A 72,089-nucleotide genomic window follows, 5' to 3' on the forward strand; every position below is an offset into this window, starting at 1 on the left:
TCTTAGGGTTTGCGCATGTTGTAAAATGAAAGCGAAGATGCTATGGAGAAAGAGCTTAAGTAGTTAGAATATAAGGCGTTGCAAGAAGATTGTATGATTAAGGTGAATTAGGAGAGACAGTAAAATAATATGATGATCATGGTGTTCAGGATGTTAATCAGTGCGACGAAAAACTTTAAGATATAGCAAATCCACAAGAACACATTAAATTAATTGAATAATGAATGATCAGAACCTGATAGAACACAACTCCAAAATGGATATGATGATACATCGCAGAGTTCCGAAAGCAAAGAGAATACCAGGTGAATGATAAAACTAAATTTACCATTTTTGTTAAACCGTTATCAATTTCAGGAATTGCAATTGAAAGCATGTTGAATATATATCATAAGGAGATACTAATACAATCCATTTGAAATGCCATCACTGGTAACTCAATTAAAAGACTTGCAAGACAATGAACACAAGCAACGAGTGTAGAAATATTAGAAGCCATACAAAATAATTGTAAAGACACTAAGAGCGGAGAGAGTATAATGGAATATATAACGGTACGGAGTAAACGCCTTGAAGAACTCACCCAGAGGACAGATCTTACGCTGGGTATGGCGATACTTCGATAACGGATGGCACTTCGAGAAAACAGAGAAAAACAAAAATCACACGCGAAAGATAAGTTCCTCGTGTTTCTTTAACAAATATCCTTAATTTTAGTTTTTGAGACACGGTATATGGAGGAGTTGATAAATTGTATTTTCTGTTGAATTGAGAAGAAATATTTCAATGCCAAATTGAAGTTTTTTTTGTCAAACAAACAGAAAATTCCATCGAAAAACAGCATTAATTGATCAATCAGTACACATTTCAACAAAGTAACAATACTTAGACATATTGCAATAACGCGTTTACTATTCCAGCATGTAGAGTAATCACTGTGCTTGAAATACTGAAATTTGAAAGTATTCAATGGAATATAAACGAAGATGGAGCAAGTTGTAGTAGGTTATATTCATGATGTTGTAGATAATTTGATTCCTGATAAAGGGCACTTCGGATAACGAAGACTTTCAACAAATCGTGTATTCTGATATCCGAGTTTTATTTTCTACCGGAAATGCATTAATGTTTATGATTGCTTGTCTTGCTAAACATTTTGAAGTAAGATATCAATGTGCATAGTCAAACCCACATATTGGAAATATATGCATAACTTTATTACAAACACATGTGGAATATAACAAAGGCCGTTGTTCGTTTTCAAAAATCACATTATTATCAATTTATACTATTAATGTTATAATTTCATTTTTATATAAGATCGAAATATTTTATATCTTAAGAAATATATTTCAGATAGCGACACAAATACTAGTCTGCATAAGGATTTGTTAAAGTTGTAACTTGATATTTAGAACGATGAAAACACAACAGATCATGCGGATAAACTTGATCGTGTTTCTATATTTAAAGTAGGGCTCCAGATAACGGGAGAGAAGGGGGTCTTTAAGAGGCAAATACAGATTTGTTTTTCATAAAATCCTATGTAGTTGTTCATTAGAATCGAATCATCAAAACGATTATAATGCGAAGCCACAAAATTAAAAAGAGTCAGCAAATGAAAAACTCCCTTTAACTAAATCTTTGCTGATATTGATGACTTCTCTTTACGCAACGATACCGTTTGCTTGAAGTGCGATTCACCTGACCCTTAATCACTTTTAGTGTTGACTAAAAAGAAACACGGGTAAATTTTTTGAATGAAATGAGAACATATTCTGGGGAAAAAGAAATGCGTACATGCCTTAATATGGAAACATACTTGTTTTGTCTTTTTACAGGATCTGAACCCATAAAATAGATTACTCTGTCAAAGTACAGGTGCTTCTTTGGTACAGCACTTACATACAGAACAGATGAATATTCCGAAATCCTGTAGCACTGTGGCTAAGGCCTCAATTGCTTGACTTAATAATATAGAGAAGTAAATCTTCTGAGCGAAACTGAATTGCATGTGTATTGCCTGCTTACTTTCACAGTAATCCACAGCGATTTTTGCATTTCTGAGTCACTAAAAAGATAGTGTTATGTCTGGTAAAATGTATCAAGTAATCGGAAGTGCCATTGTTATTGAGATTATCTATACAAGAAAATGTCCATGCCAATCTGGCAACCGAATCTTAAACATTTAGATTTCCTCAATTACATTAGTAAACTAAAATGTAACATGGTGTAACATGAATGGACATATTGATCTTTTATTTTGTATAATAAACACTATCTGATGTATTTCGAAATATTTTTACGTTGTTAAAATGTTACTGATTATCCAAACATAGCTGTTTATCGATGGAATTGTATCGTTTTTTATATATAATCCATCGTTCTTCCGGGAATTTCTTATTGTGGCAATACGAAGTGCTATACCATTAATCGACAAAATAATATCCCGTATACGAAACCAAATGATCATAACACAAATGCAAACAAGCTTAAGAACTCTCCTTTCGAGCGTGGCATCGAAGTGCCATCTGTTAACAAAGTATCGCCATACCCAGTGTGGATATAGGTATACAGAAAAGAATATATACTGAGAACATGAATCTGGAAATATATAAGAAACACAGAACATAAAAACGACAACTGAAATAATTTGAAGAATTAAGAGGAGGGGTTTAAAGAAAAGAACAGGAAATAAGAAAGAAGTACGCGAACCAATATGATTAATACATATCACAATGCAGATAATGTTGCCCGTTTGAATGGTAAAAATGACTTCATTCAACACATGTATGTATATGTGTCCTATGATTCAATGACATATATACATAATTCAAAACCAAAAGTGACCGTCATTCTCTTTTTCTAAAGTCTTCTGGGGATATTTTAACGACACTTTATGGTAGCACACCACGGTAGGAAGCAGAATATTCGTATTGGCCACGTTCAAAAAATGAAATAATAGGAAAGGGTAGGTTTGAATGTCACATTTGAGGGTAATAGGTCTTATTCTGCCCCCAAATTGCATTAAATCCTAAGAATATGACCATTTTCAAATGCGAAACTGTGGGGTAATGACCTCTTCCTTTACTTGTGTTCTTTGTTACTCAGGAAGGACAACTGCGGTAGGCATTATTGATTTTGGGTTATTTTTAAGCTGGAATCGCTAGTAGGGTCACGCTGTGAATTATTGCGCGAAAACCACAAGGTAACAAGGTATTTATTCATGGTTTGATGGGTTGTGCTATGTTTTGCGTGTAAAAATAACATTCCAAAAACAGGCGTTTACGTTTATTCGTCCCCAGCCACTTTCGTACATGGTAAAAAGTTGATATTGAAGCCCCTGTTTGCGGCCTTGCCATTCGTTCATTTTTGTTAATAGTATTACTTGTACAGGTTCCATATGCTACTTTTCTTTATCTTTAATGTAGGTTTCAGACTACTTATGAGCAGTGAATGTGCTTTTATGATTGCAGGTTCGGTGTTTTCTGAATTGAGCTTTGTGGAAATCAAGCAGGCGTCCGCGGCTCCGAGATAGTGCGTCTCTTCCGTGTTGTGCTACCTATTTGCTTCAGAGACGTTTTAGTCGGGCAAATCTGAGATGCCACCTAACATTGCTACAGTTTTTAAATTAGTATGACATGTGTAGCCCAAACAAGTCCTCTACAAGTTGAAAAGCAAGAAATAAAAATGTTACATTTCCAGGAAGCTGCTCATGTGGTCACATCCTAGAAAGCCGATAAACAATGGTTGCACATTGGCTTAACGATGCGAGTAAACGTATCATAGGTATAACCTTAATTACAATTTATGATATCAGTAGTTACTAATCTAAATAATTGTAAACCATATTCTGAGGTCTGCTTTTGACCCTTTTTCCGAAATCCGTAACGACAGTTTATGTTCAATATATAATGTCAGCAGTACATTTTCGGCAACCAACGATTATATCACTCCATTCCAACGTGTGCGTGTGTGTAAGAGCACCGGGATTCTTATGTATAGCCTTTATTCAACGGACTCTAGGCTTTTATTATAAAAGCGTTTTGTCATACCCGTCTATGCAAAAGGGGTATGATGTTTCCTCGTCTATTTAAACCATTATTAGACAAACAGAGAAACACAAAGAAACAAAAACGTCGATATTGATTTAAACATTTAATTCAATTCGAACTTGAACAAACAAAACGTATTGAAACCATACTGAATGCTTAAATGCAAGGCAAAGGAGGTAAAATAATACTATATTCTTCAGAATGGTGTAAATGATAAGGTAAACATTTTGCCACACGCTTTGTAATTGCTCAATGTATACTCGTCATCAATATATCGTTTAAAATGAACATAAAGCCGCATGTTCATTACAAATGCAATTTAAAATCTGTTGCTATGGTTAAATATACTTATAATGAATCATTGATATTTTTATTTAAGTTTTGTCTATGGTAACACTACATTGTGCAACTTTAAAACATTTCGAAATGATATAGTGTTAATCAACACAAATACAATAACTAAAATCAACAACAACAAATACATGATACCTGTTTTGAACTTATAATTAGGATTTTGATCGTTTACATAAAGAACTTACCATTAAAAAGGAGAAAAAATTGTTATTTGCATTAAAATTAGAACAAATACATGCTATTTAAATCGGCAAATTAGACCCAAAAAGTAATTCACCAATGACATGGACCCAAAGTATATGCTAGTTCTGATGGAGTTAACCGAACCTAGAATACGTGTGCCAATATGGAATAAAGCAGTTGCAGAGAAAAACTAATTAGTTCGCATACTTAATTGTGATGTGACCTTGCAGGTTTGGTAGTAAGCGACTTATTGCAAAAAATCCTTATTCGGATTCGATTTACATCCATCTAGGCATAATGATCTACATATTGGAACCAACAATCTTTGACGAGTTAATTGTATTTAGCATTGGTCTTTCACCGACGCGCATCTCAGGGGAGGTACTCACCACAGTGGCTGGTCATGGGGTATTATTATATGAATTTTTGAACACCTTAACAGAAGGTAAAAAGTCACAGAGATAAAACACATTGGACTTGGTAAGAAAACTAACCTACCCACGTACAGAGTTCTATTTATTATATGACTTATTGTTTGGGTATTTTTAGAAAACAATATGAATATCTAAAACAAACATATGGAGTAAAATACACATATTACGTAACAAACTGCACTCAGACATTAAAACAGAAAACGTAAAGCTATATTGTTACAATAAAAACATTATTAGCATTACAAAGCATCACGTGAACGTTTGAATCGTCGCATGAAATTTATCACAATCACCATACGAATTAAAATATATTACATTTCCGAAGCAAGAACTGTTTACACAACCAGTTACCTATAAAATGAATATTAATCAAAATTCTACATAACAGGTATGAGCACTGAAATATCGTTAAACAGTCAATCGCTCACAACAATAACTTAGTCAAATTACAACAAGTTAATTTCATTTACAAATGTATTATGAGAAAATTGGCATTTGATAATATGTCCATACTTGCTATCGGCATTAATATAGATATAGGCTATACTTAAAGTCACCAACTTATTGGGACTATCGACCTAAACATACTTATTGGGACCTACTAGAAATAACAGTGTTACAGACGCCACTGTCACATATTACGTATAGATGTTCGGTCTGAATGCTATGTATACCTATATAGATCAGGAAATATCGATAGAAAGTTATTTTTAGGTGCACCCCGCTCTTGGGTCAGGGCCCAGTTATTAATTGGGCTTTAGACCTAACGTGTGCATATATAGTATATATATGCAGTAAGCTATTTGGTAAAATTTGTTTGTTGATACATGCTTATCATTGAGGATTTGCTTGTCATTTGAAAGTTTTTCAAAACACATTACAGCGGTACGGTTTTAAGACAAGTAGCAGACGTGTTTGCAAAGGCAGATTGGGAGTCTCTTAGCCGACCAAAGCTTTTTACTTAGGGGACGTTTGTTTGTTACATTTTAGACCATTTTAATTCTGTGTAGGTCACATCGAGGCGGTCAGTTCGCCTGTGATTTCCGGAATAAAGTGCTCTTACTCAATGCATTAACTGATAACTGTCTTACTTGAACAAGGCCGCTATTTTATCTACCGGTATCCACAATATCTCAATACAGGGACACTATCCATGTATCCGTAAAGAAGCTTTGAAATGTATGTTTTGCAACACATTCAAAAGCGCTTTTTTAGTTTTTAAAGAAAACAACATTAAAGATCTTAAGTGCTGGTAGCCAATATTTTCTCCAGCATTTTAACGTCTGTAGTGTTCCGACAAAATCGTTTGTACCCGAGTGTGAAACATTTTACCGGGCTTTATTGGCGCGTGACTTAGCCTGTTATTACCCGTTTCTTATCATTGAAGCCTTGTTATCGCCAGGTTTCTGCACCCCTTCGGCGAGCATTCCACAGAGTTTGTGCAATAATGTATATTCAATATTTTTAGGCGCTCGTAGCAGTCATCATCAATATGGAACTGATTAAAAAAGATACCATCGGAGAATATTTGAATAAACACCTCCCTAGCAAGGAGACATCATGGTTGAGACGATTCTTCTCAAGAAACAGGCTTCAGTTAAAGCGAGATTATACGAATTTGCCAAATATAAATGAATTTATATCAAATGTGTAAACAACTTATTAAATAAATATTTCAATATAAAATAAAATAAAAGTTCAGAAGAACATGTGTCGAAAAATGCTGTACAGTCGAATTCGCCAGCATGTATATCATGCATGTAAGATGTGAATCTAAACTTAGTTTAACGGTTCATTTTTAATTCCTGCAACGATATATATTCTTACGACACACGAACACTAACTCTGGTCCTAATAAAAAGACGAATGCTTTGGTTATTGTCGGAAAATATGTTCGTCACAATCGGCGCTAATTTTTCTTTGCTGCATTTTATTAAATTCGCATTTTATGTATACTTTGTCTTGCTTATTATGTGATATTGTAACATATTTTATCAATATATTACAATTTAACACATATACCAAATCGTATAATCTCGCTTTAATACCGATATTTATCCACATAACTGACAGCCAGAGTATAAAACCCCAAAACGGCCCCAAAAACAACGCACAGTCCTCAAGTCACTCCTCTGATGCCAAGGGTCCAGTTTGTCAAGCATGTGGTGGAGCAGCTAACGTCCAAACACATGGCTACACGTGGACACAGAGGACACGCACCACATAACTGGCTTCAGTTATCTATATTATACAGATTTATATCTTTTAATATGTTAATCATAAGGGATAACAATATGTTAATGAATAAAAGATGATAAGCGTTAATCTCTTGGTTTTTATTGTGTAAATGATCTATAATTAACAAGAGATTGTCAAGCAATATGGTCCCCTACCGGTGGAACTCCACCATTGTCCGATTTCTTTTATACATTTGTTGCTATAGCACCATAATTATTGACGTAGGAACAAAATGAAATGACGAACATAATGTCCATATTGCCATCTATCCATGTTTTTAATTTCATGAAACAATATGAAGAACTTTTAAAGTTATCGCAGGATCCAGAAAAGAGTGACGGACAGACTAACCGACAGACGGGAAAGAGCGCAAACCATAATCCCCTCCGGTTTCATCGGTAGGAGACAATTAAATCATATCAGGAGGGCAGCTCTGTATGTAGTGACCGACGCGAGGGCAGACGGAGATGGACGTGACAGACCTGTAGCACATGTGGTCGTGGCTTAAACCCACGATGCCGTCGCCAACACTCTTGCTACGAGGAATGAAATGTTAGTTTTTTTCTCTAATTTTACAAAAAAGGATGTAATGTGGCAGTTCTTTTATTTCACAATACGATTGGTAAAAAGTTAATATACACAAACTGATGTCCTTTTTGTTATATTTAAATGGTGTTTATGGGTTTAACTCGCTTACTAATTATTTACTACATTAGGTATCTTATTATTAATAAGAATTTAATTTGAACAGTAAAATCGTCACTTTAGACCAATAACGTATAACGAGGTACATAAAAATTTATTTCACGTTTAAGTAACATTAACAATCAAGTTCACATTTATATTCACATACAGTAGAGTTAAGTGATTGTGTTCCGCAATTATGATATAAATAGCGAGTGCCTTTAAATCGAAAAAAATAAACTCCAATAAGGAATCATCACAATTGATGAAATAAACTTCTTTTTATTATCGTTTGCGGACGATCAGGTTCTATTTTCAACGTCACCCGTATCAGTACAGCTAATCTTAAATGATATTGAAAAATTCTGTAGTAAATACAAAATAAAAAGCAATACTAAACAAGATGTGTTTGTGAAACACTATGTCCCTCCATATATTTGACCTTTGACCTTGAAGTTGAGAAGGATTGACCTTGAGTTTTCACCACTCAAAATGTGCAGCTCCATGAGATACATATGCATGCTAAATATCAAGTTGTTATTTTCAATATTGCAAAAGTTATGGCCAATGTTAAGTTGACGCAAACCAACAAACTAACAAACCAACAAATAGTGATGTTCTGCATTTCTCCAGTTTTAAACGATCAACCACCACATTTTATATAATTTAAGTAAAACCCGAAGATACCAAGAGACATACTTTTTGTTTCTAGCATTTCAACATAAAACGTCGGTTAGAGTTAAACGTTTTAAGAACAGATACGAGTCCCCATATACCTGGTGCAAGTGAAACCCACACACCAAGTTTCAAACAAATCCATCAATCCTACGTTAAGTTATTATCCGGAAATCAAATTTTTTTTTTATAGTAAAAGTGACTTAGATATTTTAACCCTTTACCCCATATGCAATCCCACACCAGATCTTCCTCTAAGCTACGTACAGACCAGCTTTTAAACAAATCTGTCATTCCTAAGTAAAGATATCACCCGGAAACCGAATTTCTATTTTTTGTAACAGTGACCTAGATATTTGACGCTTTAACCCCATATGCAATCCCACATCAGATCTTCCCCTAAGCTACCTACAGACCAACTTTAAAAACAATCCGTAATTCCTAAGTAAAATTATCATCCGGAAACCAAATTTCTATTTTTAGTAACAGTGACCTAGACATTTGACCCTTTGACCCCATATGCAATCCCACACCAGATCTTTCCCTAAGCTACTTAAAGATCAACTTTCAAACAAATCAGTCATTCCTTAGTCAAGTTATCATCCGGAAAACACCTAGGACAGACAGACGGACGGACGGACAGACACACATCGAAGGCCACTATAGACCCCTCCGGAAACCGGCAGGGGACTAAAAATGCACTAAGTGACCCTCTGACCAAGCTTTTTACCAAACACGATCCATATTTGACCTTAATCTAGATAGCATCCAAATGCAACTACTGACCAAGTTTAGAGAAGAGTAGTAAACAAATGTTTGAATAAGAGTCCGGACAACACATTGAATGCTCACCAATGTTTAACCCAACGTGACCCATTTTTGAGCTTGACCTATATATCATCAATATGCAACTATTGACCAAGATTAGTAAAGATGGGATGAATATCATTAAAATTAATGTCTGGAAAAAATGACCTTGAATGCTGTAAATGCACAAAGTGACCAGAGCTAGTGTTTGACCCGACAAGACCCATATTTAAACGTGGCCTAGAAATAATCCAGATGCAATTTTTGACCAAGTTTGATCGAATGATTACTATTTGAATTAGAGTCTGGACAAAGTGCTGGACACAGCCTGCTATTGTGGTCGCATAATACGTCCCGTTTTTCAAACAGGCTTATAAAAACAGTGTAACATTTTTACAGAACACAAAACAGTACAAGATCCATAAAAAATTGACCTGGCATGTAACATGACTAAACAGAAGATAAAGGCTGATGTGTTGATGGTGGTTAAACTAATGTCATTGTAATTTTTGTTTTGAAAAGTGGAGCTAAAGAGGTATTTTTAGACGGATACTATCAAGTTGGTTAAAGATGCTGATGCTGATGCCATCGAAATGGAAACTATCATTTTAAATTTTAATATTAAAAATTGGTAGATCATTTTGATTTTTCAAACTTAATGTTGTTTAATTTCGATCTTAATTGAGCCAATGTTCTTTCAGACAGTTCAAGACATGTGTCCTGAGCAAGGATTATGTCTGCGTTATGGACACTTGTCGCAGATCTGGTGAGGTAACTTTTGAAGGCTTTCCTCAAACATTTCTCTGTGCTCCTTGACCAAGGTACTTTTCTTCCCGGTTTTCCTGAAACTATTAATTTATTCCAAATTAGTCACTATTACCAATGCAATCTATAGATCTTTTTGATAATATCATATAGACAGGTTGAATATTTTATTGCTAAAAGGGCTCTGGTTTGTGGCCCATATGGCAGTCAGAATAGATCCGCAAACCATGGTCGGTAAATCACGAATTGAACCACAAACTATTATTGTATCTTTGGTCCATGACTAAGTGTGATATTGCTTCAAGGGAATAATGTTCAAACTTTTTCATCGATTTCACGAGTGAAAGACAAATAATTCAGGAAGTTCAATACAATTTCATGTGTGTTTCCCTTCATATTGTTTTAGTCAGTGCATTAAAATGTATAAAAGTAGTTTTTATCTTTAAAGATAAATATCTACTATTTTGTACAAAACAATACGATTCCAAAGTCCCAATTCTGCACAGGAGGCAGAAATCAAGGTGAATTCTAACATCATAAACAATAAACGTAAAAGGGCTGACCTATTTTCTTCCATATTATTTATATATATTATTTACATAATAACTTTAGAACTTTTGAGTTATACAAATCAACCTAAATACTTAATCAGTTTTATACAATGTATATTCAACAGAAAAATATTTATCCTTCCTAATTCAATAATTCAATAATTGTAACAGTGTAATATCAATTAACAATATAAATGACATCTTAACAAGGAGTGTATTGTTAAGATTTAAACCATCTCAATATCAATAGAACACACGGATACACTGAAAATTTATTAAAATTTCAATCAGTAAAACAAACACACATGGACCGATTATATTACACAACTCCTTAACCGGACTGGATTGTCTGTTTGATTCGCGGATATCAGAGTTCTTTTAATTGTAGGATTTTATTATCGCCGAATTCAAGTAAATAGCATTCGATCAGTTAAAAAATAATCGACCACCGTTTAACAGCTAGTTCAACCTTTTGTTAATTTCAAATGAAACATTAATGCTGCACACTAGCCTTTTTTTAACAAAATGCATATTTCGAATAATTTACCACTATATGTTGTAGGCCGAGTTTGGTTCCCAAGAAGAGTCTCCGTCTCAGAGTTACATGTAACTGCTTCACTAGTCTCTGACACAATTGCATAACGACCTTCATCTGACTCGGTTATCTTAGTCTCCATGGCATCCAAACCTTCATCTGACTCAATACTCTCAGACTCGATGGGATCAGGACCTGAATGAAAATAAATACAGTTCTGCGGGTTTTGCAAGAAATACATATTATATTGTTGATTGTTAGTCTCCATCTGGTCTTCATTACCAGTAAAAAAGAAACTCATAACCAAATAGGATGTACAAAACAACAAGCCTGGTCATTGGCATCCATCTTATCTCAATGTGATCAGAATTTATAAATCAAATGTATTGATGACCCAACGTATCTGCACATGTTATATATAACAAAATTATTGGGTCATTAGATTAGGCTTTTTAAGTACAATTATGGAGGCTTGTTTCCCGGTTTTTCACTGCTTTCACCAAACATTACACTTTCTCAGAAAAAGTCAAGTCAAAATAAGTGATGGCTTTTGAAATATTGTTAGTTGCTAAGAATATGTCAAAAATGGTCAAAAAGGTGATTTTTTATACAGCAAACCAGAACAGTATGCAAAATGTTTATCACCAGTGTTTCAGATTGCGATTTTTAAGACAGACTGTTAGCAACAAGCCTAATATTATGTTAGCCAATCTATCTTTTCGAATCATATCTGACTTAACCATAATAGTTCGATGTTTATTGTGAGCCTGTGCAATAGCTGGACCCCGGTGTGTTGCAAGTACACCAGGAGCAAGATTTACATAAGTTGTGCACATGACAAGGATGAGGGTGAATATCATTGCTCTGTAGTTTCATGGAATTCTGTTGAGAACAGATACTGTTGACAATATACAGAGACTTATCTTAAAAGCTCACATAGAAAACAGAATTCACAAATTAGTGAAAACTTTACCCCTCTCCTCTACTGCATCATCATCAGACTCATTTTGTTCTATATCAGGTAATTTTGGAAATAGCATTACACTGTTATATATAAAAACATGTATGGCAATCATTTGATCTTCATTTGCAACCTTGAATGGGCATCACTGGTGCATGATCATAAATGCCCTACTTTATTCAGAAGCAATGGGCATATACAAATCTTTCAAACCACTGTTCAAATATTTTCAATATACTAAATATTTCAATATACAAATATTTTCAGTGAAAGAGGTAAATGATGTCATTTACGTTTGGTCTTGCGTGAAAAGAAATGCACTGCTGTATATATTTACAAGAGGACTATGAAGGCCCTGTATTGCTCACCCGAGGGCAAATGTGAAGGAAAATGTTACAACAGAAATATCCATCCAATACATACATTTAACTGATGTAGCTTTAAAAAATGCATTTCCCCTTTATAGTTTTCAAAAGTTTCCCTTAAGATGCGTGCCAGTGTGACATACTTTTGACTAAGTTAACATAACCCATTTTTTATAGACACAAACACTTCGACCAAATTCTATTAACAGAAAGAACAACATATAGTCTCTAGAGTGTTTACAATGTTTACCCAAAGATTTGACCTGGTGACCAAATGTTTGAACTTGCATATAATTGGAAAGTAATTTTCAACTATCTAGATACATTGTATCGCATCACAAAGACATAATTTTTAACAAAATATCATGAATATCTAGGAAAAATGGCCTGTTCAGTGTTTTTACTTAACCTAGTGACCAATAATACAGCATCTTTAGAGTTTGTAAGGTGTTACTCTAGACATAAATGCAAAAATAAGCCACACCTACTAAGCTTTGTGCATTGTGGTTTAACAAACTCATGACCCATTTACGCAGACAATGTTGAACCCAGGACCATCATTTGAACAATCATGTTAGAGGTCCAACAGAGATGTTTCATGCCATATATCTAAGCTCTGGGCCTTTTGGTTTCATAAAAGACTTTTAAGAGTTTTCTTTTTATGTACGGAATGGAATTCTTTGCACTCTGCGTAAAGGTTCATGTAAAGAGAGATGATATTTAGGTAAAATTAATGACGACGATTGATGAAGGAAATGGACACAGGGTGATAACAAAAGCTCACCAGTTGCAAATTATGCTCAGGTGAGCTTAACATTCCATTTGTTTACACAGCACCCGTCCACCGCCATGAGAAGTTGAGACACCTGAATGACATAAATGACACAGTCTACTGGTAATTGTGCAATATTTATTGTGATCGTGAATTACCGCACAATTCCCTTGTTTTGAACAATCCGCCAAAGAAAAAACAATATATTTGTCATCACAAATACGGGGTGAAAATCCTGCATACATGCAAAATATTGAGCATATTTAACCATTATCATCTTAGCTCAGTGCTAGAAAACAAAGGGTCTTAATGCTGTAAATTCTAAGACGATCTGGAACACCTGCCAACATGCACATCATGTGTAGTTGTTCTAGCCATCAACGGAAAACTGAGTTGGGCACACGAATTTTATATACTGTACAGAGTATTCTTGTGCAGTGCTTAACAAGGGACAAAATTGTCACAAAACCAGGTTTTCAGTTGAAAAAAAGTCTGATAAAGGGAGCCAATTCAAAATGTGTATTGTTAACCCCAATGTGTACAATTGACCTTGATTTCAATAAGAAAAAAAAGTCTGATAAAGAGAGACATCTCAAAATTAGAATGTGCATTGTTACTGATTGTTCATAGTTAAATAGTTGTTTCAAGTCAATCTATTTTAAGTTGTGGCAACCTTGACCTTGGAGATATTGACGTAATTCTTTCGCGCGACACACCGTCCAATAATGGTGGACAAATGTGCCAAATGATTTTAAAATGTCACAATGAATGACATAGTAATGGCTCAGACAAGCTCATTAATGGCCATTTTTGACCTTCAAACGGTAATTGTGACCTTGACCTTGAAGATATTTACGTGATTCTTTCGCGTGACACACCGTCTAATGATGGTGAACAAATGTACCAAATGATTTTAAAATCTCCCAATGTATCACAAAGAAATGGCCCGGACAAGCTAATTTATTGCCATTTTTGACCTTCAAACTCAAATTGTGACCTTGATCTTGGAAATATCGACGCAATTCTTTCGCGCGACACACCGTCTAGTAAATGTTAACAAATGTGCCAAATGATTTTAAAATCTAACAATGAACGACAAAGTTATAGCCCGGACAAGCTCATTTAAGGACATTTTTGACCTTCAAACTCAAATTGTGACCTTGACCTTGGAGATATTGACGTAATTCTTTCGTGCGACACACCGTCGAATTATGGTACACAAATGTGCCAAATGATTTTAAAATCTGACAATGAGCGGTAAAGTTATGGCCCGGACAAGCTTGTTCCGCCCGCCCGCCAGCCCGCCCGCCCGCCAGCCCAACGACATCGCCAATCTACTTAACAATTTTTTCCTTCGGAATACCTGGTTAATAAAACAAAGGGCCATATATTTGAAAAGTAAGGAGGGAATCTGAAACTCCTGTCTGCACGCACATCACACCACGTATAGTTGCTTTAAATTTGAAAGCCGTCAATGCAAAACTGTAAGAGTTGTACACATAAGACTGACCCGACAGTTTGTGACAAACAGACAGACAAGCTGACTCCATTATACCCCCATTTCCAACATCAGTATATATACTGTGATTTATTTTGCCACAAATTACCGCCGATATTCGGCTGCTTCCCAATCGCAGAAATCAACATTTTTTGCCACAAATCTGACCTTAATTTCCAAAAAAAAGGCCAAATTTTCCCAATAAACACATAAAGATTGTAATGTTATTCAGCGATAATGTCGTAGAACGAGTACCAATCAAGCGTGTCACCGAGCGACAACTGACTTACGTATTGGTTCGCGAATGTAGCCAAATATATATGATTTTACGTTGCTATCACATATTTCTATAATGCGGAGGATACTGGCAAATCGATGTATCGCAATTGAGCACTCCCGTTTTAACGTCATCGTCAAAGATGGCGGCAAGCAAAAAAGAAATTACGATGAACAGCGAAAATGATAAATAACATTCGAATAAACAATGGATATCATATGGTTATTAAGGGATAATTTAATGCGTGTGTCAATTAACGCCTAAGACTACGTTTGAGATTAAAACGACACATATTTATTAGAAATCTACACAGTGAATGTGTGTCACGGAAACTGGTGTTAGAAAATTGGAGTTCAGTCTACTAGCAATATCTTTTACTTATATGGGTCTCAACAATAAGTGTTAACATGTGTACTTGTAATAAAGGGCCGGGCCCAACAATGCTCATTAATTATATTGATACCTAAAGTGTTCATTATACCTTTAATGTTAATTACTTATATGGGACCCTAGAATGTCAACTTGTATATTTTATGTTGGACCCAACGATGTTTCTTACTTATATGGCACCCAACAATGTTTCATATATGGAACCCAACAATTTTTCTTACAATACTTCGTATATATGGGACCCAACAATGTTTCTTATATATGGGACCCAACAATACTTCTTATATAGGACCCAACAATATTTCTTATATAGTATCTGACAATATTTCTTACAATACTTATTATATATGGGACCCAACAATGTGTCTTATATGTATATATGGGACCCAACAGTACTTCTTATATAGGACCCAACAATATTTCTTACAATAATTCTTAAATATGAGACCCAACAATGTTTCTTTATATATGGGACCCAACAACATTTCTTATATGGGACCCACGAATATTTCTCATAATACTTCATATATGGGACCTGACAATATACCTTATAACATAATACGGGACCCCACAATATTACTTATATGGAACACAACAGTATTTCTTATATGAGACCCGAAAATGAGTGTAAACATGTTTATTTCTTATATGGGACCCTTCAATGTTTTACCGGTATGGAACAATAAATTGTATTAAACAAATTGCATTAAACAAATGATGTCCAATACATGTACATCGCAAGCTACATGTATATTGCGATCATGGTCCATGGATGTGCAGTGTAGTTAAGTAAACAACTGATTGCTAAAAAAATAGAATCATTAATGATTATCATTTTACTGCACAAAATTCAGGGCAACCACAAAATAAGTATGGGTGACCTAATTTTGTACTCTTGCGGCCCTGCAGGGCGACTTGCTTTTAGCAATATTTTACACCCATGCAGGTGTGTAGCTTTCTTAAAGCACTGTTAAATATGTAGTTTATACATTGTGTTGCTCTCCCTGCCCTATTGTTGAGGTCAATATGCTGCATTGTCATTGAAGTCATGGGGTGTGTGGCACCAGGTTTGGCACGAATAAAAACGTCCCGGGAAATCCGATCAATACTTTGAAAGTGGGCAATACTGGGCAATATTACCTTTTCTTCAATACATATTCAGTTTTGATTGCTATCATAAATCATAAATGCTCTGCAATAATCTTTTATAAAGAAAAAGACAATCTTTTCATTTAAAGATGCATAATACAAGGTATGAGGCATAATGTGTAGAAGTAGAACAGCGATTTCTTTTCTTCTTTGTAAAGTACCGAAAAACGGCACTTTCCCAATCTGGGAAAATTACATATTTCCCAAATGAAGGTTAATTTTTTTAATTAACTTTAATAAATTTACCTATGCAGCTCTATGGCTAGAACCTTAGTAAATATAATATTAAATACTTGACATCAGTTATTCTCAATTTTAAGGTATTTGTTAGCAAAACCTCAAATACTAATTTCCCAATTTAAAGATTCTACGACGCATTTTCCCTATTTCAAGGTTTTCACGACTCAAATTTTCCCAATTTTGAGGTTTTCACGACTTAATTTTTCCCAATTGGACCGGTACGGGTACTTTTCCCAATAGGACAAACAAATCGCTGTAGTATTCTTCAAGTGGAAGAAAATATTAACTGATTGATTCAGTTTTTAATGTTAATGTATACCCTTAATGGGGAAGGAGTATGTCCACTGAACATGTGTATAACACCTGAAGCGATGTGCGTGCACAGTTCTTTTGCCAGAATTCTTCATGCATTATTTTCTGAGAATCAGGCGAAATTATTTTTTTTAATTAAAATATATCGAATATATGTAGGTGTTGTGTTAACACTAGCACAGGTGTCTGCTTTTATTTGTAATTAATGTAGAAATTCAATATACATGTGCACATGTAGAGGACCAATACAATGCATGGAATATGTAAAAATTTGGATTATTTTAATTGAAGTAAGATTTTAAAATTGAATTACACCTCGTCTACTGAATTCAATAAGTCATGTAACTGACATTTTTATACATTTTTACTTTTTTCCATTGTTGTGTTTATTAAGGTGACATACATCAACTGTTAAAATATTAAGTCAACCTTTTTGGTAAAATAATGATTTTACCAAATTTTTAAAATTAACATTACGAACTCATGTCATTTTCTGAATGTAAAAAGCAGCGTAACTAACATTTTGTTAAATTTTCAGGAGAAGCCAAAAACTGTTTTATCAAAATAATAAACATTTTTTTCGTATTCAAATTTTCTGATTAGTATGATCAAAACACTTGAAAAACGAAACAAACCCCAAATTGATATGTCTTTTTTAAAACAATAAAACATTAAAAAAGGAGCAGTTCCCATAATTTCAAAACTGATATATTTTTAATGCAAAAAGTAACGTAAGTGCTCTTACTGCATATCGGAAAATGTTGGAAAATATGCATTCCTGAACAATTCACAAAATGTCAGTTACCCTAGTTATTACATTCAGTAGACGACCTGTTTATCCCTGATTTTGGCGGTTTCCTTTTTTTCAAGTGTTGTACATGTAATTTTAGTGAAACAAAATACTCGGAGCGCATTCGTATGACGTCATCCTAGAGGGTTTATTTCTTAATGTACTCACAATTATATGAGGAACCGCTTGATACGAGGGCAAGGTACCATACAACAAAATACACGGAGTGCCTGGGTCAATCATTAATTTCAACAGCTATTTCTGGTAAAACAAATATCACCAGAATAAGTTTTTTTTTACCGGCATAAGGTAACTGGAGAGTATATGTTGCAAACTAAATATGCTCCTGTATATGCTTGTTGAGTCGTGGGTTATTTTCATTAAGTTGTCACATCACAAAATCAAATATTTAATACATATATGACTATGAATCATTATAAATATAATTATTAACATTTGGCCTTTATATGTGTTGCTACTTTTCAAATGTTTATATTCTGTAATAATAATAAATAATCGATTGTGTTGATGGTATCAAACTGCAATCTTGAAGTAGTTTCTTGCAGAGCCGTGCATTCTGATTGGCTATTCCAGGGTTCCCACTGTCAATCGCCATTGGCGCCAACGGCGACAAAATAAAAATTCTGGCAACAAATTTCCACAAATGGCGATTTGTTGAAAATACACATTGTTTTCTGCAAAATATTTCCTTTGAATAATATAAGACCCTCTGTTAACCAGCCACTTTACTGCAGTCGTTATACAATCGATTTATGTGACGTAAGGGATACTGTTGAAATCAATGGATCATGCTGAGTGACTGTGGCAAAGTGGCATGTAATGGTGATAATAGCGATGATTTGGGGTGTTGTAAGTTATCTTAATTGGTCGTTAGTTGTATTGCTTCAGAGATATGGCAACATTGAAATATACCAACTTTGCGTTTAAATGTGAAGTGTTTGTCACAGTGTACGAAGCTGATTCAAGACTGTTACGTTGACCACCATGACAATCAAAAAGGTTCGTATGGTTTGTTTTTAGCAATTTCGGTGTAATTTTAGGAAATAATTAAACAATTTACATGTATTGGTTCTATATAAATGTGGCATAATATCTCTGTTTTACTCGTAAAAATGGCAAGTTAAGAGTGTATAACGCCTTGTAGAAAGTGAACGTTAGATTCTGATAATATTGAGACTCCTTCAAAAATGCAAACCACTATACATTCACCAGCTAACAAAAAAAAGAAGACAGTTGTTACTTAGTCAGAAAAAATCTATGCTGTGTGAACTCTGTATATCCTTGAAACTAATCAATTCATTCACCACAGGATATACTGTCTTAAAAAGGATAACATTGTTTAGCACATGCAAATAAATTTGACAATTAATGTACACAAACGCTTATTGTATTTGACTGTGTTGTGTTATGGGCTCTATGTAGTAGGTCATATGCTAGAAAACATTTATATTATTTGCACGCATCAAATTAATTCATTTATTGATAACTATTAGTATTGTGTTAAAATTATATTTCCATTTTTGTATTTTTAGATTACAAGAAGGCTGCTGAAGCACCCAAACTTTGGCAACATATGCAGGCTGCTAAGGTGTCAATCAACAAGACTTACAATTTATTAAACGTGCCTTTATTGAATGAACTTGTTAATCGTGCTGTCATTTAACATCAATAATACCGTTATTAAATCAATTTATTAAACATACTGTAAAATGCTCAGTTTGTGTTTGTATTATAATAACATGATCTTCATTGTTCCAAGGAAGCCCCAGTGTGGCAACATCTGTTTGAATTTGGCGAAAGTGAATGGCGACAACTTTTTATAGCCCAGAGGGAATCTTGCTATGCCAATTTCAAGATTTGCATACTATAAATAGACTTAAAACTGACATTGCAGGGAAGGTTAATTTCTTTTGGAAAAATGTCAACAGATGTAGTATGTAGACTAGTATGATAAATACTAGTAAATAAACGAGTTTTTGTTACTTAGGAATACTATATTAACAAGACATAAAAGAGCAAATATTTGATGAATTTTAATACAATCTATTGACTTGTTTTGTCGCCTTTTTTTATCAGCAAAACGATAGTGACTGAGTCAAAACTGTTTCCGTAACGCACTGCAAATTTTCTATCAAGGGATATGCGATCTCTATACCCACGACTCAACAAGAACCTACCATCAACACATATGTTTGAAAATGAGCGCAACAACTTGCAATGACCAAAAGGACAACCCTAGCAAAACAGGGACAATTGAAGACTTTTGTTTTAAATAAACAATAATTTGTGCAAGAAACTTAACATTTGGTTTGAGAAGCTGCAAAAAAATGGTGATCTAACGAAATATTTAATTAAATTAAAAAAACTATAAGCAACAAATACACAGTGGTGCGACATTCACCTTAATGAGAGACTGTCTCTTGATTGGTAATTTTGTAGATTTTTCTGTCGCGAAATCGAAATTCATCAAGACATATGGGCCAGGTTTCAGACAAGCTCATCACGTATTTACTTTAGAAAAGACGCTAAAACATGTCAAACTAGTACGTACCTTGTCCAGAACACAATAATCCACTAAATTACTTCACATGAACGTATGTTAAAGAGTTTTAATCCGATGAAAAACACTTTATTCCAAAAATCCATTTCGTCAGACATTTTGTGTGCATTACGGAGACTCCGGAGATGAACACAGTGTTTCGATTGGCCAACTCACTGAGTTACACACGGTCGCCGTTATGGCGGAATTGTCCGAGGGTTCCCGATTGTGAGTCAGCACTTGTGACATTGAGCATGCGCCAAGCGTATTTGGTTTATAGAAATATACAACAAACACGGTATGGCTTTCCAAAGGTGAAACTGCGACCCAATAATTATGTTTAAGAATGTACGCTCAGTACATAAATTGAAACCTGCAGATTTATTTAAAACAAACAATTTTACTGGGTCGTATTAGTGTTGGGTCTTGTCCCAATATTTAGGTACGTCCCAATAAATAGATCATAGACCCAACTATTCGGGTGTGGGAGTTACAATAGTCCCAACAAGTCATTAATAAATGTTAGTATTGTCAACCAAACTATTGAAATGAATTACTTATTTCGTAATTTCAATGTAAAATGTTTGTATCAAAAGTCTCAACTGTATTTCGTGATTTCACAGCTATTTCAACGAACACATACTTTAACTTGAGTATAATTACACTTTTCTTAATAGACTCGATAGCTGTAAAACTAATGGATAAAACAAACGGTCTATTTTAAGTGTCAGACACGTCTAGAAAGCAATGCATGTATTTGTTTAAATTTATTATGTGTACGAGATATGTACTGTTAAATAACAAGAGTATAAATCTAATTGATTATCCTATATTTTATGCATGCATGTTAACCAAAATGTATACCTTGTTATTAATGCAGAGCTGTTGATTTGGCTTAAAACACTCTTTTGTGAACATCGTTATATAAGGTGATAGTAAGAAATCGCCCTATTGTGGGGGGTATCTCCAATACAAAATAATCTATTCCTAAATTAGATAAAAGAAAATAACAATGCCATGTAGTAAATAATATAATAATCGTTCCATGCTGAATATTATATCGTTTTTCAATAGGTCTTTGCATTATTTCTTATTAAGCATAAAGTTTACGCGAGATTATACGATTTTTTTATATGTGTTTAATTGTAATCAATGGATAAAATATGCTACAATAACACAAAATAGGCAAGGAAAATAATACATTGAAGACGAATTTCATAAAATGCAGCAAAGACAAATTAGCGCCCGAGCCGATTGTGACGAAGATATTTCGTACATATTTTCCTACAGTAACCGAAGCATTCGACTTTTTAGTTAGTGTTCGTGTGTCGTATGAATATATATCGTTGCAGGAATTTAAAATGAACCGTTAAACTAAATTTAGATTCACATCGTACATGCATGATTTACATGCTGGCGAATTCGACTGTACAGACATTTTCGATTTCAGAATTAAATATCTGACTTTTTTCGCATTATTCGACACATGTTTTTCTTTTATATTATTTTATATTGACATGTGTGTTGGATAAGTTTGTTTACACATTTTATATAAATTAATTAATATTCGACAAAATCGTATAACCTCGCTTTAAAGATATTCAGCTACACGCTTGAACGCTTCAATATGCGATAACCATTTTTATCTTCAATATTTTAATAGTTCAGTCTTTGGAGGCTTTAAAAGCTTAGCTTAAATGTGTCATGTTGATAAAAACATAATGACGGTCTATTTAACACTTAGTTTGTTTGACGTTTTGCTATAAATGCAACGCACATTTGATAGTTCTGTTTATTTTATAGACGGAACATATTTCTATTTACTAGTCACTAAATACCTTTACTATAATCGTTTTAATAGAATTTACATATTTGCGTCACTAGGGCACTAATTATGTTTGTAATATTCCATATAAGGGTCACGCATTTCGCATTTATGTTTTCAATAGCTATCGTTGTTGAACGCGCATTTGTTTTGTGATCACTTCTAGTAGAAAGGTTAATACAGTAATAAAGTGATGTTGATGTTTAAGTAGCCTAGCCCTTTTCTTGCAGCATGAAAGGAAGTAGGTGATCACATACGTATAAAATATTGCATATTGAATCACAAATAGCGAAATACAAGTATTATTTTGTATTTAATGTCGTTATACGTTTTGACAGTATGAAGCAGCTGAAACAGATGTTCTGTGTAAACGGCTTGGTGGTTAAAATCACCTGACAGTGTGATCCCGAATAAAATGTTAAAACCAATGCCCGATGTTTATTAATGCAATATTTAAGCGATGTTACGTAACGCTCCTAATACCGCGAAGTTATGTGTATGCTGGAGTGCTAAGAATGTACCCATTAACGGCGCATTTTCATTACACGAATCCCGTGTTTATTGAAAATCCTCAAAATTATATTATAATTTTCCTCAGGTGATTTTGCAATAGCTGATCATGGGTAACGTACATCAACTATATGTAAGATAACCCAACAGGTAAATGGTTAAAATTGTTATATTCCATATTAATGGATTCACATTAATTGCAAATGTTGAGTTATTCCATGCACATCGCATCGCTTTTCGAGTCGCTTTTCGAATCGCTTTTCGATTGTCGTGCGTGGTGAGTCGTGCGGTATGCGTACTGGGTTACTTTTTTTGTAAACGATATCTCCTCCTAAACTATTTACAAATTGTCATTAAAAATCTCATGAACAAACCTTAAATTAGCCTTTAAAGATTTTTCCTTTTTTTCGTTACGATGTTTTTGTATTTCGTCGGAATTTAAATACATTTCAGCAGAAAGATTTTCATAAATCATCTTCTGTAATACCATATAACTTAGATGGTTAATATTGTTATGTGTTATTTCGTATTGTGGTCCTCTATTACTTTAGTTAAATACATGTTTCCTTATTAAAAACTGATCGCATCATTTGGACACTTGATACATACGCATTTAAATAGAAAACAAGATAAGTATTGATGCAGCGTCGGGAATTTCAGTGTAAAAGGCACTCAATGAAGTTACATGGAACGTTTTTTTTCTACTGTAAATATTAATATATTGGCCGATTATTTTAAAGAAAATAGAAAAAGATAATGGTAAAAGCATTATCTATGATTGTGTGTTATAACTACCTAATAACCATTATCTATGATGTTATGTTATAACCCCCAAATAACCATTATCTATGATTTTGTGTTGTAACCCCCAAATAGTTCATAGTTCATTTTATTTACATTGGTTTCCTTTTTTTTACTGGCATCCGTGGGCAGTTTTCATTAATGGAACAGAACTGTGTAGGTTTAAAAAATTCTGCTTCATCTTGTAAGCGTAATTTCATATTTTTCTCAACTTCAAGGGGAGATGATTCTGAACATATTCTTACTTTCCTCATTTACGATAGGGTATGAGTACTCATTGATATGAAAACACTGTAAAATTTTTAATGTGTTTACGAACCCTCATCCCCCACCCTCTCACACATATATTTCATGGTCGATTTAAATGTAAACCCGGAAGTTTATACGCTGGATAGTGAGCGGGGTTAAAGGTCCATACCAAAGGGTCCATACCACTGGCAAGATATGGGTCAGACCTGCGGCCTTCTATACGTGGCTCTTAAAAAAACCTGTAGGAGGACTTGATAGTAATGAGACTGGGGTGCTGTGATGGTGCTTTTCATTGATAAACGGCTGCTTCCTTTATCAAGACACATTATTAAATTAATAATACGTGTCGCGCTTCGCGCTCTATAGCGCCTTGATTAGTAATTAGGTGGTTGCTTAGATTGTGAAACAAAGAAGGTTTTAATGTGTTAACGACCCCCCACCCTCTCACACATATATTTCATGGGCATAATAAAAATGAAAGGTCCAAAGTCGCTCTCCTGAGATAAAAAGATACGACCTGTTCTTTGAAGCCCAATATATCAATAGAACAAATGTTCTAACCAAGTTTCATGAAGGATGAACAACAAATGGCCCCCTGGCGACCAAGTTGTTCAACAGACTGGAACCATTTTTGAACTCGTCCAATATATTATTGGGACAAATCTTCTGACAAAGTTTCATGAAGATCCAAAAATAATTGTGCCCTCTACAGTGTTAACAAGGCAAATATTCATGACGCACAACGGAAGACAGACAATTGACAAAAGGTGATCATCAAAGTTCACCATGAGCAAAAAATATTATGCTCATAAAGATTGTCACCATGTGTGAAGATCAGCAAGTGTCATTCATATTGAACTAAACATGTGACTAAAAGTATCCACAATGTTTCACTATAAACAACTGTGGTAGTGCGGTCTCGTTCGCTTACGCAAGTGAACCGGTCACGGGACGGTTACGAGTTCTGTAACTTTGTGAGCACTTTGTAATACGGAAATATTTATCGAGTCTAATTCAAGAACGCTTATTTCCGATCAGGATGACACCACTGACTGGTTGTAATTCCATTAACTAAAGGCGTCCAGTCAGATACGCCTGAATACACTCAAAGAATTAATCTATAAGTGAAAATCAAAGCAGCTTTAACGAAAATAACTAACTTTTATTCTACGAACTAGACAAAAAGAAGAACAATGAAGAGAATTAAGGACAGGTACAAGCCAAGTCTAAAGAATCTTAGCATCGTTTAAAATGAACAAATATAGCAAATAACTTAATGAATGTAAATGGAAGCCTGTTTAAACTATAACTCTTATATAAAAGAAGGTGTATTTTCTCAAACCGTCATTGTTATGAATATTAGAACGGTTATATTTACCATTTTTATACCTTTTCTGTACATATTGTATCATATAACAGAAGGGAATAGTAACATTATATACTGTGAACTCATTACAATCCAATATTGAGCAAGGAGATTATTCATATCCATGTCTATTCATATCTATGTTTTCAGTAAAATAAACTCATATCTCTGTTTTCAGTAAAATATAAATATAAACTGGAAAAGTGATTCGTTTTAAAGTCTCTTTATCAATTAATTAATACTGTTATTTTTCAGTCAGATTTAAATTTTATATTATCATAATCTACAACTGCAAATATGTATTCTGTAATTGATTATTAATTCACATGTAGCTAAATTGTAATTTACAAAATAAAAAGAATTATGACCTGATTACTTTCTTAAGAATATATTGTGAATAATTCAACATTTTGTGCAAGTAGATTATCCTTTAACATGTAATTTGTTTAATGCTCATCAGATTATTTGCAATATATAATATCATAATCTCAGAAAATTAAAACACTGAACAGCACATTTCATCTTTTTTTATCTGTTATAATCATAACACACAGTGCTGGCTGGTCACAAGTAGATATCAAATTACTCTGCTCCTCAGTGTTTTATTGCCAAGCAATTATTTATGGATTTCTCCCTCCATGATAAGGTGTTTGGTGAAAATGCTGCCTTTGTCCTATAACTCTTTGGAACTCTGTAGGGGTTTTCTCAAAGATGGCTTATCAGTAATAGTTCCCATTATAGATTAATTTGCTACAAACTGATAACAAATGAGACAAAACGATTATTACAGATTTACACTAGAAATTACAACATAGCCAAAAATGTCATTAAAATTGAAAAATATGCAATTTGAAGTATTTACGCTATAAGTGTTTTGAAACCAAGGGGTTTAACAAATTCCAGAGGTGAACTGAATGAGTCAGCAGGTTAAACAAGGGATTTAACTATTAGTAAGCATGTACAGAAAGTATCTACAAGTTATCTTTCTTAAACATTATGGCTTATCACAACTAGACTGTTGATATGTTTTCATGATATACATATAGAGAAAACTGCCCAACCCCTGGCGGCCATGTTTTTCCACCAATCATGACCATTTTCGAACTCGTCCGAGATATCTATAAAATTGATGTTTAGAAAAAAGTATGATGATTTGGCAAATAAATGTGATTTCTAGAGTGTTCACAAGCTTTTTTACTATATAAATATAAGGAAAATGACCCCCCCTCTGGCGGCCATGCTTTTTTACTGATCCGAACCATTTTCGAACTCAACCGTCATATCCAGAAAACACATGTTTTGACCAAATTTCATGAAGATTGGACCAAAAAAATGTGACTTTTAGAGTGTTCACATGTTTTCACATAATACATATAGAGAAAACTGCCCCGCCCCCTGGCGGCCATGTTTTTTTACCGATATGAACCATTTTCGAACTCGTCCGAGATATCAATGAAACCAATGTTTTGACCAAGTGTCATGATGATTGGGCAAAAATTGTGACTTCTAGAGTGTTCACAAGGTTTCTCTATAGCCATATAAGGAATACTGCCCCGCCCCCTGGCGGCCATGTTTTTCAACGGACCGGAACCAGTTTTGAACTCAACCATAATATCATATAGACAAACATTTTGACAAAGTTACATGAAGATTGGGCATCAAATGTGACTTCTACAGTGTTCACAAGGTTTTTCTTTTTTTGACCTAGTGACCTAGTTTTTGACCCAGCATGACCCAGTTACGAACTCAGTCGAACTATCAATGGGATAAATATTCTGACCAAGTTTCATGAAGATCAGACAATAAATGTGGCCTCTGGTGTGTTCACAAGGCAAATGTTGACGACGGACGACGCACGACGGACAACGGACATAAGGCGATCACAAAAGCTCACCATGAGCACGTTGTGCTCAGGTGAGCTAACAAAAAATTGTTACAATAAAACAGCATATTTATTTAAACTAAAATGTCTACATCAAAACAAAAAGTTAACATAGAACACAAATAAAATAATTTTATTCTACTGGGGCTCGAACCTTGGGCTTCTCACATTTGAAGCCAGCGTGTAACCACTACTCTACGGAACCGCTTGAAAAATCACCTTCTTACTAAGATATCAAGGTAGTGGGAGCCTAATGGGTACTTTTCCAGAAACACTCTTTGTTATTTCCACATAGTAAATTGTATATCACAACTAATTGCAAAATTTTAAAACATTTTACCAGCCGGTTAACTTTTTATACGTGGTTGAATACACTTAATCCTTGACTCGGTTGGGCGTTTTCTATGGATTTACCCTATATCCAAAATATATAGTTTTTTGTAATGGGATATACATATATTTTGACAATTAAGTAAATAAACGTACTCGACTGGATTTTGTTAGTAGATACAGAATTATAAAAGTGTCATTGAGAGAAAATTGTGCCTTTGATGTCCAATAATATATGCACTTATCTGGATAAAATGGCAAAAACGACAACAAATGGTTCAGTGACAAGAAACTTTAATTACGTTTTATGTCACTTGTAGTGTGATGAAATGCATATATCGTACATATTTATTTAACACAACATATTTTCTACATACTGAATGAATTTCAGGAAGTTTTACCGTTCCTATATCAAGAAAGTTTACTTTGAGTATGCCTACCCCAATTCATTTTCACGCAATGAATTTAAGTATAAATTTGTATATCACTTCTTTTTGGGGTTTTCTAGTTGCTTATTAAAAGCTACAGTTATAAACCATGACATTTGAAGACATTTAGCTAACTTTGAATTATATTGATATAAAAATACATTAACAAGAGCACTGCATAACGGGTGCCACGCTCGGCTGCGAAAGCTTGTCAGAATTTGTTTTTAATTTTTTTTAGAGGTCACAGTGACCTTGACCATTTAACTAGTGACCCAAAATGGGTGTGTAGAACTCATCAATTGCATGTACATATGAAGTTTCAAAGTTGTAGGTGGAAGTTCTGTGATGTTAGAGGCAAAGTTAAAGTTTTATTTAAGAGGTCACCGTGACCTTGACCTTTGACCTTATGACCAAAAAATGGGTGTGGTGTGTAGAACTCATCAAGGTGCGTGTACACATAAAGTTTCAAAGTTGTAGGTGGAAGCACTATGATGTTAAAGGCAAAGTTAAAGTTTTATATTAGAGTTCACAGTGACCTTGACCTTTGAACTAGTCACCCAAAAATGGTTTTGCATGTATAACTCATCAAGTTGCATGAACATATGAAGTTTCAAAGTTGTAGGTGGAAGCACTTTAATTTTAGAGCCAATGTGAAGGTTTTAGCACGACGGCGGACGTCGGACGGCGGACGACGAAGAGGCAATGACAATACCTCAGAGTTTTCTCCGAAAACAGCCTAGCTAATAATACAATCTTACGGTCACCTTAAGTGAAAAGGCAACATATGATTACAGGCGCAGTTCACCACAAAATGTAAAAGTTGTCCCAATATTACGTAGCATGAAGAATTATAAGTTATCATGTTTCTTTAAACATGTAACACAATAATATACAACTTACATTTAATAAAAACAGCCAGATTAATGACAACTAGATGTATGTAATTTAGTATCAGTATAAAGCCATTGCGTGATTTTACTGGCCGCGTGTCATTTGAAAGCCATATTATCTCGTTCCGTCACTTTTCGTCACTGTAAAACGGACCGATTTTATGGACCACTTCAGATAAAATATTTTTTTGCGTTTATGACTTTTGGTAGTCCCTCATTGTTTTTAGCAATGAATGTATCCCTAAAGTCATCCTCTCCAGAACTAGAAAATATGGCTTTCAAATTACACAAGGCAAGTTCATATCCCGCAATGTGTTCAGCTGTTTGTCGCTTCAGAGTTCACTTATGCAACAGCAAGTCTAACAATCTAATGTTCTTTGCCTTTTAAGGCTTTTCATGACTTAAACAAACTTAATTATGGATTGCAGTTACAGTAAAGATGTGGGCCATAATGTCTGTCATTTCACATGTTTTAAGTTAAGATCCCAGTGATTCAACATCATCAGGAGCACTGTGTACATTGCAGGTTGCCTGGAAAACACGTTCACTAGATCTTCCTGTTTGTGTGACTGTCCAGGATACGATATTTGAAAACCGGCAAAGAGTTAACAAATTGCTTACACACTTACAAAACGTTTCAAAACAGTTTGTGTTCAGCAATTCACTAACAAAAACCGAAAAATCAAAGCTGCGCCCATTATGAGCAACAAAAATGGATCTGGGAAACTTTGCAAGCCACATCATACAATCATGTAGAGAAATATTAATTGATACACTATCAACACTTCCACCATTTACAAGCATTATGCCATGATCATCAACAGAGATACCAATTACTTTCTGAGCTTCTGAAGAAATTGGCACCGTTGTCTTCAAATATGTCGAGAACTTAAAACCTCGTCTTTAAATGCACAGCTGCAATCTGAGTAATATCAGGCATTACTGTACCTCGAACTGAAATACAAAATTAAATTCACACAATGCTTATTTCATGAATTTAATAATTCCACTTTAAGTTTCATTCTGACGCCTTATATGATCGTTGGTTATGAGAAAAATCAATTTTTAGCACAACAAACACATTTCATATTGACAAGTCGTTGAACTCAAATTATCGCTTGTGAAAAAAAATTACCATTTATATGAATAGCTCAGAAATGTAATATACCTATGCTCCTTTATAAGATTTATTACTAAATGTAATGAATTTATTTTAAATAATTGTAATATTTGGAATAGCTTTTAATATTTATAATAACAATCACAAATATTTTTAATAATGTGCCTGCCCTGGGGTTCTTACCAATCATCTTTAAAATAATGTAATTTTACCAAACTCTGAACACAGTGCCTTTAATAAAACAATTATTATTAATATGTTTCATGTTCATCTGGAATAGGAAATAAGAAAACAGTTGATGAGAAAAAATACTAAAATTTAGAATAGTCAATAACATTGTATTAAAAGTTAGTTTTTACACTTACTCCATTTCATTCTCATAAGCATCAATGGCGGCCTTGTTAAACGACGCAGTTGAGATTTTTTCGATGGCCTCCCCAGAACGAAGCTCCATCTTCTTAAGATTTGTATTTGCAATAAGCGTTATGTTAAGAGTGGTTAGGAAGTTATTTACCTTCACCGGCCTGCCAAAACTGACTTTCATTGCTGAAAAGAGAATTGAAAATGATAAGAACATGAAGACGAAAAAGGGCCGTAGTTACTAAATAATGACGTCATAATGTATTTTCATAGAATCCATTCGTATCATCATTACATTATTAAATAACATGAATGAGCAATCAATTGGATTTAACAACACAAATGCGAAACTAAATTTGAAAACTGAATATGATGGACACCGGAATGTTTCCTTATATATTACACGATTAACAAATATTCACTGGGAATGACACTTGGAATTTTAAGGGGTCTGAAAATGTGTAAGAAGTCCAAAGATCAATGGCAATTGTACAATGATTAAATATTGATAGAAATAGCCGGTTGAAAAATGAAGACATGCATTCCTGTTCCAAGCATGGCATTCCCCTGATCTTGAGATGGTGCTGCTTTCCATAAGCAACACGGTTGACTTTTCTACAGTCAGGTTTTTCACAAACAACGTACAAATAACCACTGAGGCCATTTTGTAGTTCGCCAACAATGTTATATATTGTCAAATAAATGGGACACAGATTACAAAACTGACCATACTGTAATTTGTTGAGCAAAACCTCCAGCTCAGCGAGTCAATCAATCTTCTTCCATCCCCCACCCACTTCTGCTTACTCTTTTCACGTCAATTAGCAAATGCGAATAGCTTTTACGTGAGTCTTCTTCATACAAATCGCCATCACAGAGCTTGGTAAATGATTGATTGTTATCGAACACAACGTTGTCGATCGGTGTTTGCTTCTTTTTCGATTGTGCAAAGCGCTCGCTTTTATTTCGCACTTTCATTTTGCTAAGAAAATGTCAACAACCGTGACGTCATAAACACAAATATTTTATAAAACTAATTAATTTTACTTATATTTGTACTGTATAGTTATTAAATCTTAAAGAGATATGCGAATTTATCTCTTAAATAAAAAAAATACAAATTTATTTCGTGTATTTAGTATAATTTCCGGACTTTACCGTAGATATCGCTTATAGCCGAAACGCTTCCCGAATAAGGCGATATCGACCGACTATTCCCGATCTCACTAGGCACCTACTGCCTTAATATATGACTGTAGTGTAACGGTTATCAATAAAGCAATAAACCGTGTAATCGCTGTCGTCTTGTAAAATTGAAGAAAATACGCGTTAACCAAAACTCAAACAGCAAAAGTCTGCGCTTTTGTTAGAAAAAACCCACAAAATAAATATTTATTTTGATTATGTTTTGTTTTTATTCAAGACCAGAAAGTTTCGCGTATTTGCCCAGTCCCTGTGATCTTTCCCCTGTGATCAATTATTAATTAAAACAATTGGCTTTGCATTATTGGCAATAAATGTTGTATTAAATGTAATAGACACAAATGCAGTACTTATTTACACTAATTTACACAACAAATCTCCACTATGCAAGATATTCTTAAAACAAAAATATATACATTGATCCGTTAAATAACTTCTTCTCCCATAAGCGAAAAAACGCATTACATACTAGTCACCGCACTCCAGTGCGACGCCAATAACTGATAAACATCCTCGTTTCAGAGACCGGAAGCTCCGGAGCGTTCTCATTCGGAACCAGGTGCGGTCATTTAAAGATATTGGTATAATTGGTGCATCGCTTTGAACACTCTTGTTTCAATTATTTGTGAAATTAAAAAAAGCTCCAACGATATATTTCTGAGAACCTAGATGTATTGACCAAATTATTGCCACTGCTATAAAAAAACGACGTTGACTGAGCAGTTTCATGATTTGTAAAGACTTCAATGAAGAGCCAATAAAAATAGAACATATTTCAAATTGAAATGTCACATGTTTGGCGTTTAATTCGTTAAACTGGAAACATAGTATTTTCGAATTATTAATCTGGATTCAAAGATGTTTAATGCGCCCCAACAGTTAATTTGGTTTATACAAAAACTCTCAAACAAAATGTTTCCAAAATAGTATATTTTGAAACTTTAATGCACTGATGTTTAATATTTGTTTTTAACACCGTAAAATGGTCAACTACAAGGTATGCTAAAATAATACCCGAAGGTACTTTTTTGAATGTATGTGTTGAAAATGAAAAACAACTATCTTTTTCCCAATGTATATTGTTGAGAGCATACGTATGTACCTCTTAGCATCATGCAGTTGACCTTTACTAAATTACTTTAAAGCATGTCTCAATGGTTTTAATGAGAAATATTATTGTTAGCAAATGATGTAGATAAAAAGTAGCCAAACGACTTTAACATTATCTCGGATCTCAAGACCCAAAGGATTTCAATACTTATATAATATCATATATTGGTCATTTTTTAATGTTTTTCAAGGCATGACACTATGCCGTCAATCGACCCCAACCTGGCGGTTACCCTTACTCTGTAATGTGATTGTTTTATAACTTCACCGAAACTGAAAAGCTGTTAACCTACATATTGTTTTTGTAATCAAATGTATCATGTACTATTCTTGTTCAAATCTCCTTGAATCAAATTGGGCAATACCATATGGGTCAAATCTTAGATATATGCTTAAATAACCAGACAATGTGGACACTTTTCTGTGAAACATGACCTTAAAGTTTTTATTGGTGCTCATCATAGTTGGTTAATATGACGAATCTTGGGTGCAAACTATATTTGTAAATATGTTTCAGTGATTCTTCAAGTTTCAAAGAGCTTACATTTGGTATAAACATTTTGAACAAGTTCCTTAAATAAAATACTACCGTGGTACACTGTCATCATCGGACATCCACTTACGCGTCTTTGCCTCCAGCATATGTATTCTCCTTATACTACACCACTACGTGGCCGCCATGCATGCAGTCAATTTTGTGGCAACCCTTCCGTTAGCAGGTAATAGCATGTGCCAGTTCATGGAAAATAAGGCTGACTTCCCAGAATGTTCAAATAGTGTAACATCAATCCACCAAGCTAATATTGGTCTATCACACGCTCCCTCGCAGGTAAGCCTTGGATTCAACATTAAGGAAACTGTGCTTCTATTAGAAGGAGACGTGGAACTAAACCCCGGCCCAACGGAGCTTTACGCGATTATCGCAGCTATCAAGTCATCAGAGGCTAGTCTTTTGAACGAAATGAGGTTGATTCGCGCAGAAATGTCAGAAATTAAACATGATGTCAACAATCTTCGAAAATACAGCTTTACGCGGTAAAATAGGAACACTAAACACGAAATGCGAAACCACAGATACTCGTATTTTTGACATTGAACGCAACATCTCCAATGGGCAGGACCTTACAGAAAACCTGCGACTTGATGTAGACCATTTGCATAACCAATGTGACGAACATGATGGTCTTATAAAGTCTCTCCAGGAAAATATCGAATCTTTAAACCGTAAAGCGATTGCGAGTAACATGAGGATCTTTGGATGGCACATTGACCAAAGGCACGATGAAAAGGAGCACAAATCAAGAGCAATATCAGACATACTTAAGGTCGCAAGCCCAACCACAAACTGGGTTCCTGATGACATTAAACGTATTCAAATACTGAACAGCACTAATGATGACTACCCTCCTTTGACCATTCTCACCTTTCGATTTGAGGACGACAAGGCACGTGCGTATAGAGGTCGCGAAGAATTACGCAAGCAAGGCATCCGCATAGGTGACGACCTCACGAGGACCCAGAGAAATACACTAAGTTCCCTTCGAGGGCATGGCAAGTTTGGCTACTTCTATAAAGGGCAGCTGCACGTATAAGATACATTACAACAGCCTACCTTGCAACGCAGAACCGTCACCGGTAGACGCAAAGCCCCACCGACTCTCATCGACATTGACCAAAATGTACATGATGTGGGTGACATCTTCGAATATGTAAGGATCGATGGGAACCAAATCACTTCCATCAACGAATAGGAGGATGGTCAAGGCCTATCTGACAATTATTCGGACTCGCTTAATGTGTGCTGCTGGAATATTGAAGGACTATTACCAAAATTAGAGTTCTCCGATTGCATTGATTATTTAAAAACATTCACAATATTTTGCTTACTTGAAACATGGTATGAGCATGACCTGAACAGTTTGAATAGTTTTCCGGATTATGTTATGAATGCCAAAAGTCACTTCGTCTCCAAACTGTAGGTATATCTATGTAAGGTTTTTGTGTGTGCGTTCATAACTCTCTTATTTTGTATGTTTTTTAAAGTTAAAAAGTCCATTGTCGCCACAACAAAAGATTTGCTTTTAATCTTTTCTTACCTACCACCAGCCAATTCATCATCGTATGAAAAGGAGCACTTTTCTGGCATTAAATACCTCGAATATGCATTGAAAGAGCTACCCCTTAATTTAAACGAGTACTACTGTGTACTTCTTGGTGATTTAAACGCAAGAACATCCGATCAGGCAGACTTTATTGTTGATTTTTCTTGGGAGAATCTACCAATACTTAGGGAGTACGATTGCGTATTAACCAGCTCATTTGACAAACGTTATTCAATGGACAAAGTATGCAATAGTCAGGGTCAATTTTTATTACATTTTTGCATTTCAAACCATCTACTTATCGCGAATGGTAGACTTGGTGAAGATAAAAAGTATGGGCATTTTACGTCTATTAACGCCAATGGCAAAAGTGTCATTGATTATGCCATTTTGTCTGAATATTTGTTCAACGAGGTCATAAATTTTCGAATTGGCGAGCGAACGGAGTCATGTCATTTCCCGCTATAAATCAAATTTAAAGGTAAAGTAGAAAAAAACACTAATAGGCCGAACCCTAGGAAGAACTGCAAAACATATTGTTTTGAGCAAAACAACTTAAGTATTTTCATAGGTTCTCTACAAGATACGTTTACAATCGAGTTTATGTCTCGGACACTCAGCTTTATAAATGACAATTCCAATAATATCAATAGTATCGTTAGTCATATTGTTGGTATCTTTCAACAATGTTCATCTGTTTGCCTCAAAGAATCAAAAGGCAAAGTATCCACGCTCCGACCACAATGGTTTGACAAAAAATGTCGCGATTATAAACGGGCGAAACTTTCGTGATTGCATAATTTTCGCGTTAACCCGTCGGAAACTAATTTGAATAAATACGTTCAGTCGAAAACAGAATTCAAGGATTGTTGTAAACATAAAAAACATCTTTTTTACAAGACCAAGCTTGATGACTTATGCGCAAATATCAATAACCCTAAATCCTTTTGGAAGAAACTCAAGAATCTGTCCGGAACAAATAATAACGAAAATTCGCTCTTACGACTGGAAATTGCATTTTGAAACGCTGTTTACGGCAAATGCGAACACTGACAATATACCGTCTGACCATAATTTTACCAGTCACTTGTCCGAAGTAGAAGAAGAACTATTCAATGGTAAAATTACCGATGAAGTAATTATATTAAGTATAAAAGCTCTTCATGAATCCAAGAGCCCAGGTCAAGATGAAATTCCCCCTGCATTTTTTAAATATTCGCATACATTTATTTTAGCAATATTAGTGCATTTATTTAACCGAATATTTAATACAGGCTATTTTCCATCGGACTGGAGCTCCGCTATAATAGTTCCAATACATTAAAAGGGTGATCCTAACTCGCCTCAAAACTATCGAGGCATCCCATTGTTGGATATATTTGGTAAATTGTTTACTAGTGTGATTAATAGACGATTAAAGTTCTTTGCTAAAATACATGAGAGTCAATCCGGATTTCGAGTTGGTTATTCGACAATAGATAACGCGTTCGTACTGCAAACGCATATTATCGTCCCTGTATAAATAAGATCAACTATCTAATTCAGTCTTTGTTAAACTGTTCGACAGCAAAATAGGTCCTGTTTTATTACATGGCAGCGAAATTTGGGGTTATCAAGAATTACTATGTATCGAATCGGTCCACCGACACGCCTGTAAAAGGTACCTCTGTGTCGGTGAAAAAACATCAACTATCACGAGTCTCGGAGATTGTGGTCGATACCCTATTGTTATAACGTCACAAATTCGATGCATAGAATATTGGCTAAAAAAATTAGGCATGCCCGACACCAGATACGTAAAAATATGCTACAATTTTTTATTGAACACAAACATAAATCTCTTCTTTAATTATGCCAATGAAACTAAGGACTTACTAAGCAAAAATGGATTTCAGTACATTTGGATGAACCAGCATGTCTCAAACCCACTCAAATTTATAAATAAATTTAGAGAACGGGCTAAGTCCCAATGCTTGCAGAACTGGTGGAGTATAGAACATGCATCCCCCAAATTGGAACTTTACAAACATATTAAGTCCCAGTACGAACACGAAGCATACCTAGACATCCTATATGTGCGTAAATTTAGGCGCAGTTTTGCACAACTTCGTTCCGGAACTCTTCCGATAGAAAATGAAACGGGCAGATATCGCGGTATAACTAGAGAACAACGGTTTTGCCCAATTTGCAATACTGGTGAAGTAGAAAACGAATTACATTTCATATTAAAGTGCCATGCATTGCATGACATCCGAAAAACATAATATACAACGTAAATTTTTCATAAACCCAAGTATACTCAAATTGTGCATACTTTTGTCAAGTAAAAATGAACAGACAATAAAACAAACCGCTTCTTACATTGTTAACGCCCTTGAAACGCGAACATTAATTCTTGAGCTTTGATATAACCTAGTTATGTGGGTTTCCACAAGACTTGGCTCTGTGTTAAATAACTGTAAAAGTGTAATTATGTTTAAAACGTAGTTCCTACCGACAAAGTCCTATATTCTGTTTCGATAGGGCCTACTACTCGGTATACCATGGGTGTCAATGTATTATAGGCCCTACACATATAACCTAAATTCCGCTATACATTTTTTTAGAATACTATTCGAAAGTCTCTTCTATTGGGATAGGTTATATGCAGGGACCATAACGTTGTATATTTACTTTATAGCATGTATATATTTCTACGTATGATATATATAATTATATATATATGTGTATATGTATATGTTTGTGAATGTATGTGTATATCTATATATAATATACATTTCCGCTCTACTAAATGCAAATGTTGTACAATCTTTTAGCATGTTATTGTAAGAATCGTTTACCACTCGATTATATGCTAACATGTTATGCCAACAAATTGTGCACACACCATTGTTTTGCATGGATTGTAATATATATGTGTCAGGGGCCGGAGGCCTTTATCACAAATAAACGAACTTGAACTTGAAGTATATGGCGTGTTAATACGCAGAAGAACTTTGAACACAATTCTCACAAACATTTCACTGGTAAACGATCTTCGTTCTTCTCGACCCTCTTGTTTATATATGTTAACACGTTAATGCTAATTGTGCGTTAAAATTGTAACACAAAAATGACGACAAGTACACGTATTAGTTAATACAGTTTGCTGTTTAAGTAGCGTTATCGTCGTTGTATTTAGTGTCATTTTTTATTCTGATTCAATTTCGAATATAGTGCGTTGCAGATTGTTTCAATTTCTTGGTCAAGTTGTATAATAAGAGTGTAACAAATAAGAGTTTTGAAACATTAGTACACTACTGATATTTGCATTAACAAGTTCAACTTAAAAACATGCTATGAGTGTAGATTTTGTCCGCACCACCTGTCAATGGATACCCGCAAACAGGACCCAAAGCGAATGCTTTTTGACTGTGGTAACGTTTACTTGTTTTGAAACCCTGCTAGGCTCAGTCATTATTTGAGTGTTTGTCACATACTAATTGTATTGTATCGATAGGTTTGCTTACTACATTGCTTCCGTTCTATGTATTTGAAATCGACCTCGTAACTATGTTTCGTAAAAACAAATTCGACGTAATATTCATATAGTATGTAGAAGGCTAATCACATGATAGAAGATTACTATACGTCGTCACACACTGTATATTTCAGTAAATAAGGAGACTTAATAACCAAAAAATGTATATTGCTTCTCTTGTTTATTACATATTGTATACATTGCTGTAAATACACTCAACGATGAGTTATTGAAGAAGGACGAGAGGAGGCAGAATGACCGTGTGAGTACATGACCATTCGGAGCATTTCACTTCATTGTCGCTGAAGCACCTACATACGTTGCAGTTGTCAGCTTTTGAGAAAACCTCGAAAGTATTGTATTCATTGCCGTTGAACTGGCACTCTGAAAGTAGGCAAAAATAGATTTATTCTGGGCTTGATTCAATGTTTCGATTGCGTTTGATATGTTTTTTTCGGCTTGATTCAATGTTTCGATTGCGTTTAATAAGTTTTTTTCGTCCCTGAATGACATGAATTTATGCGAATCTGTAAGTATTTATGTTTTTACTATTTTGTGTTACTCGTGAAAAGCTTCTTGTCTGTATTAAGGCTTTTTGCCAATTACAATAAACCAACATAATGACTGAAAACCAAAATCAAGTTTGTCGTCATATAATTGCATATCGTAGTATGTGATTACTAAATTACGTCGCTTTAAATTATTCTCCATATACCACGGCACACAAGGAATTATACCGAACAAAATCATGAGTAACCGACTCAAACTTCATACGACGACGATTGATACTAGAAACAATTTATTTGTTTGAATTAATTAGTTTTTCTTTAAGTTTCAGTTCCAAAGTTCTATAGAAAACATGGTTTCACAAAAACTATTTTCCTTGGAACACATAAAATATTTATTCCATATGTTGAATATGTGTTATCAATAATACACACGTAAATTCGCAGTTTAAGCCTTGGCCGATTGTGCTCAAAACGTGTGTAAAAAAGGTAATAAAATGCATACACTTGTCAATATTACAAAAAATGCACACGTCTAAGATCGTTTCCTCTTCAAAAAGAAAGTATAACTCTTGTGAAGTCATTTATTTTATGAAACTCGGTGTGGATTGTAGAACAACAAGCATTTAATGTACCAAGTACTGTCAACGGATATTGAATGTTATATGAAACGTATACAAATCAAAATTGTTGCACTACAGGGCATAACGGCTATAGTGCTACTTAAATTTGAAACTTACACACATGTTAATTAGTTAAACAATATTGCTGTCAGACGGCAGTTTAGCTTTGGCTGATTGATTGTATTGCTACTTTTCTTTTTGTGTTATATAAATTGTCAAAGTTCTTAAAATATCAACTAAAAATACAATGGTGACGATTGTTCATCACGAATAAGCATAGATTGGTTTTAATTGATTAAGAAACAGTGTTTGACACGATTTTTAAATCTGGCCCCGTGTTCACAAAACTTTTTACTGTCATCGAAAATCGATTTTGCATGACATTGAAAATCGTTGTCAAGTGACATCGATGACAAAGTTCGAGTTCACGAAGTTATTTAAAATTGATGTCGTTCAACATCGGTTTTAACGACATCGATTTTTTTTCGACTTTTTGTGGACGTAAGCGGTAAAGCGGAAGTTGTTTTTTGTTGACGTCTGCTGCAACTACAATGACTGCTCAGGTGCATTGGTCTATGTCGGAAAAAACCTTCGTGGTTCAACTGATAATGATCGGTACGACGAGTTATATTGTCGATTTAAAGGTGCCACACTAGGTGGCAAAAAAAAGGAACAAACCTGGCAAGAGGTTGCTGATACCTTCAATAGGTGAGTCGCAATTAACTTGTTTGTTTTGAAATGTCATCTTACTATTAGTCTTAGTGAAGTTAGTATGTAGACAAAACATTCATTTGTTTTGATAGAACTAACACATGCCTGTATAACCGAAAGTAAGAAAATTCGGCATTAATATATATATTCATAATGTTTCAGTGACCTATGAACAAAAACAATGTCTGAAAATATTTGGCAGCTGCATGTTTGCAACTGAAAATTATGTTTTTAAATTATTTGTAATAACTTCAAGTCACTGAAGTTCTAGGCATGTTTAATTGTCTCAAATAATATCACTAGTATTAGTAGCATCTAGCCTATCAAGCGTCTGTGTGTTTGTGACGATTAAATGTATGTTCTGAAAATGACGGCCTTGTTTAGTCTATTCTTACACTATTATTAGCACATACAGAGCCCTAATCAACAAATCCGTTCACCATAATTCCTTACAGGTTCTAGAATCTGATTGCCTTTTGCATGTTAATCCTTGGTCTGTCCGCCCTAAATCTAAGATTATATGAAATCATTAAAAGAGGCTACATAGTAGTTTTTATTCAGTATTAGATCTAAATGTGAATACCATAGTATGATTAGTCACAAAGTGTGAGATATGGCACTATATCAATTATTCAAACCATGACTGATTATAATGTATATGCATTGCAAGAGAAAAGCTTAACAATCTGAAATTCTCAAAAATTTCTGATTAAACTTACATGTAAAATACTTTCCAAACAGTCCTACATGTATAACCAAGAGCAAGTAGTATTTCCTACCCTGGTCTGAACCAACCTGTTATATAAAAATATTTCTGATTAAACTTAAAATACTTTCCAAACAGTCCTACATGTATAACCAAGAGCAAGTAGTTATTCCTACCCTGGTCTGAACCAACCTCAAAAATTTAGAGATACTTTTTACAATTAGGCTATATAATTAAGCTTTGCAACATCTTATCCACAAAGGACAATTTGAACTTTTTTTTACTGTTATGAGATAAATGACCACAAAATGATAGGATACAATCTAATTGGAAATTACTTATTTATATATATATAAAGTTAGATTCATTTGTCTGTTTAAATGCAGGACTATCTCAAATATTTTTGTTCACTAATTTGATTGCATAGAATACACTGTGCGAGAAAAAAATGAGAATTTTGACAGAAATAGTGCTACTCAGTGTAAACAAAAATTTTTTAAAAAATCCAATACTAAACTGTTGTGGTTTTGTTAATGAAAAAATGTTTCTAATTGATAATGATTATTTTTTACAAAATGTTAATGTTTTCTTATCAAAACAAAGACAGAACAAAATATTAATACGAAAGATCTAGCAAAATCATGTTTGCTCGGGTGCCTTTATAGACATTCATGTCTTTATATGTGTCATATATTTTTAGCTCGACTATGTCCTTTGACATATTGCTTTTATATTTTGTGTACTTCTTTATCAACATGACCCCAACCTATAAACAAGAGCAGACAACTGTATTTAGCATTTTGTAAGAATTATGTGCCCTTTTTATACTTAAAAAATAGAAAAGTTGGTTGAGTTTTGTGCTTAGGTCCACTTTATACCTAAAGTAACAAAGCTATTGCTTGCATACTTGCAACACTTACTTACTATATAGGGGGACTGTGCAGGCAAAGTTGTGTAACTCTGACTGGCATTTTGACATTATTATGTCCCGTTTTATACATAGAAAAACATAAGCAATGCATATGTTTCAATTATGGTCCTCTTCCATTTAGAATATGACTATATTACCTTTCATTTCAGCTCCAGTGTCGCACAATGTTCTAGGACAGTGCGTCAAATAAAAGACATGTATGCGCAGTTGAAATGTCGAGGTACCTTACATTTTGCATTTATATCATGATCGTATGTACCAGTTTTAATAGAATGTAAAAATGAAACAAAATGACATGTTCTCATTATGTAATGTAGTGAAATGTTTTCTTTTATTGCACCCATTGTAAAAACTGTATAATATTAAATGTAATTTATTAAGTATTTTATGCACACAAAAATAAAAAAGTTCATGTAATTGTTGAATATTATGAGCTCATTACATGTGTTTTGCGCGCCAGTAATATTTTGCTAGATCTTTAATCACGCTCATTATTCATGCTTGTTGATTATTTTTAATACTTTGGCAAAATGTAGTTAAATGTATTTTTGATGATAAAAATAAATTTCTGAGTATTAAAAAATTATAATAGCATTAGTTAGTTCCTTTGGCCCATTAATAGTTAACAAGTAATCTCTAATCTTTATTACATATTCCTTAATCAGTGTTCATTTTTGTCAACATATTGAGAAAATATTTGTTATAATATAAAGATGTATGCTCTTAAAATACATTGGTATATGTGCTGAGAGCTTAATCTTTCAGTTAATACTATTTTTGAACTGTTCAATTCAATAGTTCAGTATTTTAGTCTTACCATGTTTTTTTTAACCCTTTCAGTGCTGGAACCGGATTTTGAAGGCCTTTGCAAACAGTTTGGATCCAGATGAGACGCCACAGAACGTGGCGTCTCATCAGGATCCAAACTTTTTGCTATTCTGATAGTATAATTGAAACAAAATCGAAAAAAATGCTAATTTTTATAAATTCAGCAGACGACATTTTAGCAGACAACAAATTTACCAGCATGCAAAGGGTTAATAATAATCACTGCCAATTATTATTGTACATCAAAAATAAAAAATATCAATGTTGATTGTTTAATAATTTTTCAAAGATTACAGTATATGATATTTAAGTTAAAAGAATGGTTCATAAATGTACCTCGCTTAATTTCAGCCGAAAAAAAAGAGTCTGACAGAAAAGAAACTGGAGGGGGGCCTCCAGCTGTATTAACCACCGTGGAAGACCTGGTCATAGATGGCATCCGCGACAAGCCACAGCTGATTGGCATTCCGGGTGGCATTGATTCAGGTGATTGTTATGCATGTATAATGATCTTTTTAATTTATTTTTCACTGTTGCATTTTCTTTCAAATTTGTAACATGCAATGAATATGAATGGAATATTTAGAACTGCAACCGACCTGCAATATACGTTACCAGATTATTTTGGAAACATTAAACAATGAACCATACACAATGGCTCTGCTTCAATATATTTGTCTTGTTTAATATTTAACCATTATATGCATATCTGGCAATAATAATTTGTGGAATGTTAATTGGTTTTATTTTGCGATGTTTGTGATTCGAAAAATGGTGAAGGGGCATTAATAGTAACATCTGTATGTCTGGCCGTCTGTCTAAAGTTGTGACCGGTGCCAATTAGTGGTGCATCATTGTCTCATGGACACATTTCTTGTTTATTCATAGATGTTATAATTTGTTGTATTGAAGGCGTGGCTGATGTTGCTGAGATGGCAGACACTGATGAAGCCTCAGCCAAGTGTACACTAACTGTTGCTGAGTGTACATCAAAGCCTGCAACTGCCTCGAATGTAGCCACTTCTTCAACATCAAGACCATCAAAAGGTATATTTCAATATGTCAATATTTTAAGACCAAAAATCATCTTTTGACATCCTCTGAATCTGGAAGCATACTGATACATCACACTATTATTAACTTGAGTATGCAGATGATATATGAAAGTCATATTGCCTTTTACACAATAAACCAATACTCAAATAAACCAATACCCTAAACCAATCTATATTAAGAGAATATACATGTACTACAACTTGTTTCTCAGTCTCGCATGATAAACTTGATCTCTATCCGACACGCACATAATATTCTATTACTCATTATTTTGTGGTCGTTTATAATTAGAAAAAAGTTAAAATACTATATATTATCGGAAAACCATGGTCTAAAAATGTCGATATTAGCATCGATCTTATATTTATACGATCACTTGATATTCTATTGTTTTTGGTCTGGTAATAGGATAAAAAGCATGCACATAACTGAAAAAACAATTAAAACTTTAAGAACAGAGTCATTTTTAACTTCACTGATGTATGAAGTTTCTTTTGTGCATATAAATTGTTCAAATCATAACTGGCATAAATCAGTTACAAAAACATGCATGTAAACATGGATAAAATGAAGAAAGTATTTAATTTCTTAAGTACAATTTGAATTTGTCAATGTATAATTAACTTCCAGAATCGTTGAAAAAGAGAAAGAGAAACAGATGCTATGACGAAGAGCTACTTGAGCTGGAAACAAGACGTGCACAGGCTGAGTTGGACCTGCTGTTGCAGAGGCAACAGCAGGAAAAACAGCTACATGATCTTAGAATTAAGGTGATCACAGAGGCTGCAGAGCAAGAGAGACAACTTTTTACTTTAAAAAAAGAGTGGTTAAACTCAAATATAAAGTCTGCAATGGATCAAGGCCTTCTTTTGTTTGAATCTTAAACTTAACATGTTCCTAGGGGCATATCGACTGCTAATAGACAAGTTAAATAGCTATTATTTGCAGAAACAGCTACATAGGACTGATTTATGCATGTTTTATTAATTAAATGTATAAATAATTTGTGACACTCAAATATGAATAAGTGAAACACTACTTACCATAAATAAAGGACCAAGTTTGGTAAATGATGAAGGTGCTATTCTGATGGGCAGCTGGTGTTCCACTTATTCATATTTTAATGTCATACATTATTTATATATGTAATTCACATAGCATGCATGAATCAGTCCTTTGTAGCTTTTGCTGCAAATAATATCCATTTCACTTGTTGTTAGCAGTCAATATGCCCCTTGAAACATGTTTGACTCAAGATATATTTGTGTCCGGTGAAATATTTAAAATGCATTTGTCTTTAGCATTTAAGACACATTTCTAGTTTCCAATATACCTGTTTAAATGAATAATACTGTTGATATGCCTATTCTTTTGTTCTAACAAGTCTTTCTTGATCTGCAGCCTCGGTGATCCTTCTTTTATCTTTTTGCTATTGATATAATACTTTGTTAGTTTATCATTATGTGGATGAACCTTTGTTTAGTTATCTTCAAAAGGACTGTGAATGTTTTGCATACAGCCCTTGTTATTATATAACTATATGTTCTTAAAAGAAAGATTCTGCGATGTGGTCTCTGTAACTGTTTCCAGACCCATCTCCTTCATAAAGAACATGTGGCTGATCCGTGTCATCCTCACATGTTCGTGAAAACATGTCTTGCCTCTCTAATCCAATGTTATGAAGAATGACACACGCGACTGTTATTTTGGCTGCTCTGTCAGGTTTTACTCTAAGTCCATAATGTAGACATGGAAACCTACGCTTGAGAACGCCAAAAGCTTGCTCGATCACCACTCTTGTTCGACATAAGGATATGTTAAACCGTTCCTGTAAATGAAACAACATACTAATAATATTGCAATCATTCCACTAAATGTTAAGAACCAATGCTAGTTTGGTGACATTGCTTTATGCCTGTAAGTAAATATTAAACCTTTTCATGATGATTAGTATTTATGCCACCCTTCGAAGAAGAGGGGGTATATTGCTTTGCTCATGTCGGTCTTTCGGTCGGTCTGTCGGTCGGTCTGTCCACCAGGTGGTTGTCAGACGATAACTCAAGAACGCTTGTGCCTAGGATCATGAAACTTCATAGGTACATTGATCATGACTAGCAGATGACCCCTGTTGATTTTGAGGTCACTAGGTCAAAGGTCAAGGTCACAGTGACCTGAAATAGTAAAATGGTTTCCGGATGATAACTCAAGAACGCATACGCCTTGGATCATGAAACTTCATAGGTAGATTGATCTTGACTTGCGGATGACCCCTATTGATTTTGAGGTCACAAGGTCAAAGGTCAAGGTCACAGTGACCTGAAATAGTAAAATGATTTCCGGATGATAACTCAAGAACGCATACGCCTAGGATCATGAAACTTCATAGGTAGATTGATCATGACTTGCAGGTGACCCCTATTGATTTTGAGGTCACAAGGTCAAGGTCACGGTGACCCGAAATAGTAAAATGATATTCGGATGATAACTCAAGAACACTTTTGCCTAGGATCATGACACTTCATAGGTACATTGATCGTGACTCGCAGATGACCCCTATTGACTTTCAGGTCACTAGGTCAAAGGTCAAGGTCACAGTGACAAAAACGTTTTGACACAATGGCTGCCACTACAACGGACAGCCCATATGGGGGGCATGCATGTTTTACAAACAGTCCTTGTTTTGTTTAATCTAAGGTTAACAAAATTTAATTCTGAGTATATGTTACATTGTTTTAAAGATCCATTTAATACCTATACCTTACAAGGACTGTCGGTGTTTTGATATGGTGTCATAAGATACCTCTTGCATCCATAGCCAGAGTCACCAAGCAGAAGACCGTCGATTTCACCTGTTATAAAAAAAAGATCATTTTGCAGCACTGTAATGTCAAACAACGATATCAAGCAGTGTATTGTTTAATGCATGCAAGTTTATGACATAGTTATAACGTTATTGATGTAATATGTTGTTGTTTATGTTACATTTAAATAATTGTGATATTAGTTACTGTGATCATTTGGAATGATGTGATTTCAATGAAGTTCAATTTTTGTTGTTAGTATGAATTATTTATTGGGCTGATGAGACGCTAATTCAATTGTGTCATTGCGTAAAAAGGTGATGTTTTAAGTTGCTTTCATTTGTCAAATGTGATGTGATAATAATACATGTGATCGTTTTAAAAGCTGTTATATAAAATAAAACCAGACTTGACAGATAGATGGCTGGATGGATGGATGGATGGATGGATGGATGGATGGATGGATGGATGGATGGATGGCTGGATGGATGGATGGATGGATGGATGGATGGATGGATGGATGGATGGATGGATGGATGGATGGATGGATGGATGGATGGATGGATGGATGGATGGATAGATAGATAGATAATTTATATATATGGCTGGTGATCAAACCTACTTGAAAAGATGGAAACGCTTCAATAAAAAATAAAATTGTGCTTGTTAATTTTGATGTACCGGTAATAATTCTGTGCTTAAATAAATGGGTGCAATGAATGAATAAAATCATAATACTGAGTAGTCTTCATGTAATTGTCATTATACCTCTTTCAAAACGCTGACGTATGGCGCTTTCACGAAAGATCCTTGAATCGTGAACGCTCCCAGGCCACTTTGCGACTACGTCAACAAACCGAAAAGTGGCATCACAAATCATCTATAGAGCAAAAAGAAACCACAAATCTTAATAAAATTCAAACTGCACAATGTCATTTTGTCTGATATCACACTAATACAAGTAAACAACAGAACATCCAATTGTCAATAGTTTCGTTTTGCAATTATCACTGTGAACAGACAACCTTTAAACATATATAATCTAAAAAAAATACAAGTTGAGGAAATGTTCATGGACTTTATTTCACTTATTGTTTTACCTGTACATTAAGGGAGTGAAATCCCTTTCTGTTCACATAATCGTCTTCGTTGGCGCTAGGCGCTTGAATACGGATATGTGTCCCATCAACAACACCAACCACTTGGGGGAAACCTTTAAAGACAATAACATTGTTAGCCTAATCGACATTTGTATTAGATAATTTTATACTAATTTGAGTATACTACAAACAAAGTTTCCGCAATATTTTTTTCAAAAGTTACAAGTTCAATCTTCTGTCTTTCATGTCAATATATGTGTTCCCAAAAATAACAATCACTAATAAACAGTTATGTTTATTATACTTATCAAACACGTAATATACTTAATATACACGTATGTTATTTCAAGACGTATAAATCTAGCATACAGTACTCATACAACGTTTTGAATTGTGCCCGATTCGACTAAGAAACATTTAACTCCCCTTATCTGTTTACTTGACAACCAATCAAAAATCATTAAATTGTCCGATTAAATTATATTAAGAGCTAATACGCACCAGCGATGTTGTAGAACTGTTTTTGCACCGTCCGTTGCACATTTTCGATATTTGGGAAGAAAACGAAGTCATTTAGATGTAGACACACGCTGTCCGTAAATTGCTTGACCGCTCTAGATACACTGGACCTTGAGATTCCATGAAGCCCTGCCGTCACAATGTGGTGTGGGCCAGTTGCAAGGAAATGCAATGCCGCTAAAGTTGAAATGAGCGGCGGAAGAGGACAAGAACGTTCAGTAGCCCTCTCCAAATTCAGCATGTTGACAAGAAACAGAATAGTTTCCGGGAAAAACCGGTACCGTTCACGATTTCCATCGGGGACAAAGTTTCCAATGGGTTCGTTCGATCACGGAAAACTCTCCTATCCATTGGAAACAATTCATTTAAGTATCGAGCGCGACGAAGACGTCTTTCAATGTCGGCCATATTGTTTTCTTACCATGGTGATTGTCATCAATTTTCAATTTGACAATGCCCAATATCAATGTCAATTTCAGTGTCATTGATTGCAAATTGAAAATCGATTTTGGATGTCATTTGACATCGATTTTCTTTGTGAACACCAAGTTTGAGAACCGATGACAAAAATTGAAAATCAATGTCACTTGACATTGAAAATCGATGTCAATTTGCTTTGTGAACACGGGGCCTGGGCGTTCCCATGACTTTTAGAATTTGAGCCGCAGTCTTTGATTGAATAATGCCTTGATATTGTCTTATATTACCCAATTTGTTCTCTTCAAAGCGTTTCAGCGTACTTATTTTTCCAAACAATTTATGAATATAAAAAAGACTTTCATTGTTTTTATAAAGATGATTTCACTTTTAATGTTACCAATCGACATAGCGTTGATGATAATTTAAATCGTTTAATGCGCTCATATTAGCAAAAAAGGTACTACAGTAATTTCTAATTGACTCAACTCCCTTACATCCTCCCAGCATTGTGCAGCTTATGAAAACATTTTTACAGTGGCACCTTTTACAGTCGGCTTAAATTGACGACGCATTTTTAGTTTATTCCTACCCGTAGTCCATGCAAAACCCTGAGCATACTTAACCTTGATATACAGACACAATATAAGTATAATCGATTTGTTTTATTATTATGACGTTACAATAATTCTTATAATTTATTTCGTTGATTAATGAATATACTTCACATTCAAATGTAAATGGATAATAAAATATGTCAGTCTAAACATTTGTGAAATAACTTAATATAAATTGCGTAATATGGTTTAATTGTATCAACAGTATCCCTTTATTTTAAACTTGTAAAACAACATGTGACAATCGCGAAATTGTAAAATGCAAACACAGCGATATAGCAACTCGGTGCATGTCAAAGCGAGTATTTGAATGGCTCAATTATTCATAATACATTTACCAATTGTCATGCAATAGGTATGCGTTATTTAGCAATATTTCACATAATGTCACACATACTATGTTGAGCCATCGCCACAGAAACGACGGTACAGACAATCACGATCCATAGAAGTGTTGCTTTCATGATGAAAAGTAAACGTCTTATCCTGAAATAAAAATGCTTAATACATTGACATATAGCAACTGGTGGCTTGCCGCAGAGATTATTTTATATTATATTATATAATGTAATTTTTAATCAATTCCAGTGATAAATTCATGAATGCTTTAAACAATGTAATTTAAAAGAAGTGTTTTCAAATAACGTTACGAAAATACAATTTCGTTTAGTATCTATAATGATGTTAAGGTAAATTTATTTTATTTAATTACAATTTCTTTTTGGTTCGGATGAAATGTAAATGTTGATCTATTTTGTTTTTTTGTTTACAGCATGAGTTATATTTGAAACTAACAACAACTTCAATACATTAATTGGCATGCTAATGTGGTATATAATTTAGGTAAGTAACATTAAAACTAACCTCTGTCACAGTATCAATTATTTGTTGAATGCAATAATCCGTTATTGTTTTGACAGTATTTATAGGAAACGCTTACATGTCACTAATGCCTGCTATTGCCTCAAGTGAAACAATAATTTAAATATAATTTTAGTAAAGCTCCGATAGCAGTTAAACATAATTACTCGGTATGTGATCGTTTAGCTTCGGGTATACATATTTTATAAACGCGTTATATTTAGTGCGGAATAGTACAAATCATTAAAATACGAAATGGCAAAACATAATGTATTCTATTTTTGTGATAAAACAGATTTACAGCGCGTGCTATTAGTTTACGTCTAGTTCTTAAAGTACAACACATGCTGTGTCTCTTTGTTACATATCGTTGACAAACAGTAAGTTATACTACTTATTGTATAAAGATATTTTACCTACAACACAAATGTTGCAAGAATCACATATGCCTATATTGTTATTCAATATCATATTAAAAGAAACGGTTAACTGCATGCTGAAAAATGTGTCAATGCGATTTGTACACATAATTTTACAAATATTTTTACATATAATTTTACACATGATTTTAAACATAATTGTACACAAAAGTGTGCAATTGATGTACACATACGTTAAAAAAACTAAGCTTATTTCGCGTAACAAATTAGACAAGAAGCACTCAATGCCTTGGGAGATTGCCAATAGGCTAACAACTCTAGTCGAATTTGGGGCTGTATATACACGAATATTTTCATGTATTTTTAAATATTCGCATTTAGAATTAACGATATGTATTATCTAAATTTAGATTGTGCTGTGAATATCCTTAGGGGTCATGTAAAGTCTATCGTATAATAAAACTTGTGCATGTTTATTTCGACGGAGTTATATAATTCCTAACCTGTTAATGTCATACCGACAAAATAAAATATAAATTAATAAACATAAATGTCGTTCCTTTACACATAATATTCAATGTAATTAGGTATATTTTTTAATTCTTCCAAGATGACAAAAAAAGTTTATTATGAAAAATGTTAAAATGTAAGTGTCTTGTCCCTAAATTTTATAAAATATGATTATTTTAATGTTTAAAATATATTTAACTATTTTTTAATAGATAATATGACAATTATTATCAATTATTATGGTGTTGTTTTATACAATTCATCACAAGGAAAAAGATAAAAACTAGGTACTGCTTAATTTATTGCTATGCACGCAACTGCTCGCTGAAAGAACTGATACTTGATAAGAAAATGACAGTACTATCAGATATTGCTTTCGTAATATCCAGCGAATCAATGTTGCATGTTGGTTTTATTTTGTTACGAGTTTTATATTAATCCAATCGGCTCTGCAATATCGAATGCATTGCGAACAATTGTTACTGTACATAATAGACATATTATGTCAGGGTACAACACGACTTGATTTATGTAATGTTTTGAAAAGTTTTGTAATGTAAATTCTACTTTAATTCGGGACTAGTTCTTCCATGTAAAAACATGGAAGTGCACAACTAAAGCTCTGTTATGTTATACGTATGAGTAACACAACATGCATATCTTCAGGTCACCATTATAATTTAAAGGCAGAACACCGCGCACTATACTCAATAAAAGTTATAACCGTCCACTTGCTATTTTGCGATATTTAAACTCTGCGTAATGTGCTTAGCAAAAACAAATTATACCAAATACTTTTTTTATTTTATTATCACCAATGTATCAATTGTACAAATAGTGATAATACAATGTTTAAGTATTTTGTATAATTTGTTTTTGCTAAGCACATTGCGCAGAGTTTAAATATCCCAAAATATCAGGTGGTCGGTTATAACTTTTGTTGAGTGTATATGAAGTGCATGATTGTATTGCTGTGAACGCATCAAGACAATATGTTACAAAATTGGATAATTGTATAGGCACGCATGTCAATGTCCTGTACCCTCTAGATGATTAATTAACATAATTATACAACTAAATCTTGATAACGGCACAAACACTAAATGTTTTGTTATGACTATTAACTCAAATTAATTACCTTAAAGTGTAGGATGGATGAAACAGATGTCCCTTAGAACAATAACGTTATACCGAAATAAACACGAACCATCCTTACCTCATGGTATGCAAAACATACATCTTTTTTGCAAGTAAAAATATTTCAAGTTTGCAATAGTACAGCCCTATTTGAGTGTAACCCCTTGAGTATGACGGATGACTTGTAAATGCGCAATTTTGATATGATAAGTTCTTTACTTACCAAACGTTTTACGAAGGCACAACGATAATTATAAGGTTGTATCTGCTTTCAAGGTTGATTGTTACATAGTTGGTTCTGGAATGCAGTATATCCTGTGAGATTTAGATACAATAAAGCCTTTGTTATTCCATTTACAGTTTTGTGCTTGACCGGATCTTTTGATTGTTTCGACACTAATTTGAATGTGTTATATTGATCGTGTTTTCTTTTTTATTTCATTATGCAAAAAACGTAAGTCAAATATCATAACATGAGTGTGTTCGAAGAGTGTCAAAGCAGTTCTCGTGTATTCACCATTTAATTCATCCGTATGTATGTAAAACTAGACAATTCTTGATCGAGTTTGAGAAATTGAAATTACCACGCTCTGCCTTCTTCAGATTGAATTTCAATTGATACAGACAGCAATTGAAAGTTTAGAATTTTTGACAAATTTAAATTAAAATGAATGTTCGGATATGGTATTTATTCAGAAACCACAAGAACTACATAAAATCATTTTAATATTGCAGTTTTGCGATAGTAATCAGGCGTATTCTGCCGCAACCTTTAACATGGACATAACTTATATTAAACTAAACCATGCGTTATCGGATAATATAACGAGGTGGAGTTCCTAGTCGACAACAGCATGGAGCAATATCCAATGACCACGTGCCATATCACCGATCGCACCGCCTACTTAGTCACGTGAACTAAAGATTAGACAACTTCGACAAACTATTGCAGACCAAGCGCATTTTTAAATTTACCCCAGGTTAATTTTGACATTTTGTACCATGCAAGCTGAAGAAGAGGGGTTTGAAATTACAAATAATTGAACAATATACAACGCATAGAAATAAATAGGTGTTTTGAAAAATAATTATATATATCCCGCTAATACCATGGCTGAAATAATGTTATAATAATGGATTTAGTATTAGGTTGATTCATATTAGTCACTTTCTCAAGAACAGTGGTATTGGAAATAATTACACGCGTACTTTTTTACTCATACCGTAATCTCTTCGCAGACATATTGCCCATGTTGCTGATTCGTGTTGATTCTTTTATAAACATACAAATATGGCATTTTTAGGCGTACGTTATCTCCAACGCATGCAACCACAAACTTTTGCATGTCAAATAAACTATGAAATACTGCTGGCCGTGTGATGTTTTGTGTCCATAAATTTACCATAAGACCATGATGTTAGAAATACACTATACAACACTGCTAGCCGTCTTACAATGTCATTTCGAACACACTGTTAAAATCCGAACAAAATTTAATTGTGTTGTTGAATGTTAACAGTTTCATTCATGGCGTCGCCCTTATGAGACTATGATACCAATTAACTGAGAAAGAAATTAATGAAAATCAATCGGTAAATGCCACTTTTTGTATTGGAAGGAAACGCTTATACATAGTAAATTTTCTTGATAAGAGTGGACCCGTTCAATTATCTAACTACATATGTTTAACACTCATATCCAATAACACTTGTGTGGAATATGTTCTTTAAGTAGTAAACATACACAAGGACTGTAAACATAAATTCTATAATCAAATATAGGCATGAAAACTTCGCGAGGTGGACTATACTACATCGTACAAACTTAATAAACAATATTTGCAATAAACCTGTATAGATAATTAAATAAGTTATACACGCCGATGGTTGTAATTGTATGTTTGGGAAACAAAACTGTATTGTTTGATTTAATATTGGGTAAGTTACAATTGAAAACATGTCGTATATATATATCAATTGTTTTTCTAATGGATTAGTAATACTACTAGAAAGTGAACGTTACATGAACTCTTGTTCCAACACATTTAAGCTATTCTGTTAATCTGTCATCAACGTTTTCTTGATGTGGTAAACATTCTTTTTACGTGCCGTTTTAATATGCTATTTATCATATGAGTTTTCTTTATATCTTATTTGATATGATCAGTTCTTTGAATTCCTCAATTTGATTATTACATGGCAAACAGCAATTAAATTGAATAGGAAATCAAGTAACTATTGCTTTGTGTTGTTACTAATAACCATATACACATCATTTTGTATAATATGTTATGCTGTTATTACTACTTCGTTTTGTTATTGCAATACGTGTGTCTAGTGAATCTTTATAATTGTTGAATGATGATCAACAAGTCGCTAGAAAATGAATAAATATATCGTGTATATGTAAAATGCAAGTAAAAGTGATTGACCCATGGTATGCTGGTTTCATGGGGCGATGGCTGCACATACACCCAGTGTCAGTGTTCCTGCTGTTGAATGCATGTGCTTATAAGAGACAGCTGTTTATGCTAAAGATAAAATAAATGCTCAATCTGTTTTGTCATGTTTAGTCATGTATCCCCAGGTGTATTGTTTGGTGAATCACTAGGGAAAATTACGCGACTTTAGTGTTTCGTCAGCACTACGGTGCCCGTCGGTTGTTAATGCTTTAGCCATAAGTCCATTACCATAATAGAATACAAAATAATGGTGCCCGTCGGTGTTCTATAATTAGTCATTCGCCCCCAACAGAATTATACAAAATAAACTGATAACAATTTAGAGTGTGCGAATGACACAACAGGATTATGTGATCAGTACGATGCATATATATATTCCTAATATAATAATAATATATGTTTGTATTTATCTTTAGTGCATACTTCTTTAAGCGTTCCGTTCATAACTATTTGAAACAAAACAGACAATACGTGTGTATTATTGTATGAAATTAAAATAATATCATACACTGCAACTCTTCATAATCTGCAGAAGGGAAGCAACAGAAATATATTGCAATTTTGTATTTGAATGCTTGACGGGAATAAATGAAATACGTTTAACCATATGCAATGCGCTTTTCCGAAACTAAAGGAACACAAACCGATAATTTATGTTAAGGTGGTCCGAGGCTTGATAGCCTAAAAAACGTGTTGATATGTAACTTAAGGAACAAGCAGGCATCGATCAGAAGCTAGCGTTACCTCAAAATAAATTATGACGAAAAAATATTTTTTATTTAGCACGTAACTGGCACTGGGGAAAGCAGCATTGTTTTCTTTAACTTGTGTCTATTAAACTTAATATAAGCATGTCAATACACGTATTTAAGTGTCAATAAGTCTCATATTACTCGACGTATAAAAATGAACAAGATTCATAGCTTATCTGAATTAAAATGATCGTTTTTTCAAAAAGTAGCTATAACATGAATGTTAAAAAATGTTAACTAATAATAAATATAATATTGTTTATAGCTTCTTTTAAAGCCGCTTGATATGCATGCGTGCATGTATCTTCAGATACGATTGTAAATAAAAACCACCTAAAGTATTATATAATATTGTCTCTGCAACCACTGTGCAGTTTCTATTTTGTAGTGTATTTAGGTGATTCATTTCAGGATTAGAAGTCCGCATTTTATCATGAAAGCAACACTTGTATGTATTGTGATAATTTCTGTCGTCGTTTCTGTGGCGATAGCTAATGAATGTAAGTTGCACAACATTTAGGCTCGATTTAAACCATTTATGCCTATCGTCTAAAAAATGCATGATGCGGCGTCTCATCAGGGTCTGCGCTGTTTGCTTAAAAGGATTTATGTAATATAAAGAAGTGAAACTCCAGCTGCTCGAGTAGTATTGAATGATTATTATAAACAATTATAAGGTCCTTTATTTAAGGCAAGTGACCGATTGCCAAAACAGTACAAAACAGGACAATACAGCACAATACAAAACAACATACACACTAATAAGAATAAAGCTGGGGTCACTGCCTTGGAACGGTCAATGCAAAGCATTGGGGGTTTAAATCGGTTTTGGAGCGCTCAACCTCACACTTGGCCCAGCAATATTCATAAAACATGTACGTGTAAATAAAATTTAATCTCATAGCATTGTAACTAAAATTAAACAATAATAAAGGGGAATTGAAACGCATTCAATTTAATTACCATTTAATTACTCAATGGTATTGAAGATACAAGAGCAACAGAGTTACAACTTTTTGCGAAACGATGGAATGAAACTAGGAGCAAGTGTCAACTACATTCCTTCTTTATAGAAAAAGATTTAAGAATATAGCATCATGAAGTTCAAATTTCAGATCATCATCGCACAAATACAGGAAGCAGCAGCAATAATGAGTGTAAAAGTTCCATATTACATTGCTTGGTTGTTTATGTACTGCTAAAAATAAATCAAACAAGAAACGCCTGTCACAGAGAAAATAAAAATAATAGTATAAACTCAATGACCTATGCATGTAGATTACAACTTGGAAAGTTGGTCGTATGACGTCACAAAAATCCATGTACCTAGGGACAGAGAAAGCGTTATGACGTAATTGACGCGCGAAAACACAATGACGTGAACAAAATTCAGGGGCAGTACTGTAAAGTTAAAATAAAAATATTAATGGGGCGGTACTGCAAAATTAAACTACTAATAAAACAAGCCTAGGTGATAAAAATATTAAGAATCAAACGTATAAAAAATAGTAATTTCATTAAAGCGACATTATTAGAATCAAAGAGTATATATGTGTTTTGACAACTGACGACAGAAATGATTTGATGTAAGATGTGTGTCTAAATGTGTGTAAGAAATATTCTAAATATAGAAATAAATATTTATGACATCCCTAATTTTGGAAATAAATGGATCAAATTTAGAAGGACGGGAGAGTCCACTATGCATACATGGGTTAAATAACGAATGAATATAAAATTGTCATGTATAACGCATCTTTCTAAATACACGTTATGCCACGTGTCGATTTGCTATATTGATTCCTTTGCATGTTACTGTTAAGTGATTGTCATCTGTTGTGTTACTAGTTACGATAATTTTAAGGAATACTGTCGCAACATTTAAACCATATAATGCAATTTCAATGACGTTATGTCACAAATTAAGACCGGAATTGTTAATTATCCGTTTACTTATTTTAGAATTTAAAAAAATTAAAATAAACAAGATGTGTTTGTAAAACACTATGTCCCCCGATATATATGGCCGTTGACCTTGAAGGATGACCTTGACCTTTTACCTCTAAAAATGTGCAGCTCCATGAGATACACATGTATGCCAAATATCAAGTTGCTATATTCAATATGGCAAAAGTTATAGCCAATGTTAAAGTTTGACGCAAACAAACCAACAAAGAGACAGGGCAAAAACAATATGTCACCCAGTATAGACTGGGGGACATACACATATTACAAACACATCGAAAGTTATAGATTTGTTCAAATTAAACATTTCATATAGTGAAGGGAAAAGTACACATGTCATTGCAAGACTTATCGTTACTGCATAATAATACACTCGTGTATATAATACATGCTTCGCTTTTCGCGTTTGTCTCTACAATGTCATTCATTTTCATTTGGTATTACCAGTGACATAATTTGTATCATTCGCATGTTTTGGTGTAAGTGTTATGAATGCCAATGTGTGGTCTATGCAAGTCATTTACGCATTTTTTAGGATATCCGAACATTTAACCAAGCCCGTAAGTAATAAATCACTGTCTGCCTTTTTTCACAGTGCGAGGTCAATGGCAAATTTTGGAATCCCGGCGATTATTTTCTAGCTTGAGACAACATATGAAGATGCATCGCAAACATCGGCTCAGTGTAATAAGCAGAATCGGTAACTGTCGTCCACCGGGCGACTTGTGAACCGATGCTCATCATATATGACAAAACGTTGACTTTATTTAGCTGATAGACATATTACTTCACCAGCAATATATATTACCTGTAATAAATTGTAAAGCAAGGTATTATTTGGTAATGTATGTAAGTTTTAATTGAAATATACATTGTTCAACGTGTAACAATAGTGGTCTTCTATGATGGTTTTCGTCATCAACGCTCTATACGAGTAATGATACAAAAACCACCTTTTATCGAAACATTTATCCCTTAAAGTTTTAAATCGCCAGAATAATTTTAAATTTACAGTATAATATTAGCTGCTTATGTGTAGATTTTTCTAAAATAAGGGGTTTCGGGAGGTGATGAAGGCACCTAGACGCCGGTCTTGAGCCATGGGTCCTTATACGCCCCCCTGCCATTAAAGAAATAAAAAATAAAAGAAAATTTAGCAGTAGGGTTGCGTATCCCGCTCGCAGTTCAACCTGAATCGTTTATTACAACCGATTATTGTATGTGGTGTACGTGAAGTCATGTACACTTCTCTTGATTGGTGGTGGTGGATGAATCTTGCAGATAATAGCAGCTTTTTGTAAACAAATAAATGTTTCAAATTTGTAAATTTATAATATTTAAGCAACGTAACGTGATTGATGGGCATTGGGGGCGTCCTGTGTGCACATTGGGCATCGGCGGGGATCAGTTTATTCAAACAGTAATTCTTGATTTTATGTATATACTTGCCGTCGAATTGTTATAAATACATTTGCACTTTTTTACATGCCACACATGCGCATGTTAAGTATTCATAATTACATGCCCTTCATCATTTAAATAGTATCGTTGCAGTTCTTTAGACCTCTGAACAAAGATGTTACACCGTTTACAGTCGCCTTGAGACTCATCAACCGAGCGGTGGCATTTAGGTTGATTTCCATTTCATATGGAACACATACTTGCGTCAGAAAATTTGTTTTTTGCATTTATATGTGGAAAGTCCTGTCAAATACAAGCACTCACTCCTATTTGTCTTAGGGTTATTATTTGTATGATAATGATAATGATGTTGAAAGGATCATGGTGATTTGGTTGATAATGATGATGAGTATTTAATAGTATTTTGAGAATGGAGAATAATAAATTTACCCCTAACTATAAATAAAACACCTGAATGCGATACAAAATAGAAACCGATAGCTCGCTGCCGAGTTTATTATTATAATATATTATATTATATAACTATTATCAATCGTATCCGAAAATACATGTATGAATGCTATAAACAATGTAATTAAAAAGCAAGTGTTTTCAAATGACGGTATGTACAATACACTATTGTTCAGTTTTAATTATGTTATAGCATTTATGTTACGTTAAAACAAATTATTTATTTATATTTTCCTTTTGATACGCATAAGAAGTAACTGCGGTAAGTTTTTATAACCTGAGTATTATTTGAAACTGACAGCCACTTCAAGACTATAATTGGCATGCTAATGTATATATAATTTAGGTTTTAGGTAAGTAACATTAAAACTTACCTCTGTCACAGTATCAATTATTATCGGTATTGATCGTTTAGCTTCGGGTATACATATTTTATGTCATATAAACGAGATACATTTTGTGCCGTATTGTACAAATTGAATTCAATAATCCTAGCATTCTATTTATCCCATTTTTTTTCCAACGTGACATTTAATATAAATAGATCTGACAACATTCACAATAATATAAATTCATTCTTAAAGGCGCTTAAAATTTAACGAATGTAAGCATGCGTAGTGATATAGAATGTATTTGTTCTGGTACTCAAAATAGTCTTACAAAATTTCACACAAAAACTGCAAAACGAGAAAAAACATCACCATATGCACACTTTTGGAAATAAATTGCTCCAATTTAGAAGGATGGAAGAGTCCACTAGGCATAAATGGGTTAAAGTTATGTCTGCAGATTAAACGATCAAACGATGATACAGATTAGATAACATTTTCTAGACGTTTAAGCGTGTCGATTAGGCCAGAGAATCATCGACCTCCGTTTATTGCAAAATGTAATTTATAACATAATACAAAAAATAGCATCCAAATAAGGTATTTATAAGGGAAAAATCAAACGGTTAAATAAAAAACAGTTATAAAAAGCCAATTGTTTTGTCTGATCATCTTATAAATTTATAGTCTTATAAATGATGAGTCCATATATGTATATCATTGTATATCATTGTATTAAAATTGTAATAAGATTTTATAAATTATTAAACAAGACTGAACAGCTAATTGACCCAATATTGTGTACTTTCAAAGCACTGTTCTTGGTATATTACAAAGCCTTGGTTCCAGTCCATACTATTTCTGTTATTGAAATCACAAGCTGTGGCCGCATCCAATTATTAAATCCAGCATTCTCACTGACAAAACGTGAACACACATCTGTGTCTGTCCCTGAAGAAGACGTATCGTCGGAAGCGCTACAGCATATGGTATATATGTTTGCACATATTTTGATTGTCCGATTCACATACTTTCGACACTTTATATAACTCGCAAGATATCCTTGTTTTACATGTAATACATATTCATAAAATGTGCAACTATAAGAAAAAAAGTAGTAAAAAAACTTCGTTTAAAACAGTTTAGACCCCACATTTAATGTTGTCTTGTACTCGTTTTGAGTCTGTCAATAAATGACCTATCATTATGACAAATTGCGTCATACTTAAAGGTTAAACTTAAATAGTATTTACTTTTGTTTAAAAATAGATAAACGTCTATCAACTATTGGTTAAATACTTGATAAGTAACGGTACGAATACCAAAACTGTGAACTAAAAAAATTATGACGAATCGTTATGTATTAAGAAATCATTGATGATTGTATAATAACATATATACCATTCTAAAGTGAACAAAACTTTATCATGATAGGAATATGTTTCGCAGCCGTCCATCAAGCTGTTATACATTTTAATAAAATTTATGTGCGTCACGTTTTATTGCATACCATATCTATATGTATGCTGTATAGACAGACCAACGGACGGACTAACGGACGGACGGACGGATGGACGGACTGACGAACAGACAGACAGATAGACGGACGGACTGACGGACGGACTGGCGGGAGGGCGGGCGGGAGAGCGGGCGGGAGAGCGGGCGGAGTACGGACGTCCGTCCGTCAGTCAGGGTTTCCAATCCGGGTTTCTTTTAGATATACTTATACAAACTGTCATAAAATACCATTAGAAACTAGACCTTCCAAGCAATATAAGTCCCCTACCGGTGAAACACCACCATTTTCAGCAATATTTCTAGTATAATTGTTGCCATAGCAACCAAATTCTTGACGTAGGGACAAAATAAAATGACGTGCATAATCTCCATATTGCCATCTATCCATGTTTCAAGTTTCATGAAAAAATATGAAAAACTTTAAAAATTATCGCAGTGTCCACAATTTTCAGCAATATTTCTAGTCTATTTGTTAATATTTCTAGTCTATTTTTTGCCATAGCAACCATAATTCTTGTCGTAAGAACAAAATGAAATGACGTGCATAATCTCCATATTGCCATCTATCCATGTTTTAAGTTTCATAAAAAAAAATGAGGAACTTTTAAAGTTATCGCAGAATCCAGAAAAATGTGACAGACAGATCGCAAACTATACGTTGCCTCTGGTTTCACCGGTAGGGGAAAACAAGCGTATTTTTGTGAGATGCTACACGTTGGTTGTTTATTATTGGCGTCGCACTGGAGTGCGGCGACTAGTATGTAATGCATTTGTTTTCGCTTATGGGAGGAGAAGTTATTTTACGGATCGATGTATATATATTTGTTTTAAGATTATATTGCATAGTGGTGATTTTTTTTTATAAATTAGTGTAATAAAGTACTGTATTTGTGCCAACTACATTTATTACAACATTTATTGCAAATAATGCAATGCTAATTGTTTTAAATAATAACTGATCACAGGGGAAATATCACAGAGACTGGGCAAATACGCGAAACTTTCTGGTTTTGTATAAAAACAAAACATAATCAACATATATTTATTTGTATGGTTTTTCCAAAAAAATAGCGTAGACTTTTGCTGTTCGAGTTTTGGTTAACGCGTATTTTCTTCAATTTGACAAGACGACAGCGATTACACGGTTTATTGCTCTATTGATAACCGTTACACTACAGTCACTTTTAAGGCAATAGGTGCCTAGCGAGATCGGGAATAGTCGGTCGATATCGCCGTATTCGGAAAGCGTTTCGGCAATAAGCGATATATACGGTAAAGTCCGGAAATAATACTAAATACACGAAATAAATTTGTATTTTTTTATTTAAGTGTTATATTTGCTTATCTCTTTAAGATTTAATAACTATACAATACAAATTTAAGTTAAATTAATTCGTTTCATAAAATATTTGTGTGACGTCACGGTTGTTGACATTTTCTTAGCAAAATGAAAGTGCGAAATAAAAGCGAGCGATTTGCAAAATCGAAAAAGAAGCAAAAACAGATCGACAACGTTGTGTTCGATAACTAGTATTCATTTACCGAGCTCTGCGATGGCGATTTGTGTGAAAATGACTCACGTAAAAGCTATTCGCATTTGCTAAATGGCGTGAAAAGAGTAAGCAAAAGTGGGTGTGGAGATGGAAGAAGATTGAGTGGCTCGTTGAGCTGGAGGTTTTGCTAAACAAATAACAGTATGGTCAGTTTTGTAATCTGTGTCCCATTCCTTTGACAATATATAACATTGTTGGCGAACTACAAAATGGCATCAGTGGATATTTGTACGTTGTTTGTGAAAACCCTGACTGTAGAAAGGTCAACCGTGTTGCTTATGGAAAGCAGTACCATCTCAAGATCAGGGGAATGTCAGTCTTTGACGTAAATACCAGGCTTGGAACAGGTATGCATGTCTTCATTTTTCAACCAGCCATTTCTATCAATGTCTAATCATTGTACAATTGCCATTGATCTTTGGACTTCTTACACATTTTCAGACCCCTTAAAAGTGTCATTCCCAGTGAATATTTGTTTATCGTGTAATACATAAGGACACATTCCGGTGTCCATCATATTCAGTTTTCAAATTTAGTTTCGTATTTGTGTTGTTAAATCCAATTGATTGCTCATTCATGTTATTTAATAATGTAATGATGATACGAATGGATTCTATAAAAATTCATTGTGACGTCATTATTAAGTAACTACGGCCCTTTTTCGTTTTCATGTTCTTATCATTTTCAATTCTGTTTTCAGCAATGAAAGTCAGTTTTGGCAGGCCGGTGAAGGTAAATAACTTCCTTACCAATCTAAACATAACGCTTATTGCAAATAGAAATCTTAAGAAGATGGAGGCTTGTGCGGGGGAGGCCATCAAGAAAATCTGGACTGCGTCGTCTAAGATGCTGCCATTGATGCTTATGAGAAAGAAATGTAGTAAGTGTAAAAACTAACTTTTAATACAATGTTATTGACTATTCTGGTGCCAAATTTTAGTATTTTTTCTCATCAACTGTCTTCTTATTTCCTATTCCAGATTAACATGAAACATATAAATAACAATTGTTTTATTAAAGGCACTGTGTTCATAGTTTGGTAAAATTACATTTTTTTAAAGATTATTGGTTAGATTTCCGGAGCAGGCACATTATTAAAAATATTTGTGATTGTTATAACATTTTTTAAAAATAAATTCATTACTTTAAGTTATAAATCTTATGAAGGAGCATAGGTATGTTAAAATTCTGAGCTATTCATATAAAAGGTGAATTCTTTTCACAAGCGATAATTTGAGTTCAACGACTTGTCAATATGTAATGTGCTTGTTGTGCTGAAAATTGATTTTTCTCATAACCAACGCTCATATTAGGCGTCAGAATGAAACTTTAAGAGAATTATAAAATTCATGAAATAAGCATTGTTTGAATTTAATTTTGTATTTCAGTTCGATGTACAGTAAAGCCTGATATTACTCAAATTGCTGCTGTGCATGTGAATACGGGTTTTAAGTTCTCGACATATGTGAAGACAACAATGCCAATTTCTTCCGAAGCTCAGAAAGTGATTGGCATCTCTGTTTATGATCATGGCATTATGCCTGTAAATAGTGTTGTTAGTTTATCAATTGAAACTTCTCTACATGCTTGTATGATGTGGCTTGCAAAGTTTCCCAGCGCCATTTTTTTTGCTCATAATGGGCGCAGGTTTGATTTTCCGGTGTTGGTTAATGCATTGTTTGACACACACTGTTTTGAAACGTTTTGTAATTGTGTAAGCATTTTTGTTGCCTCTTTGCCGGTTTTCAAAAATCGTATCCTTAACAGTCACACAAACAGGAAGCTGTAGTGAAAGTGTTCTCCAGGCAACCTGCAACGCCCACAGTGCTCCTGATGATGTTGAAGCACTGGGATCTTTGCTTAAAACATGTAAAATTACTGACAATATGGCCCACATCTTTACTGTTACTGCAATCTATAATTCAGTTAGTTTATGTTGTGAAAAGCCTTAAAGGCAAAGAACATTAGATTGTTAGACGTGCTGTTGCATAGAGGAACTCTAAAGCAACCAACAGCTGAAAACATTGCAGGATATGGAATGGCCTTGTGTCATTTGAAAGCCATATTTTCTTGTTCCGGAGAGGATGACTTTAGGGATACTTTCATTGCAATAAACAATGAGGGATTACCAAAAGTTAAAAACGCAAAAAAATATTTTATCTGAAGTGGTTCCTAATATCGGTCAGTTTTTCAATGACGAAAAGTGACGGAACGAGAAAATATGGCTTTCAAATGACACGCGGCCAGTCAAAATCACGCAATGGCTTTATACTGATACTAAATTATGTACATATAGTTGTCATTAATCTGGCTGTTTTTATTGAAATATAAGTTGTATATTATTGTGCTACATGTTTAAAGAAACATGATAACTTATACATCTTCATGCTACGTTATATTGGGACAACTTTGACATTTTGTGGTGAACTGCGCCTGTATTCATATGTTGCCTTTTGACTTTAGGTGACCGTAAGATTGTATTATTAGCTAGGCTGTTTTCGGAGAAATCTCCGAGGTATTGTCATAGCCTCTTCGTTGTCCGCCGTCCGACGTCCGCCGTCGTGCTAAAACATTTACATCGGCTCTAAAATTAAAGTGCTTCCACCTACAACTTTGAAACTTCATATGTACATGCACCTTGATGAGTCCTACATGCAACACCCTTTTTTGGGCCACTAGGTCAAAGGTCAAGGTCACTGTGACCTCTAATATGAAACTTTAACTTTGCCTCAAACATCACAGTGCTTCCACCTACAACGTTGAAACTTCATATGTACATGCACCTTGATGAGTTCTACACACCACACCCATTTTTGGTCACTAGGTAAAAGGACAAGGTCACTGTGACCTCTAATATAAAACTTAAACTTTGCTTCTAACATCACAGTACTTCCACCTACAACTTTGAAACTTCATGTGTAAATGCACCTTGATGAGTTACACACGCAACATCCATTTTTGGTCACTAGGTCAAAGGTCAAGAAACTGTGACCTCTAAAAAAATATTATGAGAAGCTTTTGCAGCCGAGCGTGGCACCCGTTATGCGGTGCTCTTGTTAATGTATTATTATATCAATATTAATTCAAAGATAGCTAGATTTCTTCACATGTCATGATTTATAACTGTAGCTTTTAATAAGCAACTAGAAAACCCCAAAAAAGGAGTTATATACAAATTTATACTTAAAGTAACATTACTATTTAAAATCAACGAAATGTTCGTTCAATTGTTCGTAAAATAAACTTAACCAATTAAAAATCAGTGTTTCTTATGGCAATTGCCGAAATTTCAACGTCAGATGTGGCCTGGTAAAATAGATGTTTGTAGATACAAAATGCTCGTTTTTAGATGGGCGCTTTAGCGCCCGTCTAAAGTGCTTAGTGTGAAATTCAGGTCGATACGACTAAGTATGATTAACCCAATACCCGCTTGCGTATCCGCGCAAGAAAGAGTTGTATAATTTATGCAAGAGGTTTGAGTTCTCCAATTATGTGTATTCACAAATGGCAACATTATATTAATATCGTGTTACATTCAATATTTTCGAACGGTGTTTTATAGAAAAGAATCAATAAACAATGATCGTATTGTACGTGTCGCGGAGGAGATTGTTTATTAATGATTAAAATAGTCCACTTTCTGCTGCGTGTGCGTGACGTAGTATTTTCGCTCAGCTCATTCATAAATCTGAGGCTGGCGATAAACAAAGGGGAGTCCGTGTGAGAATAACGCAGTAGTATAAGGTTACGCTTGTTTATATTCACAGGTCTCAATTAATAATACGTTGACCACGAGTTCAACAATAATTACAGGGATACGATAGACAACATAAAAAAAATGTTTCATTATCGCTGAAACTGTTAAAAAACATTTAAATATAACAATAATATTCTCTAAAAAATGTAGTCTTGCTATTTTGAAATAAGGTTTGGAATTTTGTTTTCTAAATAACTTAATTCAAAACAAAAGTTTAATTATAGTGTTTTTTTACTGGTTAGTCGCATATTTACCGCGTTATAATGTGTGTTATAATAGGCAAACCATACATTAGTAAAATTCAATCTGCCTTCGCACATAGAAGGAATGGGTCAATTAGATGCTGCGTTTCCTTTGCTTACTTCAGTTAGAGGTCAATTATTTAAGTAATAGCAATCACAAGGCTCCGACTTCAAAGGAATTGCGGAGCTTTCCTACATAATAAAAGTCGTAGTCGCATGGTATTTGCGTTTTGCGTCCTATTTGGTCACGTGGTTCTTTTTCCCGGTTGTTTTGGCATTCATGATATATGAGGCTATTAATAGATGCTTCTGTCGATAAACTAATGAAAGTTTACGGGTTACAACAACGCAATAGATTACGCTCTCGCATACAACTCAATGACGTAGTACAGGTCGTAAACTGAGAGATTCGGGAAAAAGTTGACGCTTATTTATATCAAAGACCCATATTATATATAGGTCTTTGTTTATATTCTCAATTTATAAAACGTTGAACATAAGTTCAACAATAACTTCAGCGATACGATAGACAAAAAAAAGTTTCATAATTGCTAAACCCGAATATAACGAACAATTTATAATAATAATACGAATGCAATAGCAGAAGGTAAGTAGAAGGTTAAGCTTGTTTATATTCACAGTTCTCAATACATAGACAGTTGGATATGAGTTCATGAATTACTACAGGCATACTATAGGCAACCTCGAAAATGCTTTTTAATCGCTAAAACCGAAAACAACCTTATATATTATATTAAATATATTTATAACAATAAATGTCTTTTAAAAATGTAGTCGGCGTATACGCTGACTTTGAAATAAAATTAGCAATTTACTTTTCTAAATAATTAAATACAATTAAACACAAGTTTAACTATTGTGTTGTGTTTTTCACTTGTAAGCTGCATATTAACCGCATGAAATGTGTGTTAGCATTGTCAAACCACACATTAGTGTGAGTAAAATAAAAAATATACTACGGGAGAGCACTTCATATGTGTCCTCATATGCCTTGTTATGAGTATCTTTCTTCACTATCGAAATATATCGTATGTTTATATTTGATTTAAACGCAGTTTTCTTTCGACACATTTAAATCACACGTCAATAGCGCCGTCATGCGAAAATGGGTGCTGACCAAGTACGGCAAACATTGTGGTATGATAATTAAACGATTTTCTCTTATCTTGACACTATACTATTTCGCTAATGATTGTTTTCCCATCTTGGCGGCGAAAGTGAAATTCTGCGATATGGATTGTAACGCGTAATTGTAACAGGGCCACACTTTGTGTCGTTTGAGCATACAGAGAGTAGTCCGGAATTCCTTACACTGAACAGTGCTACATCCTTTGAATTGAGCACATACGCAGTGATATAGCAAAAATTCAGAGGTTGTATCTCGAATCAGCTTATTAAATATTCGAAAATATTCATGCGTGTCTGTTGGCGTTATATAAAAGTCACTAAGATGAAAACTGAAACAGCTACGCCTGAAAGCGCATGAGTGCTCTATACCTATGTTTATGTTAGCGTTGTTGACACCGTGTGAACTGCTCGGGTAATAAGTAAAGCATAAACAGCAATGTTTATATACTTTTATTCCTCCATATACAAGATACGAAGATTGTTGTATATTTTGAATTTGTATATGGTGTCAAAAATCAAAAGTTTTGTACACGGAACTTTCATTATGAATTTATATTTTTGGTGAGATAGTCATTTGATATAAGAAAAAAATATTCCTTTAATATGGTGACTGCAAATTTTCTTTATATTAAGTTATCATTACCATTTTCATCATACTTTCTATGCTTTCAGAACTTCCAAAAAGCATGTTGGTTTTATTTTGTCTTAGTTATTTCTATGAAATAATAAGGATGATAAAAAGTGCACACAAAACTCGACCCGTGCGCTATGACACACACTTTATAAAGTTGAATGGCGTGTGTTCATTTCAAACTTGCGATTGATTTTCAAAAATGAATTGCGTGTTGAATTATGCAATAGCGAACATCTTCAGTGCCTTCAGCGCTTTTATTATTATTGTTTTACATATCTATTCAAACGACACCTGAACACTAACATGGTGTTCGTGTGTCGTATGAATAGATATATTCGCGGGAATTAATTGTGGCCACAAATAAATAAAAACGAGCATTTTGTATCTACAAAAATCTATATAATCAAACCAAATCTCGCGTAGAAATTTTGGCTATTGCTATAAGGAACACTGATTGTTAAGGTGTTAACTTTATTTTACGAAATACTTAACGAAATTTTCATTGGTTTTGAGCGTTATAGAGACTTTAAATTCATTGCGTGAAAATGAATTGGGGTAGGCATACTAAAAGTAAAATTTCTTGAGATAGGACCGGTAAAACTTCCTGAAATTCATTCACTGTGTAGAAATTATGCTGTGTTAAATAAATATGTACAATATATGCATTTCATAACACTACAAGTGACAGAAAACGTAATTAAAGTTTCTTTTCACTGAACCATTTGTTGTCGTTTTTGCCATTTTATCCAGATAAGTGCATATACTATTGGACATCAAAGGCACATTTTTTTCAATGACACTTCTTAAATTCTGTATCTACTAACAAAATCCAGTCGTGTACGTTTATTAAGTTAATTGTCAAACTATGTATATATCCCATTACAAAAAACTGCATATTTTGGATATAGGGTAAATCCATAGAAAACACCCAACCGATTCAAGGGGTAAGTGTATTCAACCAAGTATAAAAAGTTAGTCGGATGGTAAAAAGTTTTTAGATTTTGCAATTAGTTGTGATATACAATTTACTTTGTGGAAATAATAACAAAGGGTTTTTCTGGAAAAGTACCCATGAGGCCCCCACTACCTTAATACCTTAGTTAGGAGGTGATTTTTCAAGCGGTTCCGTAGTGTAGTGATTACACGCTCGCTTCACATGTGAGAGGTCGAAGGTTAGAGCCCCATTAAAATCAAATTATTTTATTTGTGTTCTATGTTAACTTTTTGTTTTGATGTAGACATTTTAGTTTAAATAAATATGCTGTTTAATTGTAACCATTTTTGTTTTCATTATACCCATGCAATATATGTGTGAGATGGTGAGGGGGGGGGGGGGGTTCGTATACACATTTAAACCTTCTTTGTTCCACTACCCTAGCAACCACGTAGTTACTAATAAAGGCTCTATAGAGCGCGAAGCGCGACACGTATTATTAATTGTCATAATGATTCTTGATAAAAGAAGCAGCCGCTTTTCAATGAGGAGCACCATCACAGCACCCCAGTCTCATTACTATCAAGTCCTCCTACAGGTTTTTTTTTTTTTAAGAACCATATATAGTAGGCCGCAGGCCTGACCCGGATCTTGCCAGTTGTATGGATCTTTTGAAACTTTCGGGTTTACATTTAAATCGAATATTAATAGCTTATTAATATCTTAGTTAGAAGGTGATTTTTCAAGCGGTTCCGTAGTGTAGTGGTTAAACGCTCGCTTCACATGTGAGGGACCCATGGTTCGAGTCCCAGTAGAATCAAATTATTTTATTTGTGTTCTATGTTAACTTTTTGTTTTGATGTAGACATTTTAGTTTAAATAAATATGCTGTTTTATTGTAACCATTTTTTGTTTGTATTATGCCCATGAAATAAATGTGTGAGAGGGTGGGGGGGGTCGTAAACACATAAAAAAAAAGTGTTTTCATACCAATGAGTACTCAACCCCTATCGTAAATGAGCAACGTAAGAATAAGTTCAGTATCATCTCCCCTTAAAGTTGAAAAAAAATGAAATTACGCTTACAAGATGAAGCCGATTTTTAAAAACCTACACAATTCTGTTCCATTAATGAAAACTGCACACGAATGCCAGTAAAAAAAAGAAAACCAATGTAAATAAAATGAACTTTGAAATATTTGGGGGTTACAACACACACTCATAGATAATGGTTATTTGGGGGTTATAACACACAATCATAGATAATGGTTTTACCAGCATCTTTTTTTATTTTGTTTAAAATAATCAGCTAATATCTTAATATTTACAGTAGAAAAAAATCGTTCCATGTAACTTCATTGAGTGCCTTTTACACTGAAATTCCCGACGCCCTTTGATGCTTTGCATCAATACTTATCTTGTACACATTTGTAATAAAGTATCATCCCAAAGCGACAAACAAACTTATTTTGTCAATACTCGCCAAAGGTCAATTATTTATATTCCCCAATAAATCGCCAAATAAAGACATAAGAACATAAATACATGTTAATCAATATTTGTTTAATTCGTATCTCGTCAATATATATATATATATATATATATATATATATATATATATATATATATATATATATATTTTTTTTTATTAATATAAAATATGACCAGTCTCCATTAAGCTCATTGTATAAACATGTAATTCAAAGAGCAACTATGTAATTCAAAAATGGTGTTTACTTCAATACACGAAAAGAGAAAATGCAAAAAACATTTTCTGGAGATATAACAATGGGCTAGTATTATACGATACAGGACATTACAACAAACAGTTATTTGACAAGTCTAATATATAAGAATATTCAATTAAATGCAATATTAAAGTATTGGTTGGAGTTTGTGTCTAACATGGCGTTAAGCAACTCTATCTTAAGCATTCTTCATGTGGAACATTGTAATGACATTATTGCCAGCGGTAGGCTTTATATATTCAAATGCTTGGCGTACATGCTGAGTTTCTAAGCATATTCGTTATTCTTTATTCTAAGAACAATAGATTAACAAAGGAAAGAAAAATGCAGACATGCTTACTGTCAAAATTAACCAAGAATTATGTAATTGATATGCATGTGTATATATGCATATAAAGTTTACATGTTGTATGTGTTTCCCCCTTTATCAATACAAAATAGTAAGTTAATTTGATGGGAAAGTTACCCGATATATATTAAATGCCATATTTATATGTGTTCTAGACGTTAGCACACAATTCGATTTTTATCTTAATCATACAAACAATGCTTTGGTAATACAGGGTCCGCCGTAACAGCCTAAATCTTAAAATGACAAACATGCTCCAAACAGAACGGTATTTATTTGTAATTTTAAAACCGCATTGTTGGGTTCTGTTCTAGAACATAGCCCAAAACTCATCCACCGGGTATTTTCATGCACAAATATTAAATAACGGGTTTTCTGTTAAACTATAAGAACATGCTTTTCCAATATATGTAGAGAGAGAAACTGTACAAAACAATTTAATTGAAATATATAATCAGTTTTGCCTAAACAATGAGTATTAAGATAAGTCAGAGTTAATGTCATGTCAAATGCCGCTGGATGTATTGGTTTTACATAAAATGCGGTCTTCACCTTCAAACTGTCGGACAATAACCGATCATCAATAACGAGCAATAGGTCTGTAATAATTAACACAGATACATGATGACTGTTCTAACCACTGCTTCTCAGTGTTTCATAATTAGTTTTTATGCCCCGAAGGAGGGCATATAGTGATCGCACTGTCCGTCTGTATGTCTGTCCTTCCGTCACACGTTTGCGTTTAGGTTTCATAACTTCTATGTCGCTTCAGATGTAACCTTCATATTTGGTTTGCATGTGTATATGGACAAGACCTTCCCATACGCTCAAC

The 72,089-nt window shown here is 33.9% G+C and overlaps 2 protein-coding genes and 1 long non-coding RNA gene across 4 annotated transcripts; 2 read left to right on the forward strand and 1 right to left on the reverse strand.

The window, feature by feature from the left end:
- The first annotated feature begins 40,028 nt into the window (after positions 1-40,028).
- LOC127881744 (uncharacterized) lies at positions 40,029-41,988 on the forward strand. 2 transcript variants are annotated; one of them, XR_008050241.1, is made up of 2 exons: positions 40,029-40,128; positions 41,918-41,988. It is a non-coding gene; the product is annotated as an uncharacterized LOC127881744 (long non-coding RNA). The 2 variants fall into 2 exon arrangements; XR_008050240.1 differs by lacking the exon at positions 40,029-40,128 and adding an exon at positions 40,387-40,586.
- A 60-nt stretch (positions 41,989-42,048) lies between these two features.
- Positions 42,049-47,194, forward strand: LOC127831448 (uncharacterized). Its single transcript, XM_052356431.1, has 4 exons — positions 42,049-42,076; positions 42,948-43,082; positions 43,509-43,643; positions 44,283-47,194. The coding sequence occupies exons 1-4, from the start codon at positions 42,049-42,051 to the stop codon at positions 44,534-44,536; spliced, it is 552 nt and encodes a 183-aa protein (XP_052212391.1). The 3' UTR covers positions 44,537-47,194.
- On the reverse strand, positions 45,199-48,672 carry LOC127881743 (putative nuclease HARBI1). The gene is made up of 5 exons (XM_052429828.1): positions 48,055-48,672; positions 47,554-47,666; positions 47,222-47,333; positions 46,410-46,501; positions 45,199-45,480 (listed from the first exon to the last, which is right to left on the reverse strand). The coding sequence occupies exons 1-5, from the start codon at positions 48,311-48,313 to the stop codon at positions 45,199-45,201; spliced, it is 858 nt and encodes a 285-aa protein (XP_052285788.1). The 5' UTR covers positions 48,314-48,672.
- Between the last annotated feature and the right edge of the window lie 23,417 nt (positions 48,673-72,089).

The sequence above is a fragment of the Dreissena polymorpha genome, chromosome 5, assembly GCF_020536995.1.
Source record: "Dreissena polymorpha isolate Duluth1 chromosome 5, UMN_Dpol_1.0, whole genome shotgun sequence".
In the NCBI taxonomy this organism is placed as follows: domain Eukaryota; kingdom Metazoa; phylum Mollusca; class Bivalvia; order Myida; family Dreissenidae; genus Dreissena; species Dreissena polymorpha.

Coding starts and splice junctions, on each gene's coding strand:
- LOC127831448 (XM_052356431.1), top strand. CDS start 42,049: ATGAAACAAAATGACATGTTCTCATTAT. Junction 42,077..42,947: donor AAATGACATGTTCTCATTAT/GTAATGTAGTGA, acceptor GCTTAATTTCAG/CCGAAAAAAAAGAGTCTGAC. Junction 43,644..44,282: donor AACATCAAGACCATCAAAAG/GTATATTTCAAT, acceptor ATTAACTTCCAG/AATCGTTGAAAAAGAGAAAG.
- LOC127881743 (XM_052429828.1), bottom strand. CDS start 48,313: ATGCTGAATTTGGAGAGGGCTACTGAACGTTCTTGTCCTCTTCCGCCG. Junction 47,334..47,553: donor TTCACTCCCTTAATGTACAG/GTAAAACAATAA, acceptor TTTGCTCTATAG/ATGATTTGTGATGCCACTTT. Junction 45,481..46,409: donor ACACCGACAGTCCTTGTAAG/GTATAGGTATTA, acceptor TTTCATTTACAG/GAACGGTTTAACATATCCTT.